This window comes from Dipteris shenzhenensis, chromosome 14, assembly GCF_047967505.1.
Source record: "Dipteris shenzhenensis isolate YYH24624 ecotype China chromosome 14, Dip_SZ_1.0, whole genome shotgun sequence".
In the NCBI taxonomy this organism is placed as follows: Eukaryota; Viridiplantae; Streptophyta; class Polypodiopsida; order Gleicheniales; family Dipteridaceae; genus Dipteris; species Dipteris shenzhenensis.
Window position 1 is genome coordinate 2866063 of NC_141609.1, and position 72089 is coordinate 2938151.

General features: G+C 44.8%; 1 protein-coding gene across 1 annotated transcript; it reads right to left on the bottom strand.

Moving 5' to 3' along the window:
• Positions 1-1233: 1233 nt before the first annotated feature.
• On the bottom strand, positions 1234-40228 carry LOC147894069 (uncharacterized). The gene is made up of 3 exons (XM_087384897.1): positions 39800-40228; positions 36601-36830; positions 1234-1835 (listed from the first exon to the last, which is right to left on the bottom strand). Exons 1-3 carry the CDS (start codon positions 40128-40130, stop codon positions 1557-1559), a joined length of 840 nt encoding a protein of 279 aa, XP_087241023.1. The 5' UTR covers positions 40131-40228; the 3' UTR covers positions 1234-1556.
• Positions 40229-72089: the final 31861 nt, after the last annotated feature.

The window sequence follows — 72089 nt, forward strand, 5'->3', positions numbered from 1 at the left end:
AGCCATTGATAGATCCATGACCACCATGAGATGGCATGAGACACCTTGTGCTAGCTGTATCCTTGACATAGCCTGAGGCATTCCCTTGAGGGGGGGTTTGTTGGGATATCTCAAGGTGTATGCCTCAGGCACACCTTGGTTTCTATGTGTGAGTGCTAGAGGCACAGTTAGGTGCCCATAAGCACAGTTAGGTGGTGGAAAGCCACATAGGACGATTGAGAGAATCTAGGAGCAGATTGAGGAGATGATTGTGGAGCTCTGAAGTCATCAGTGATGTCAGTGAGCATGTAAGAGGTGCCTACATAAGGACCTCACCCTTCTTCATTCCGTAATGCAAGTATTTTGAATTTGTGTCCACTCTACTCTTTTCTTTCAGTTTACCAACATTGTTCTCATTTTTCCATTGCTTTTCCTCTGTCTATTCACAAGTTCATTTAAAACTTTTCATGATTCATACTAATCCTTATTTATTTGCAAGCAATTATTGCCATATAACCCAATGTATTGCACTCTTCATTGCCAAAGGACTCCGTACATGAGGTACCAAATGAACTGACATTATCCGACCCACATGAGAGTTTTCTCCTTCAATTTCCATTTTGAGTGTCCTTATATTCACAACCCAAAATATAACTTCTAGTATGATAACCTTCAAAGCATGTCCACACAACTCACAAAACACCTAAAAGTTGCCAATTGACCCCTTAACATAATAATCTGTAAAACCTGTCCCAGCAACTCACAAAACGCTCACAGCTACAAGAGGGATCACCCCCCAAGCCATCTATGACAACTCTCTCTCAGCTTTAGCCACACCCCTAGACCCTGGGTCCACCCCCACGTTAAACAACTTGCCACTGTGGAAGCCACACATGTGGCCAGTGTAATCTTCATGCAGTACTCTTGCAAACCCACACCAAGGACTTTCAGCACAATCTTTGATCATTGGTTAACCAATATAGCACAAATAAACCACAGTTGTTTCACACTACCCATGCATATGAAATACATTTATTTAGAATAGGGTGTCAACAATCTGTCCGACTTCATATTACATACAACTGGAATGTAAGAGTCTCAGTAAAATATTATGAAACTCAAGCTTTCCTTTGACAAGAACTACAATAGAATCGACTCAGAGTTTACATGAAGATTAACAATTGGCTATGCACAAACATTCAATATATATTAAGCAATGCATCCTTGTTGCTTTCACACTATTTTTCACACTGTGTCAACACTCTCTATGGAAACTGCACATAACTCTCTTTCCTTTTCCTTGGACCAGCAAGGGAATATGCATTACCACTCTAGAAGATCAGCATACAAAACTGATTCAGAAACATCATGGAGCTATAACAAACTCAGATCACCCCCGCCGAGGATTGAATAATAACAATTGCATACATTCACCATACTTTCATTTGGCAGCATTTTGATCAAATTACCTGTGCCTGTTTTTACCACCTGTAATAATAATTTTGTAACATATTTACACATTAGAAAAAAGCTTTTACCTCAAAGCTCTAGACACCATCAATCTAAATTTTTATTGGTCAAAGGGAAGACCATACAGGAACCCCTGATATTGAATAACCACCATCCATAATGAAAATGGTACCAGTAATGTATGAGGAGGACTCGCTAGCAAGCAGAGTCACCAGAGATGTTATATCGGGATCCACAATTCCCCATCTTCCCATAGGCACTATTTTTGGTGCAACTGCATGCACCCATGGTTTTTTCAACAGATCATCCGTGATCTCTGACTTGAATATTCCAGCTGCAATAGCATTGACCCGAATATTGTATTTACTAAGTTCCACAGCCATCACCTAAAGAACAGAATCAAAGAGCAGAAGAGAGTTAGCAGGGGAAAAATGTTCCTCTTTTATACTCCTACTGTAATTTTCAACATAAAGATTGTAATTTGAGGCCCACTAACACACAAGTAAAAAACCAATATCAAAATATAGCAAATGATCGATTATTGCTTGAGATTGGTCAGGATCAGTGTTAGAACATTAGCTATCACTGACCAACTTGTGAGGCCCCATATGAGGAGGACAATGGACGGTATATCTAGGATTATCAGTAGGTTAGTGGGCAGTATGTGTAGCAGCAAGTGTAGGCCAAAGTCAGAGGCATGCTACAAATATATTTAGGCAGCTAGATTTGTCGAGTCCTGATTTGGTGATCCTAGACAGGTCCAAATCTGTCCCAGGTTAGGTGCAATAAGGCCCCCAACTCACAGTGCCAGTTTGGGAAAATTAGGGTTAGGGTTAACCGATCAAACTGGTAAGCTATTCAGTTGATCAAAGGTTGACCATTCACAGTCAAAATTGGTGTGCTGGTCGGATGGCAAAGATTCACTGGTTGAACTTTGCCATGCCACCATCTTCCTCAGATTGAGCAGGTCTGCACCAGCAGAGTCTGCCATGTTTTGGCCTCCATCTGGAGATTGTTTTCCCACACTTAGTAGATGAATTTCATGCATAATATTTGGCACATTTCCTACATTCCGCTGCATACAGGTGCCACAGCAAGCATCTCGAATTCTGACATAGTATCAGAGCCTCTTCATCGACTCTTGTGACACCCTCGGCCTTGAAGGAAGGAGTTCCATTCATTAGAAACTCCGGTTCAGCGACACATTGTCTTCTGCAGGTCATTGCTTATTGATTCCCCTAGCCATTTATATCTTATTCAATGGCCACGAAACTTCCCATTCTCAGCTTCGAGGATACAGGGAAACTATGGCACAAACTATCCACTTTGGAAGATGAAGATTCGAAGCCATCTTGTGGTTCCAATAATATGGGAGATCACCATGGGAGCTTCGTGCTCAGCCTACGGGGGTTGTGGGAATCAATACACCTGCTGATCTGGTTGCACTTGCGGATACCGCATTTGGAGATTGGATGTGTTGAAAAGATGCATGAGTTCAACAATGCAGCTTGGATCCTCGACCTCAAACTAGAGTTATACAACATGAAGATGGAAGAGGAGCATGCTGTCCAATAGCACGTCACAAAGATGAAGATAGTCCACGATCAACTAGCAGCCGTTGGTTAGACAACCGACTCTTCATGAATTGCTCGCCTCCTTCTTGGTATGCTTCCTTGCAGCTACAAAAGCTTCATAACTATGATGATTGCAGGACAGCTTGCAGCACTAGTCACTTTTGAAGAGTTGGTGCCTTTCATTCTGTAAGAAGAGGAGAGAGAAAAGAAGTTTGAGAGCACGTGGTGAAAAGGCCTAGGGAAAGGCAAGGGCAAGCGTGACAAAGGTACCAAGGACGACAAGACGGGAGATTCCAAGAAGAAGAAAAAGTGCTTCTACTGCGAAAAGCTTGACTTTACAAAATCAATGCTTTGCTAGTCCAAGTATCATGGGCAGTTCAGACATATCTGCATCAGTAGAAGGCAAAAAAGGTGGATGGACTTCCACAAGTCTAACAAACAGGAGACCTGCATGGCTTGCAGGGAAGGAAAGCAACACTGGGACATGTTCCCGATAGAGGCCACGCATAGGGCCACTAAACCATTAGTGTTGATTCATTCAAACATTTGTGGGACTTTGCCTACAAAGTCATTATCATATCTGCCTACTTCCTCACATTCATTGATGATTTCAATGCGATTTGGGTATTTTGCATTGCGAAGAAGTCTCAACCCTTCAACAAGTTCAAGGAATGGCTTGTGAAGGTAGAGAAGGAGACTCACGAGTACCAGGCTAGGCTAGTGACCAAAGGCTAGGCAAAAGGATTAGACTACAATGAGAATTTCGCCCCAACAGCTCACATGGAGATCATTCACACATGCACATTCATCATGGCCTCTGCTTCCCTGAACAGGGACTTGGAGGAGGCAATCCATGTGGAGTAACCAACAGGTTTCGAATCCAAGTTAGATGTTACTTGCAAACTTATGAAGGCATTAGATGACGGCATTAGACAACAAAGAATAGTTTACCTGAAGAGGGGTAGCCTTTGGAACTTTCTCCTTGCCACTGTAGCCGGCCTTCAGATAACTAAAGGGCAGTAAACTTCTTCTACTTTAGCATCCACATTGAATTACAGCCAATAAGCATCATTTACAGCCACTCCTCATTAACCAAAACCACACATTTGATTAAATCCACTTAGACATACACTTAACAACAACTGGATGGAGGCTAGAATGCCCCTACTCAATGAAAGCATACACAAGTGACACCCCATTGGCCCCAAACACTTGGCGGGCCATTCCGCTATTTTTTTATTGCATCTTTTAGTGGATCTCTTCTGTTTACAACAAGTGCTAATCTCCCACACTGCCATACTGGCAAATCCACTATCTGAGCCAATGCTTGGCTTCCTTAGGCGTCCAAACCTTCAGTGCAACACTAGCCAATGCTTGGCATCCTTAGGCATCCAATCCTTCCGTGCATCACTAGCACTCAACTGCTAAGGCATAACTGAAAACTTCAAGGCATAACTGAAAACCTCAAGGCATCTGTGACCAATACAAGCTGTCCAATGCATCCCACAGCTTGTCTAGAGTGGTTAGGCAGTCCCAAAACAACATATCTAGCCCCACAAAGGTAGAAAACCACAGCAAAGTCTTCCGAACTTGCTCAAGAATCAACCAAGCTCAAAAAGCACTGCTAAACCTGAAGTCTGGATCCAATTTGGACACTTCCACAACCCAAGATGGCCAGGGAACGGTTCGAAGAGCAAGAAGAGACTAAAAGAGCTTTTAAAAAAAACAATAGCTTCAAAACGGTAGCATACCCAACATTAAAGTCTTCCAGAGAAGCTCCAAACTTTTGTACCACCCATGCATCAGAACCACCAAGATGAGTCGAGACTTGCTCCCAGCTGTCCATGGAAGAGGGCCGACCCAAACTCTTCGCACCTATCCCCTTCCAGGTCCCCATTTGAGCAGCAGCCCACCAAAACCAGCCGACTCCAGCCCTCGCGGATGAAGAGAAGCAACAAAAAGGCCCAGGCAGCTCCAAGAGGGTGTCGAGCTTCAGCAACTAGCCCTCAAAAGGGCAGCAAAGGCAAAACTAGAGAGAGACGTCATGATTGACAAGCTAGCAAGAGACTCTTGCTTCAAAGGTAGACGCTCCGCTAGGAGAACCGACCACGCTAAAGTACCTCTGGCAAATTGCACAAGGCAAAGGAGAGGGTGCAGCATCAAGTCGGTAGGAGAGGAGTCACCGAAAACGGCAGGCTGAAAAGACACGCCACCCAAGAGAAAGAAAGAAAGAAAGAAAGTCTATTAACGTCCACGGGAGACCAAGAGGTCTATGGGACAACATGAAAGCCATCTAGTAAATCAGCTTAGGGAGGGCGCAGGGCAACTCCCAAGGAGTGCAAAAGCAGCTCCATTTATTTAGAGAGTACCTATATTATAGCCTAGATAAAACATACACACATATATATAGTTGGCCTTACATCAGTTTAAGAATGAGAGTCTTTTGGTTTTGATTTAAACTCTCTAATGAGTGCTATCCCATCCCGGTAGACTACCCATTTACCATCCTTTCTGGCAGCCTGAACCTTTGCTAATTCCTTTGCCTTATCCTTCAGTTGAGCCTTGGTGAGTTCCTCGGCTATCCATATCTTCGTCCCTTTCAGCTTGTGAGATTGTCGCAGAACGTTTATACGTATGTCTCGTGAGTTGAACGTAATGATAGCATGGCCATTACGTTGACCGATATGAACTACTCGAGCTTCACCGTCGTCATCTGGGTTGTCACGATTGTCATCGGCATCTGCTGTCCAGTCAACAGTAGGCATGGCTGTTTGGACATGTGCTAAGGTATCACTAAAAAATTCATCTTCTTTATACCATCCATCTGGAAGCCCCCCAATTCTGATTTTCAAAGCATTATCCTTTCTAGCTGCATGTTCTTTAATCTCTTCCTGAATATCAGCTTTGTTGACCTTTGCATCAAACTCCACAGTCACTTCTTGCTTGGCTGTCTGCATTTCAGTATGAACTAGATTCTTGACTGCAGAGACTAGTTGCGGGGTAGGGGGGGAAGCATTGCATGACTTTATAACCTCGTCAATGACTTACCAGGTCCTTCCAAGACTTGAATTCTAACTATGGCATCCGTTAGCTGCATCCTCAGCTCTCTCGCTTGATCCTGTAGGAAGTAAATTTGTTCATGATATCCCAGAATTGGTCGGTCAAAAAGACCACCTCGTTCATATATATGTGCATACTGGGAAGGCGTCCTGGCTGCCATTGTGGAGTATCTGGCTTTGTTACTGGAGGCTGCTGGAGTGGAAGGGGTTTTTAAAGAGGAGGCGACCAACAAGCATCAAGCAAAAACAAGAGCCCGCGAGGGCCAAATGCGCAAGGAGGGGTTGGGACAGGCACACACGAGGACGTGCACACACCTGCAAAAAGCCATGCATCACTTTGACTGCCATGTGGCATTTTTTTTATTTTTTCAAGAAAGAGACTTCTATTAAGAGAAAAAACCTGCGAGAGCAAGCTCAAAGCAAAATACATGATGAAACCATGAGGATAAATAAACCCCCTCAAAATGAGGTGGAAAACAACCAAGGCTGAGGCTGAAAGTGCCACCTCAACCCTGTAAGACTCTCAGAGAAGAAAGAAGAATCCTTCCATTCCCTATAGAAAGAAGCCCTCCTAGCCGAGGCTGCACGGGAGTCTCCCTGCATACTCGTCCATACGGCCATCAAGGTATGTATGGTGTCTGTCCAGATACTAGCCAATGTGTGCGAGGGATGAACCTGAGTTCCCTATAATGCTTTTGTGCATCTGGCTCTCCAGATATGCCAAGCCGCTATGCTCGCTAGAATCTCCCAAGAGGTATCCACAGAAGCATGTATAGCTGCAAAAGGAAGGTGTGGTATCACATCCAAAGAACAGGACTCAACCTGATGATGTCGAATCGAAATGGCCCGAGAAGAGTCAAGTCTCTCATAGAATACCTGAGGCCCCGTAAGAGAAAGCCAAGCCACTGCGTCCCATGTCATAAAGAATGGGGAGTGGGCAAAGTGACTGAAAATCCTGGCTACCCCCATCCAAATCATCCTCCCCTGTCTGCAATCCCATAAGCAATATTGAATCGTCTCCAAAGCAGAGAGGCAGCGAGGGCAAGGAGAGTCGGCTCCGAACCTAGATCTCCAAAGGTTCACTGCAATCCCACCATGGATAGAAAGCCAAAAGAAAAGAGTGATCTTTATATTCCTGTGGGATTTCCAGAGTCTCTTCCAAAAGCACCTCTGCAAATCCGCAGTGATATCAAATGCCTCCCAATGAGGAACTCTGGAAGGTCTCGAACCTCTACTACTAAGCTGGAATCTCCTAGCATTACTAACCGTGTAACGAAAGAAGGGGATGCTCTTCTCTCAATGCCCTGCGTCAATCCACTCCCGCTCTTCAGGGTCCCACTGCAAATACCTAATGGAAACTCCCCCGTAGAGCCAAAGTCTCTAAGATCCAGTGGAGAGAAGCCGGGGGTCTGGGTCGAGGAACCACTCTGAATCTGATCCCTGCACCAAAAGACCTACAACTCTGATAGGCTGAAAAGCAGACTCAAGCAAGATGTCCTCGATGGACCTGAACAATCTGCCACAATCATGCACACTAAAAACCAAGGCATCCTCATGTGCATCTTGAAAGGCCAAAAATTGAAGAGGAACACCGCCTCTTGTAAAAGCACCTGCCCAAGTGGATCAATTGAGTGGCATATCATCTGTGTCTATCCAATCCGCTGGAAGGACTGCCTCAATTTGCAAGATCCTCCCCGCACTCCCTCTGAGCTATCCTGTCAACTGAGATTTGGTCTCCTCTGGAAGCCTGCGGAAAGCTTTCCATGACCCCAATGATGAGGCGGGTCTCCTCTCCCACATGGACCACTGCATGTAGGTGAAGCACCAAGTGGACTGCCAAGATCATCCAAAATACTGTCATTCCACATGATCGGTTGCCTATCGATCTCTTCATGAGAGGGAGGGGGTGCTCCTGAAATTGGCCCATGCTTTCAAGATGGCAACCATGAGGGGACGAAGGAGACCTGAGATGTGCTGCGGTGAAAATCCACCTAATACTGCCCATCCAATCTCCTCCTAAAGAAGGTGTGCACGTCTGTATGCTGCTAATAAAAAAAGCCTTCCACGGCTCCTGCCCTGGCATAAGTCCCCGCACCACCATCTTGCAGAGTAAAGCTCTACACTGTAAATATGGATCAATAATATTCAGACCCCCTTCCTGTGTTGGGAGGATGAGGGTCTCCCAAGCCACCCTGAGTAACGCATTTGTTGTGCCATCAAGCCCACTTCAAAGAAAATTTCTGATCGGTCTCCTGAGCTGAATGATGCAATCCCTAGAACGGCACCAGCATGAACAAACAAACCAGGCCGGGCCAAGAGGACCTAGTTGACTACCACAACTCTAGAGGCAAGATCCAGCTTGGCTGAGCTCCAAAAAAGGAGCTTCCTCCTGATGCTCTCCAACACAGGAGCAAACTGCTGCATGGAAGAGAGATCCAAACTGACCTAGCAGCCCAAATACTTGACTGGCACACCCCTCTAAACCCAAGTGAATCCTATGTCAAGCCCCCAAACTGGAGTGTCCTCGTCACTGATCCAAAAGCCATTGGATTTATGCCAATTTATCTGCGCCCCCGCCACCAAGCAAAATAAATCCAATGCTGTCCTGAAAGAAGTGAGCGTCTGTTGTGTGGCATCCAAGTAACTGCTATGTCATCTGCCAACTCACTGTCAAGTAGCTCCTCTTCCCTTCTAATGGAAAGTCTCAGCCCAAAGATGTCAGCTTGAGATCTAATATAGATACTCATAGCTTCAACCACGAACAAAAAAAGAAAGGGAGCGAGGGGGCATCCCTGACGGACTGATCTGGAAATCTGAAATCTCTCACCCCTTACCCCACCAATAAGTACCTGGCTGTGGGCTGATCTGTACAAAGAGGAAACACCTCTGATCCAAGCATCTGTAAAGCCAAAATGTAGAAGGGTGCCCTCCAAAAAATCCCAATCTACTTTGTCATAAGCTTTCTCAAAATCCAAGAGTAGAATGGCTAGATTCTAGCCGCTCTTTTTTTTTTTTCCGAAAAAACAGTGCTAATTATATTACTTCGAGAACAAGATACAAAAAGTCAGCTTGTAGCTGACGGGCTGCGTTCACAAATCGGACACAGCCCTAAAAGGTAACACAATAAGTCACTCTCTCACGTCGGGATGAGGCGAGTGTGAATGAACAGCCATCGGGGTGGTGAATAGCACCACCGAAGGCCCTGCGAGGTCTGCTCGAAGAAGAGGCCCTGAGTGTTCCAAGCCCGAAGGAAGCGTCTCCGCTTCTCTTGACCGGACCGGGAATCTCCCTGAATCTGGTCCCACTGGCCTCTGAGGGTATGAATAATCTCGCACCAAATATCAGTCATGACCTGGGCAGTCGATAAGGAGGTGCCACCGAGGATCTGCGCGCAACGCGAGGTCCAAATGTGCCACCCTGCTATGCTGCTGATAATCTCCCAGACTGGCTGCCTCTCCTGAACTCCTGTATCTGCCTCTGCTAGGTGCTGCGGGATACCCTCGAGCAGCCCCCATGTACCCTGCGTGATAAGGAAAGTGGGGTCCTGCTGGCATGCCTCGAATAAGTGATGTAGACCAGGTGCGGTGCTGCACCAACAGAACGCGCCCCACGTGATCAAGCCTAGCTCTGGTGCTGCGCGAGTGAGAATCCCGAAAGTCCACCTCCACACTTCCTGGGCGCGAGTGCAGCTCCACAGGCAGTGCTTTGGTGACTCCTCAGCCACATGGCAGATCTGACAGCGTCCGTCCTGGCCTATCTGTCTCAACCAGCTCCCCACCGGAAGACCTTTGTGGGCGAGAAGCCACAGGAAGTAGGAAATCTTCCGCGGCCGCCAACTCTCCCACAAGGCCTTCCAGAAGGCCTGCAAAAAGAATCTGGAAATACCCTGTGCATACGAGCTGGGCCGCTGGGTGGGGGGGCGACTCTGCATCCTCCTAAGAACTTGCCTGCCCAAAGTCGTGCTGTAGGCGAAGAAGGAGGTCGGCCCCTGTCCTGTCACAACCTCTGGCCAGCTCCACTCTCCTGGGTCCCACTCAAGCTCTGACAAGGCCCGCTCCTCCCAGAGCCAGAGTCGCCAGAGCTGCAGCTGATCTTGCTCGATGCTAGGGTCGGTACGCCAGACCTTCCCCAAAAGGCCTACGATCCGAACCCTCTGCCATGGGAGTAGGGGGTCGATGAGTGCATCCTCTCTCCTGAGTCGTCCATCCCCCATAACCGCGAAGAAAGAAATAGAGGAGTCGACCATACGTCCTACGACCACCAGTGGGATGCCACGGGGGGTGAACTGTCCCAGCCAACGGTCGTCACCAGGCATGAGGATCTGAGGCTCCGGTGAAACTAACCAGTCAGCTGGGATCGCGCCGTCGATCTCCGTGCGTCTCGCCTGGGCTCCACGAACACCTCCAGCGGCGTCTGCGAGATCAGCCGTCTCCAAATATCTGTATGTGTCCCTCCAAACTCGAAGGGACCGGGCTGGCCCCCTCATCCAACCATCCCACCTCATGTGTGATCTCTCCCCCAACTGAAGGCCCTCGGCATCTCTGACCTGATCGTTCCAGATAAGCGGCTGGCGATCAATCTCCTCTTGACAGCGGGGAGGGGACTGAATGAGACTGAGGCGGAGCCGCCTCCAAACCATGAGGAGGCTACGAACGAGTGGGGAACGGGGCTGAGTAAGTGGGGCGGAAGTGAAGATCCACCTGAGGGACGGGAGCCACTCTCCACCTCGTCGCGGGACACAAGAACCGACCCCCTGCTGAAGTAGCATCTTCCACGTCTGCCCCCCCGGGGTCAAAAAACCGCGGATGACTAACTTGCCTAGCAAGGCCTGACTCTGCAGCTCTGGATCGATGACTCCAAGGCCTCCCTCAGCCTGCGGAAGAATAACTGTCTGCCAAGCAACCCTGGCTCTGGTATCTCTGAGGCCATCCTCCCCGGACCAAAGGAAGTTCCGAACCAGCCTCCTAAGCTGTGCCACACTGGATCTCGAGAAACACCAACAGGAAGCCACATACCAAGCCGTGGCAAGGAGGACTTGGTTGACTACCAAGGCACGACCTGCAAGGGAGAGCTTAGCAGTGCTCCAATAAGCCAGCTTCCGTCGGATGGAATCTAGCACCGGGAGAAACTGCTGAGCTGGCGTGATGTCCAGGCCGACCTGAAAACCCAAGTATCTAGCTGTCTGTCCCCGCGGGATCCACCTGAAACCCAAAAACCTCCCCCACTGAGAACGCGCCCCGGGGTCTGTGAGGAAACCAACTAATTTGTTCCAGTTGATTTTCGCACCAGCAGCCGGAACAGAAGACCTCCAGGGCCAACCTCACCCTCTCCAGCATCAACTCATCGTCCTGGACATACAGGGCTGTGTCATCCGCGTACTCCGAGTCCAAGAGCTCCGTGTCCTCCCGGAGGGGGAGGCGAACACCCCTGATCCCTGTAGACCTCGCCCGGAGATAGTAAGTCATAGCCTCGGCGAAGAAGAGAAACAGGTAAGGGGCAAGGGGGCAACCCTGACGCACTGATCTCTCCAAGCTAAAACGCTCTCCCATCCTGCCTCCAATGATGACTCTGCTGGAGGCTGTCCTGTACAAAGCTGAAATGCCCTGAATCCAACCTGCTGGGAAACCTAGCCGCTCCAGAGTCCCCTCCAGAAAGGACCAGTCCACCCGATCGTAGGCCTTCTCAAAGTCGAGAAGTAGGATGGCAAGGTGTGATCCGCTGTGCTGAGCCCACTCTGCCGCCTCTGAAAAGGTGAAGACATTGTCCAGTATACTGCGATCCTGAACAAAGCCTGTCTGAGTGTCGTGAATGATGTCTGGCAGTAGAGGCCGAACTCTGGCGCTGATCATCTTGGCTAGGATTTTGTAGGCAGTGGTAAGGAGAGTGATCGGGCGCCACTGACGGATCTCCTGTCTATCTCCTCCCTTCGGGATGAGGCAAATCAATCCCGAGGAGAGGCTCTCTGGCTAATAACCGCTGCTGAAAATCCTCTGAAAAGCTGCTAAGAGGGGCTGATGGATCTGGTCCCAGAAGGAGGTGAAGAATGCCCGGGATAGCCCATCCTCACCTGGGCATTTCTGTCCATCGATGGCCATCAAGGCCTCCAGCATCTCATCCGTGGTAAACGGTGCCAACAGCGTCGCCTGCATGCTAGGCTGGACCAAGGAAGGAGTGTGTCTCCACACCTCCTCGCGGGCACGACGAGTGCGAGGAGCAAGTGGCTCCTGCTGAAAAAGGGTCCTGTAGAAGTCGGTGGCCAATCCCAAGACCTCTCCCGGATCCGTGACAATGTGTCCCGACGCTGTCCTGAGACTCCGAAGCTGATCACCTGCAGCTCTCAGGCCATGTGTCCTGAAGAACTCCCTGCACATCCGGTCACCCTTCCGAGCCCAGAAGGAGAGAGAGGCGTGATAGGAAAACTCTGAGCGACGCTGGAGTGTCTCCTCAAGAAGGGCTCTGGCTCGAAGGGCCTGGATCCGAAGCTCCTCCGAGCCCGGGGATGCCTGCTGGAGCCGCTGAATGGAGGCGAGGTCTCTCCGAAGGGCTCTCTCTCTACCCCACCACTCCTGTCGAACCTGTAGGGCTGCGAGCTGGCAGATCTGGCTGGACTCCCGCAATGCCTACGCCACCGAATCAACCAAGTCCTCGCACTCGCCCCAGTCTCTGTCCCAAAGATCGCAAATACTGCTGCGCACGTCCTCCCTCGAGAATATGGAATCGGGAATCCGGCATGAGCGGGGGGGAAGGGTCTGAGCTGCCGAATCTAATGATAAGAGCACCGGCGCATGGTCGGAGAGTGTCGTCCCTGAAACTATACTGGCCTAACCGCCTCTGCTGATGGCCCAATCACTAACATAGAATCTGTCCAGCCTCTCCAGGAGTCTGCCTCCTTCCCTGCGGAAACCCCACGAGAAGTCCAAGCTCCCGTGCCAACGCCGGAAGGACGGGTCTCGCCAACAGTCCCTTTCTCCTATCGCAAAGATGAAAGAGTCCCAAGCGGACTGCTCTGCCTGAGCCATACCTGTAAATTCCAGTCCTCTGCCCTGCTGGTCCTCCAAGGTCTCCAAATTGTTGAAGTCACCTCCAACAATCCAGGAATCCACGTCTGGGAGAATCCCTGTAAGTGTCCTCCAGAAGGTGGCTCTACAACGGAGATCTGTGGGGGCATAAATGTTGAGGATTCCAACTCTGGAGCCCTCTAATTCCAGGCCTACCCAAAGGGCACGACCTGGAATCAACGTGCCATGATCGAAAACTTGCTCTCCCACGGAAGTACAGACACCACCACTCCTCCCCAGTGCGCCGATCGAGGGCTCCCAATAAGTGTGAGAGCGACCAGTGAGGATCTTCCCACATCTACGGGAGTGAGCCGCCGAAAGCTTGTGTTCCTGTAGCAGAAGTACATCCACACGTCCTACCACTGCTGGCTGAAGTTCCTGTCTCAAAATGAGCTTCCTGGGACCACGGGTGCCAGAAGAGTGAAACCCGTTCACATTCCAGGATACGAGGTGTAGGCTCATGGTGAGGACTGGGAGGCAGCGAACAACTGTCTGCTCGCGGTCGAGGTCGAAGAAGAAGCTGACATTTCGGAGGAGAGGCGCTGGCGCTTATGGGAAGGTTTGGAGGGGGAGGCGGGGTCGTCCTGCCCGTCCTTCAACACCTTCAGCAAAGGCGAGAGGCCTTTGGTACCATGAACGAAGGCTTTCTCGAGCCAGCTCGAGATCTCTGAGGTGGACATCCCGTAGAAGGCACAGAGTTTCTGAGGCGTCTAGGCTCTGACATCTTGGGGGAGGGGCCAAGACAGGGGGGGCCTGAGGATCACAATCAGTCTGAATCGTTTGGCGGCGCAATGCCACCGCAGGCGCACGTCACCCTCGGACCACTGAGTCTCGAGAAGCTGCCCACCGGACGGGCCTATCCAGGAACAAATCTGAGCATGCGTCTGCTCCCTGAGAGCCTCCCAAACCAAGTCGTCTGTCCAGGTCTCGGTGCCGTCACTGAGGAACGTGAAAGCAAAGCTAGGGCCATCCCTAGGGGCCAAGGCGGCTATCTTCCCATCCGTCCCTTTGCGGAGCAGGAAGATACTGATGTCGAGGCAAGCAGGGAAGGTCCCGAGGTCGGCCACATCCAAGTAGTCCCAGGGGCCAGATCTGTAAAAGTCGCGGGGGAGCTCTCTCTCCTGAGGCTGAGGCCCATCAGAGTCTGCCACTGAGGGGCAAGCGGACGGAGAAGCCTGCATCGGTGATGGTGGAGACTCCGGGTGTCCTATCAGCGGAGGGGGAGGAGGCTGGGGAATAGGCAGCTCAGACTCCTCAGGGGCGGCTGGCGGAGAGGCTGGGAGAGGGGAGGCTGGGGAGAGGGAGAGAGGGGGACCTGAGGCTGTGGAGGGCGGGCTACCGTCGAGGAAGATGCTCTCCCAAGTCCCTGGGGCGGCTGCCTATCGGGTCTCTGGGGAGCAGCTACAGGCGGGGTAACCTCTGCCTCCTTGCCTTTATCCGAAATCTTCTTGTTCTTTCCCTTTTTTCTTCTAACCTCAGTCCAGCCGCCAACTAGCTCTGGTCTGGGCTCCGGCTGCCTCTGCTCCTCCTGGCGTGGCTGTCCGGAGGGGGGAGGAGGGGGCGGAGCGGGGGGAGGCGGGGAGGGCCGAGAAGAGCTGGCGAAACGTGGGCAGGCAGCCGCCAGGTGTCCAAATCCGTGACACCTCAAACACTGTCCTGGCTGTCCGGTGACTACCATGCTCTGGGTGATGCTGCCGGCACTTGTCACGATCTCGATCACTGCCGGGAGAGTCGCAGGATCCGCCACGGCCACACGGACTCGGGGGGCTCCTGCCGTAGTCACCGCATCGGCGAAGGTATCGTGCATAACCCAGCCGAAGTGGGAACCAAGGTCCCTAACAATCGGCCGCAGCTCAGCAGCAAGACCAGGAAAAACCAGCGTCACTGGATGGCGAGGTATACGGAATCGGGCATCAAAATCTGCTGCGCTGAATCCACGGTACCACGGGACTATCATGATAATCTTCCCGTCCACTGACATGGGGGAGCCAGCAATCAGGTTGCTCGCAGCTTTCGCACTGGAGAGTTTGAGCCAGAAGATGCCCCTTCCCATAAGGGCCACCTCCACAATATGGCCGTCCTCTAACATGAGAGTGGACTGGAGCCAGTCCCTGATGGCTGATCTGGAGGGGAAATGTCCAATGACTCTGCCGTAGACTGATGTAAGAGAAGTCATTGGCCACCTCCTGAACCCGAGATGACTGCTGCTCAGTCAGGATGACGCGGTAGGCATCTGGAGAGGGAGGGACCGTCTGGGCCTCCGGTTCCGGGCAGGGAGCCGCCATACCGCCAAGACAAACTGCGAGGCTTCGGATGAGGAAGAGGCTGTCACCCAATAACGGGGGGGGTAGAAGCGGGAGGGTGGAGCCTGGGTGTGGCGGGAACGGAGGTGGCGCACGAGGTGGCGGACGGGGGGTGGGGAGGAATGGAGAGGCGGAGGGGGCAGGGTGGGGCGAGTGAACGGGGGCGGGGGTGAGGGCGGAAAACCAAAAAAAAAAAAAAGCGAGAGGCGAGGGGTGAGTGGAGGCGAGGGGTGAGTGGACGGGCTGGCGGCGGGGGTGAGCGGAGTGGAGCGAGGGGGTGGCGGGCTGGGGTGGGGCGGTAGCGGGGCGGTAGCGGTAGGGCGGTAGCGGGGCGACGGGTAGCGGGCTAGGGCGGTAGGGTGTAGCGGGGCGGGGGGGTAGCGGGCTGGGGCGGAGGGGGGTAGCGGGGCGGGGTAGCGGGGCAGGATAGCGGGCGGGATAGCGGGGTAGCGGGGCGGGATAGCGAGGGTGAACGGAGGGGGTAGCGGGGCGGGATAGCGGGGCGGGGGTGAGCGGAGGGGGTAGCGGGGACGGGGGTGAGCGGAAGGAGTAACGGGCGGAGGGGGAGGTAGAGGTACGGCGGGGGGGAAGGGAAGCTCGCAGGAGCAGGAGCGTCTCTAGTGTCAGATTCTAGCCGCTCTGCATGGCCCACTCTGAAGCTTCCCAAAAGGAGAAAATGTTATAAAAAATGCTTCTGCTATATACAAATCCCGTCTGAGTGTCATGAATAAGATCTGGGAGAAGGGGTTGCAATCGGAGGCTGATTGCTTTGGCCAGAATCTTGTAACATGCCCCCAAAAGTGAATAGGCCTCCATTGGGACACTAAATTTACCTCTTTTCGGGATAAGGTGTATGAGACCCTCTGTAAGCGACCCGGGCATCTTGCCCAAGTCCCAAATGCCCTGCAAGGACGATGTAATGTAGTCTCCAATCATATCCCAAAATGCAATGAAGAAAGAAGGGGTGAGGCCATCCGAACCAGGGCACTTGCCCTTGTGAAGGGCTAAAAGTGCACTCCTGAACTCTGTGTTGGTGGAAGGTGCATCAAGCAAAACATGCATATCTAGTTTCACCAACAAAGGGATGCTCTGCCAAATAACATGTCTAGCATCCTCTCTATCCTGTGTGTCAGGATCTGCAGTAAGAAGGGCAGCATACAAATCTGAAGCTATGCGCATGACGTCATCTGGATCTGTCTGTAAAACCCCATGTGAGTCAATAAGCTGGGATACACTCTCTCTACTATGTCTAGGGCCAAGAGTAGAGAAAAAGTGTTTATTGACACTGCCACCCATTTGAATCCAGAAGGACTCCTGTGCATGAAAGACATACTTTGCTCTTTAATCAAGCAATATCTGCTGATGAGCCCTTGTTGCAGCAAGGCGCTCCTAAATCCAAGCATCTGAAGGCCGTTTCTGCTCTTCCCTCTGCAAAGCTGCCAACTGCTGGCGAACAACAATCTCACGTCTGAGAATATCTCATCTCCTGGTACAAGCAACTGAGTGGTAGAAGTCACCACAGCAGCTACATGTGATGGAGATGGACATGAGAAACCCATATCTGCAGGGCTGCCTCTATAAAGTCCTCCTCTGTGTATAAGGCATCTGGAATCCTAATGTTGGCAGACGACCTCTCAAGTGAGGTTCTGAGATAGCCAGCACAACAGGAAAGTGGTCTGAAGTGGAAACCCCAGCAGCAATGCATACCAATCCACCTCTGTCTAGTGCCCTATCATCTACATAGAATCTGTCAATGCGTGCATGAATAGGCATCTGCTGCCTCCTGTTCGTCCTAGGAAGTAATCCCATAAGCAATACTGCTTTGTACTGCCCTGGGCCATACCCAATACTCAGCTGAATTCTAAAAAGGATTGACTTCCTCCTATCCTTGTGCAGCCCCTCACAAGTCCTTGTTGAAGATCCAGCCCATGATCTTCCTCTCCTACCTTTTTCCTGAAACATAGGGTACTTCACTACCCTAACTTTCCTGCATATTTAGGGGAGTTTACTGTCAGTTAGGAGCAGTCCTGTTGCATTGGTATCAGAGCACTTTTTGTGAGAAATTGTGGGAAATTCTTTGTCCAATCACTTTGAAATTTGGAGCATCTACTCTTGAGCCTAGGGCCTACCTCTCTGCAAAAATTCAGTGCCAGAAGTACTCTCTGTTGTGAGCTGCCACATGGCAGTCTCTGAGAAACCTTGATTTTCAAAGTGCGCAGGATTTGGGGCTTTTTGCATCAATGGAAAGCCCTTGCTTCCCTAATCATTTCTATGTGTGAGATTCCTAAAAGGATGGAGGATTGAGTCAACATTGAGGTTTTTTTCTCTTTGGTGCAAGAAAGTGAAGAAAGCGATGATCTGCTGTTTTCCTGCACCAAATTAGGACATTCTTGGCTTGATCTGTTTGCCCTAATCTCATAAGGACTGCTCCTAAGTCTGGTGGTGATCCGAGACTATTTGGAGGAGTTATGAGCTATTTCGACTGGCTGGCATGGAGGAACTGCTGCGAACTTCAGATGTACAGCTCCATTTCGGGTCAGCTCTAGTGTAGATGGTCGCCTAGCTCCATGAATGCAACTGACAAAGTGTAATAGTAATTTGGTTTTTTGTTACTGAGAATTTCGAAAATTCAATGCAACAGCTAGCGCAAAATTGCTATTTGCCAAAGGTTCTAGCAATTTCTAGCCAACCAGGTGTAATGTTATAAAATTCTACTCCTGATTGGCCCTTTGGTTCAGTCTTAGCATAAGGATCACCTAAACAAGTGGGAAATTTCAAATTTTCTCTCAGAAATTTGACCTGCGAAATTAGGGCAAAACTAGCATTTGGGGCTTTTGGTACTAGTTTTGATCAGGGCTTAAGACGGTCCATTTACTCTAGATTCAAGTCATTAAAGATGCCTGTCAAGAGGTCTACTAGTCAAGCTAGTAAGCAGCCGATGAGTATCTTTGATTCCATCCCAGAAAAGGAACCAGTTGATGATCAGGCTGTAGTTTCTGAGCCCAATGATCCTCATGTTGGCAATGTTCAAGGGGATTTAGCAGCAACTCCTCAAGTACAAGCATCCCTTAACCAAGAGCAGATCATAAAGAGTTATATGGACCCAATGCTACAGATATTCAAGGAGTTAACTAATGAGATTAAGACCAATAATCAGAGGATTGACCAAAGGATGCAGAACATGTCTGCCACTTTTAATAAAAGGTTTGATCAGTTCAGGAGAAGCCAAATTTATGATTGGAAGAGACATGTGGATCCCCAAATTGATGGAGACTCAGGTTTAGATGATGATGATGATCATCCTATACATGTAACTGAACCAGTTGGTTTTATGGCTTCTGCCCGAAGGACCTATCATTCTAGTGACTACCAGCAGACCTTAGGGCAGCAATGACATTCCAGCAATATATACAAACAGTTAAATCTATTGAACCAAAAGGACCTGTTCATCAAGACAAAGATACGAAAGACAAGATTATACTTCCTAAGTTCAAAGGTGATTCTACCTCTCCTGAGGAATTGGAGGAATGGCTCAGCAAGATGGATGACTACTTCCTTCTGTATCCAAAGGGTGATCAAGGTAAAATCAGATTTGCTGTTCTTCATCTAGAAGATTATGCCCAATCTTGGTGGAGGCATCTACAACAAGAAGGGTCAACTTTTAATGCTTGGGATGAATTCAAGGCTGAAATGCTTAAAACTTTTATAACTCCTTTTGCTAGGGATCAATATATTTGTAAGTGGTATGATCTTACTCAGCAAGGATCAGTGAAAATTAATATCAAACAGTTTTGGAAATCGGCTCTGTTTGTTCATGGTATTGATGAAAGAGTTAGAATGCTTAAGTTCATCCATGGTCTGCACCCTAGTATTGCTTCAGATGTTGCAGCTCAAAAGCCCAATTCTCTTAAAGAGGCCATGCAGTTGGCAGAGCTTTATGAACCCAAATACAATTGAAAGGAGAAGACTTTGGGTATTGGTCACTTTGGGACTAAGCCTATGGTCAAAGGGGTTTCCAATGATGAAAGCAAACTTCTTGCACCTGCTACAACTTCTTCTATTTCTAGGTTCCCCACAGTGTATGGCAGTGGCATGGGACAACCTAAGGCTTACAAGGCTACAGATGTAAAGTCATCCTTTAAACCCACTCCAAAGGATGATCTGAGTGATAAAAGAAACAAGTTGGTTAAGCAGTTATCTCAAGCAATTATTGATGATAGGAAGAAGAAGAATTTGTGCTACCTTTGTGGTGAGAAGTGGACCCCTGAACATAGGAATGTGTGCAAAGCAAAAACGTGAGCAAAGTTGAGCTTGATTCTAGAGATTGATGAGGATTTATCTCCTAATACTTCTATACCAGAATCTGAAATTCATGAATATCAGGACTATGTGAATGAAGGCCTTGATGATGATGGGGATCATAGTTCCAAAGGGGAGACCACCTTTCCTTTTGATCCAGGTGGGTTATCCATGTTTGACACCATACTTATGGATGATAGTTTGCCAAGGTGCTCAAATAGATCTAGACAATGGAACATTGAAGTTGTTGAAGGATATGAGGATGAGATCATAAATTCTGATGGAAATGATGCTGTGAATGATGATGAAGTGTATTGGGATACACAATCAGTTGTGTACAGCATATCTCCTGATGTTTTTATGGGCTGCAAGGCCTCTCAAACCCTTAGGTTAAAAAAAACAATCAATAACACCAGTCCACATTTTGGTTGACAGTGGGAGCACTCATAACTTCATTAATGCAAAGACACTTCAAACAGTGAAGTTATGCCCATCCACTTTGGATCATGGGATCAAAGTTGAGGTGGCTAATGGTCAGCATTCCCACAGTAAGCAATATTGTCAGGCTGCTCAAGTGCAACTTTCTCAAGACTATACTTTTCATGGAGATCTATTTGTCTTGGAAATGGGACCTATTGACATTGTCCTTAGTTGTGAATGGTTGAGAACCTTGGGAGAATTCTCTATGGACCTTAACAGACTGTATATGAAGTTTATGCATGAAGGTAAGCTCATCACTTTGATGACTCATCAATCTCCTAAATTGTCCTTAATTTATGCAAGAAGAATGGCCAGAGACCTCAAAAGTGTTTGTGGAGTCTATGCTATTTAGTTGACCAAGTCTCAAGAGGGTAATGGGTTGTTGGTGGAGGATAAAGACATGCAGTCCCTATTACAGCGATACTCTGATGTATTTGCCGATCTTCCCAACCATCTCCCTCCCATGAGAGATGTGGATCATGCAATTGTGTTGGAGGCAGGATCTAAGGCAATCAACAAAGCTCCATACAGGCTTTCTAGAGCTGAAAGGTAAGAGGTGGCAAGCCAAATAAAGGAAACTCCTTGACAAGGAATTTATTACACACAGTCAATCACCCTTTGCCTCTCCTGTGTTATTGATTAAGAAGAAGGATGGCTCATTTAGAATGTGTATTGATTACAGGGATTTGAACAAAATGACAATTAAGAATAGGTTTCCTATCCCCAGAATTGATGATCTACTGGATGAGCTTAGAACAGCAAAGTACTTCACAAAGATTGACTTAAGGTCAGGCTATCATCAAATAAGGATGAAGGAGGGAGATGAACATAAAACCGCCTTCAGGACAGAACGTGGGCTTTATCAATTCAAAGTGATGGCATTTGGCCTAACCAATGCACCTGCAACTTTCCAGACCCTAATGGACAAGGTATTGCAGCCTTTCCTCTATAAATTTGTGTTGGTATTCTTTGATGATATGCTGATCTACAGCAAAGCGAAAGAAGAGCATTTATTGCATGTCCAGCAAGTATTGGAAGTATTGAGGACACACCAGTTGTATGCCAAATCAAGTAAATGCACTTTCATGGCTGAAGAAGTGGAATATTTGGGCCATATTGTTAGCAGTAGTGGCATTAAGGTGGATCCCAGCAAGGTAAAGTGTGAAAAGGATTGGCCTATACCTTAGAATATCACCCAGCTGAGAGGGTTCCTTGGTCTAGCATCATTTTATAGAAGGTTTATAAGGCATTTTGCCAAATTGGCAACTCCTCTCACTGATCTTCTAAAAAAGAATGCTTTCCAATGGTCTGACAGTACCAAAAAGAGCTTTGAAGCATTAAAGGAGGCATTAACTTCAGCGCCTATCTTGGTATGTCCTGATTTCTCTCAACCTTTTATAATTGAGGCTGATGCTAGTGGAAGGGGCATTGGAGCTGTCCTAAAGCAGAGTCATGGAGTTATTGCCTTTGAAAGTCGGAAATTGGATGACAAGGAGTCAAGTTTCCACATTTATGACCAAGAGATGTTGGCAATACTTCATGCAATCAAAAAGTGGCACCACTACATTTATGGCAGCCATTTCAAGGTCAAGACTGATCATAAGACTCTCAGATATTTTCTATCTCAGTCTTCTCTATCACACCCAAGCAAAGGAGATGGTTATCCATTGTGCAAAACTATGACTTTGACATAGATTACAAGATGGGCAAAGAAAATATTGTGACAGATTCTCTTTCCAGGATATGGGCTTGTACTTTATCATCTATTACTGAGGTTTATAAAGATTGGATCCATGGCATTCAAGAAGAGTATCTCAATGATCCTCAAGCAGCTCCAAGACTTGCAAGATCCTGACTGTCAGCAATATCCCAATTTCAAGTTGCACAATGCACTCTTGTGGTATAATGATTAAATATTTCTTACTGAAAATTCCTCCTATAAGCTGCTAATCTTGCAGGAATTTCACTCATCTCCTATGGCTGGGCATATAGGCCTCAACAAGACATATGATAAGGTAAAATAGAGTTTTTATTGGAAGGGGCTTTGGAAGGACGTTCTTGCTTATGTTCAAAGTTGTAAGCCCTGTCAACAAAACAGGGAGTTGAATTTGAGGCCAGCTGGTCTACTACAACCTCTACCTATACCTCAAGGTAAATGGACACATATCAGCATGGACTTTATTACAGGTCTACTAGTGACCTCTAAGGGTTGGAACAGTATCTTTGTGGTTGTTGATAGACTTACTAAAGCTGCCCACTTCATTCCTACTAAGACCCAATTTACAGCTTCCAAGGTGGCTAAGCAATTCATGGAGAATGTGTTTAAATTACATGGACTTCCTCAGGAGATTGTGAGTGATCGTGATGCTAAGTTCATGGGGCATTTTTGGCAAGAGCTTTTCAGTTCTATGGGAACACTTCTTACCCCAAGTACAGTAGATCACCCCCAAACTGATGGGCAAACAGAGAGGATTAACCGCTGGTTGGAAGAGTATCTAAGGCATTTTTGCTTTGAGATCCAAGCATCGTGGGATCAATGGTTGCATCTAGCTGAATTTTGTTATAATACCACCAAGCACACTTCAATTGGTATGAGCCCTTTTGAAGCCATGTTTGGCTGTAAAGCTCACGTCCCATCAACCATAATTGATCAAGCATTGACAAGCCAGCAAGCCAAGGATGATTTGGCTCACATGATTGCTCTATTACAGCAATGTAAAGATAATATGGTAAGGGCCCAAGCAAGGATGAAGGATTATACTGATGAGCATAGGAGAGATCTTCATTTTGAAGAAGGGAGTTCCTATTTGATCTCTCTCTCTCTCTCTCTCTCTCTCTCTCTCTCTCTCTCTCTGTGAGCCACCCAATGATCATCTTGTTGCCATGTTGCCCTTAGCTATCTATATCATGGACATTGATTTTACATATACACTTTTTGTATTTTGTTAGCGGCTCCACCCTTTGGATCAGTTATATCTGGGTTTTTTTTAAATCTCATAGTCTCTCAAAGACCTTAATTAACTTTCTTATTTTTCTCTTTCTCAACTTAGAGGTGCAAATGAATAAATGCAATCTTAACTCTCTCTCTCTTCCCATTCTCTACCTCTCTCTCTCTATCCCACTCTCCATCTCCCTCTTTCTGTCCTCGTCTCCATTGTCATGGGCATTGATTTTATGTATACACTTTTTGTATTTTATAAGCGGTTCCACCCTTTGGATCAGTTGTATCTCAGTTTTTTTTAATCTCTTAGTCTCTCAAAGACCTTAATTAACTTTCATATTTTTCTATTTCTCAAGGTGCAAATGAATAAATGCAATCTTAACTCTCTCTGTCTTCCTTTGTATTTCTCAGATTACATAAGTCTAGGCATGCTTCTTTGAAAGGTAATACCAATGTTAAACTTGCTCATAGGTATTATGGACCTTACAAGGTTTTGAGGAAAGTTGGGGAAGTGGCTTAGGAGTTGGAGCTCCCACCATCCTCTAGAATACACAAAGTATTCCATGTATCACTGCTCAAGAAGTATTTGGGGCCTAAGGAGCAAGTTATGGAAGAGCTACCTCCTATGGATGAAGAGGGCCAAATTGAGTATATACCTGAGAAGATCCTTGGATTTAGAGATCATGTGTTGAGGAACAAGTCCTACATGGAATATATTATCAAATGGAGAGGTCTACCTGATGAGGAGTCTTCTTGGCGGCCATTTACAATTGTGGAGCAGTACCCTCAATTGCTTAGCTGAATTCTATGGCCAAAATTGAGTCTTTATGAGCAGATTTGATTTTCTCTTGCTATATAGCATATATGGACATGCTGCAGCCAGCATTCACTATCCTTTCTCAAATCAGCATGTCTCTCACTGGATTATATGATCAGATCTGTTATATCGGACAGCATAGCTCTTCCACCCAATTGCTTGAATTCTTGGGAATATTGTATGATCCATTTACAGATCAGCATGCCTACAGGGAGGTATTGACTGAGAAACTTCATTGTTGAGTTGTTATGACCAGAATTGAGCTGTTCAGGTTTACAAGGAGCATTGTATGTCCAGGTTACAGCCTTTTCAAATTTGAGGACAAATTTCTATTTGAGGAGGGAGGATTGTAACAGAGGGTTACTTTTTACTTAGGCTAAAAGTTAGTAGAAAGGCCTTTATTGGCTTGTAAGTGTTTTCTTCTTTTTTAAGGGGAGACCATAAGTTGCCACGTGGCATCCTAGGAGGTAATCCCATAAGCAATACTGCTTTGTACTGCCCTGGGCCATACCTATATAAGGGCTCTAGTTGTACTTGGCAATTCATTCATGACTTGTACTTCATTACTGAAATAGAATATACAGCAAGAGTTTAATACTCAGCTGAATTCTAAAAAGGATTGACTTCCTCCTGTCCTTGTGCAGCCCCTCACAAGTCCTTGTTGAAGATCCAGCCCATGATCTTCCTCTCCTACCTTTTTCCTAAAACATAAGGTACTTCACTACCCTAACTTTCCTGCATATTCTACCAAATTTAGGGGAGTTTTCTGTCAGTTAGGAGCAGTCCTGTTGCACCTCCTCCATCCACATCCCATCCACTAAGCAACAAGTGAACTCTAACTCTCTGACTGTTCTTAGCAGGCATAGCCTCGGAGGGGTTCTTCCTTTTCTTAATAAAGCACTCAGATCCTTTGCGCTCCAGTTCCTTGCATATGAAGCATCCCCATAAAACCTCCCATCATCCCATGCATAGCTGTCTGCATTCCAGGTTGCATTCCAATGTTTCCATACAGCATGCTTGCATTTCCAGCCTGCATTTGTGGCATTCTCACATGTGTATGTCTGCCATGCTGGCTGTACTTTTTGGCTGTAAAGTAAATGCAGCAAAGGATTTCTTTCACCAATCCCTGTCAAGGGTGATGTCTTTAACTGCTTTCACCAGCAACAACCACGAGCCTCACTTCTTGAGGAAGAGAAAGATGTATCCCGGCAATGGAACCACTATAACTGGATTTCAGATAACTTAAGGGCAGTAAACTTCTTCTATTTTAGAATTACAGCCAAAAAGCATCATTTACAGCCACTCCTCATTAACCAAAACCACACATTTGATTAAATCCACTTAGACATACACTTAACAACAACTGGATGGAGGCTAGAATGCACCTACTCAATGAAAGCATACACAAGTGACACCCCATTGGCCCCAAACACTTGGCGCCCCATTCCGGTATTTCTTTATTGCATCTTTTAGTGGATCTCTTCTGTTTACAACAATTGCTCAATCTCCCACACTGCCACACTGGCAAATCCACTATCTGAGCCAACGCTTGGCTTCCTTAGGCGTCCAAATCTTCAGTGTAACACTAGCCGATGCTTGGCATCCTTAGGCATCCAATCCTTCTGTCCATCACTAGCAGTCAACTGCTAAGGCATAACTGAAAACCTCAAGGAACCTGTGACCAACACAAGCTGTCCAATGCATCCCACTGAGCATCCAGCTTGTCTAGAGTGGTTAGACAGTCCCAAAACAACATGTCTAGCCCCACAAAGGTAGAAAACCACAGCAAAGTCTTCCGAACTTGCTCACGCATCAACCAAGCTCAAAAAGCACTACTAAACCTGACGTCTAGATCCAATTTGGACACTTCCACAACCCGAGATGGCCAGGGAACGGTTCAAACAGCAAGAAGAGACTGAAAGAGCTTCAAAAAAAAAAACATAACTTCAAAAGGATAGCATACCAGACATTAAAGTCTTCCAAAGAAAGTCCAAACTTCTGTACCAGCCATGCATCAGAACCACCAAGATGAGTCGAGGACTTGCTCCCAGCTGTCCATGGAAGAGGGCCGACCCAAACTTCTCGCACCTATCCCCTTCCAGGTCCCCAGTTGAGCCGCAGCCCACCAAAACCAGCCGAATCCAGCCCTGGTGGATGAAGAGCAGCAACAAAAAGGCCCGAATCAACTCCAAGACAGCTCTAGAAGAGGGAGTTGAGCTTCAGCAACTAGCCCTCAGAAGGGCAGCAAAGGCAAAACGAGAGAGAGATGTCATGAGCGGCAGGCTAGGAGGAGACTCCTGCTTCAAAGGTAGACACTCCACTCTAGGAGGGCCGAACACACTGAAGTACCTCTAGCAAATAGCACAAGGCAAAGGAGAGGGCGCAGCATCAAATGGCAGGCTGAAAAGACACGCCGCCCGAGAGAGAGAGGCAACAAACAGGCATCAAGCAAAAACAAGAGCCCGTAAGGGCCAAACGCACAAGGAGGGGCTGGGACAGGCCCACACGAGGACGTGCACTTCACAACTCCTTGGCCTTGCCCCTAGCAGTTGAAGCTAATTAATGCACCTAGGGACTAGTTCTACAAGTAACATTAATTCTTAGGGGGTAAGGCCCAACTTATCCAAGGGTTTATTTGCAACGAAAATATCATGACCCCGTGACAGCCACGCTGTGACCTGTATGGACATTCCTCTTCCTTAATCCACGAAGAAGAATATCAGTCACTCAAGAGACTCGAAGGGTCTCTTCTGATAACCTGAACCTTCCCCTACCTCCTGAGGGGTATCTCATCATCCAGTTCAATGTCTAGATCGTCTGTCAGCACCTACGCTGGCTTAGGCACAGAAACAATGGCATTGTCATCTTTATCAGCTGGCTCGCCAAGAATAGGTGACTCATCAACCACTAAGGATGGTATTTGTTCGTCGAAGATGGCATCCCTACTAAGTACAATCTCTCTCCTCATAAGATCATACAACCGATACCCTGTTGACTAAGAGTTATACCCAACAAAGATCATCTTGTTGGATTTTACATCCAATTTCCCCTCTACTTCTTGGAATATGGACGTAGGCATCCTTACCTTATGAGTAGCAGCCATTGGAAAATGGTTGAGGATGTGGACTACCGTTGCTGTAGCTTCTGCCCAGAGAAAACAGGGAAGTTCACGATGTGCCAGCATAGTCCGAGACATCTCCACTATTGTCGTGTTCTCCCTCTTAACTACCCTTGCTTCAAAGGCAGTACCTAGGTTTGCAAACTCTCGTCGGATGCCCTTCTTCGCACAAAGCCTGTCAAATGCTTGTGAATAAAACTCATCACCCTTATCAGCCCGAAGAGCTATTACTGTCAGCCCAGATTCAGAGCGCACCACTCTCAAAACCGAGAGAACACCATGTCCTGCTGAGCCAAGAAGTATACCCATGCGAATCCGCTAAAATCATCAACCAACAGCATGAAGTACAAAGCACCCCCAAGACATGGGATCGTCATTGGTCCACAAAGATCCGTATGAACCATCTTAGAGGTTTAGAAGCCCGCCTCATAGCCTGCTTCGGAAAGGCCTCTCGATGTTGCTTCCCTCGTATCTACGTTCAAGTGACCGAACCTGAAGTGCCACAGGTCACGCTAAGGGGTCCCAGTGATAGAAGAGAGCGTCATTAATGATCCACCGTACCCACACCACTTGGCCGGTTGCTTTATCACCTCCACGTATCCCACATCGAACAAGATAGTTGTGCCAAGTTTGCATGTCTAAAAAACTGACAGTAAATTAAATGTGAGAGATGGAACAAACAATACCTGAGAGGAATGCTTCCTCTCTCTACGGTCTGGAATAATCTCAAGGCTGCCTTCACCACGAACCTTGATGGTTGAATTGTCACCAACAAAAGCTGGAGTAATTGCCTGCAAGGAGGAACTAGGGGGGCCCTTGCTAGATGTACTCTAAGAGCTCTTCCTCCAATAGCGGCCTTTCTTGCCACAATGATTGCAGGTACACTCCGCCTTGAGTGCTTCCTTCTCTGCATTAGTCTTCTTGTCACAAGGGGTCCTTTAAACTAGGTTCCGTTCTCTATTCTACGGGGCTGCCAAAGCCTCCAAGCTTCTACCTTATAAGGGCTTTGAAAGTGCTCCTCCTGGTCCCGAACATAGGCACCAAAACTCCTCCTAGGTGAGAGTATTCATCCTCCCATTGGTGATCAAAGAAGCATAAAATGCCGAATACTAGGAAGAGAGATGAGACAGCAAAGTTATGGCCATGTCCTCCGATGAAATCTCCTTTCCTACCTGAAGGATCTCCTGCTGAAACTCTTGAAGCTTGTCGATGTGTTCCCGCTTGGTAGATGTGTTGAGAGATATGGTGCCATGAGCACATAGATTAAAGGGCAAAGGTATGTGATAAGGAATGTATTAAAGTAGCCACCCTAAGATGTGGACTACATGATGTGGAGATGTGGATTGAGGATATCCACAAGAAGAGATGTGGATGAGAGGATCCCACAAGTGTTGACTATTCAAAGGGCACTGTCTATATAAGAGGCCTATCATGTATTGTTGAGTACAAGTGAGAAATGCACATTCACTCAAGATTTTGTTTATGAGTCCAAGCTAATCTATCTTGGAACCTAATTGACTTGAGGTACATGTCATGAGCATTCTCTTCATCATGTCTCCACATAGGTTCCATCCACCTTAGAGCGCTCCATAGATCCTGAGGCACGCATGTTTTCTCATGGTATCAGAGCTTCTCCTTAGGAGTGAATATTTTTTCCAAGTAGTTTTAGTTTAAGATTGAGAGTTCTTTTATACCTAGAGAAATCTCTATCATGCATTTCCATTCATTAGAGATTTCCGTGTTTCCACCCACTTTTCTTCTTAGAGTTTGAGAGTGTGAAAGAGAGAGATAGGGAGAGAATCAATCTCCTTTGAGGGGATTTTTAAGCCTTGCAGAGCTCTCTCTTATAGACTTTCGGCAATACTGCAAGCAGGCGGTGTTTACTATACCTTTATGTCTCGACAAAAATCTAGATCACTCCAGCAGCATTCATCAACAGTGACTTTTGGATCTCATTTGGGATCTATATAGACTGTGCCTATTGATGAAGTAAAAATTAGTCGCCTTGCTCCAACTTCAGCAGACGCTTTGACGACATTTGATGTGCCTCGCATAGCCTCTTCAACAAGATCAAACTGAACAAACAGCCCACACGAGACGCCAGGTGAAAAACATCGTAATAGCCTTCGATGGATGCCAACAAACTGCGATAGTCCAGCAGCTCTGCTTCGATGAGATGAAGCCTTTCCCTCACACCTTTCAAATGCCTTAAGATGTTTTCTTGTCATTCGTAATAGACAACATCGACCTTGACGGATCAGAATATTTGAGTTCTACTAATTCGTACACACATGCCAAAAAAAAAAAAAGACGAGCTTCTCCTTCTTAGACCGGCTCCTAAGGCAGCTCCAACTCTCTGCGCATGTAAACATCAACAACCTGCAACAGCGGCGGCTCTCCGATCCCTCAGCGCCATTGCCTCTCCTCACGCTACGCCATCAACAAGCTGCCACCAATAGCCTCGACTACTCACCGGCTCTAACGCCCATGCAAAGGCTCCATAGCCTACAACGACAATGACCTATACACCAGCTCCTGCATCTCTGCTAGCAACGTGCTCCCCATCAACCTAGTGCCCAAGCACCACACAGCACCACCTGCGGCTACTTCTACGGTAGCGGTGCCCTTGTGATCAACGAAGCTTCTACGAGCAGTGACCTCTCAAGCTTCAATAGCCCTCCTTCATACGTGATGCCGCGCCTCCATTCGGCTTGATACTGCTCCCAGCGACAAACGACGTTTCTCTGCATCCTCAAGCAGACCGACGACAAAGAGTTTATCATTGTTATGCTAAAGGCTAAGGACGAGAATGGAGGGTCGCTAATGCGCAACAAAGTGCTGGATATTCTGCTTTTCCTGCTATCCCACTACCACCGACCGAAATTTTGGTGAAATTCTGAGATCCCGTAACCCTGCAGCAGGCCTTCAACCATTCACAAAGTCTCCTCTAAGGTTCTCTACCAAAAAGACACGTGGCAGCAGATGGAGAAGACACATGGCAAGATAAGGGCAAAGATATGTGATAAGGAATGTATTAAAGTAGCCACCCTAAGATGTGGACTACATGATGTGGAGATGTGGATTGAGGATATCCACAAGAAGAGATGTGGATGAGAGGATCCCACAAGTGTTGACTATTCAAAGGGCACTCTCTATATAAGAGGCCTATCATGTATTGTTGAGTACAAGTGAGAAATGCACATTCACTCAAGATTCTATTTATGATTATGAGTCCAAGCTAATCTATCTTGGAACCTAATTGACTTGAGGTACATGTCATGAGCATTCTCTTCATCATGTCTCCACAAAGATTCCATCCACCTTAGAGCGCTCCATAGATCCTGAGGCATGCATGTTTTCTCAAGATGACTCTGCAGGATTCAACACTCTCATTTAGACCTCGAGAAACTCTCTTCCTCGAGGAGGTTCGATTGTAGAGGTATGCCAAGTGCTTCCAAATCTCCTTTTTTTTTTTTTTTTGCCGAAAAAACAGTGCTAATTATATTACTTCGAGAACAAGATACAAGAGGTCAGCTTATAGCTGACGGGCTGCGTTCACAAATCGGACGCAGCCCTAAAAGGTAGCAAAATAAACCATTCTCTCACGGAGGGATAAGACGAGTATGAATGAACAGCCATCGGGGTGGTGAGTAATGCCACCGAAGGCCCTGCGTAGTCTGCGCGAAGAAGAGGCCCTGTGTGTCCCAAGCCCGGAGGAAGCGTCTCCGCTTCTCCTGACCGGCCCGGGAGTCTCCCTGAATCTGGTCCCACTGGCCTCTGAGAGTATGAATAATCTCGCTCCAAATCTCCGCCATGATCTGGGCAGTCGATAAGGAGGTGCCACCTAGGATCTGCGCGCAGCGCGAGGTCCAGATGTGCCATCCTGTGATGCTGCTAATAATCTCCCAGACTCGCTGCCTCTCCCGGACTCCTGTATCAGCCTCTGCTAGGTGCTGTGGGATACCCTCGAGCGGTCCCCACGTCCCCTGTGTAATAAGGAAAGTGGGGTCCTGCTGGCATGCCTCGAATAAGTGATGAAGACCAGGTGCGGTGCTGCACCAACAGAACGCGCCCCAAGTGATCAATCCTAGCTCTGGTGCTGCGCGAGTAAGAATCCCAAAAGTCCACCTCCACACTTCCTGGGCGCGAGTGCAGCTCCACAGGCAGTGTTTTGGTGTCTCCTCATCCGCATGGCAAATCTGGCAGCAACCGTCCTGGCCTATCTGCCTCAACCAGCTCCCCACTGGAAGACCTTTGTGGGCAAGAAGCCACAGGAAGTATGAGATCTTCCGCGGCCGCCAGCTCTCCCACAAGGCCTTCCAGAATGCCTGCAAAAAGAACCTGGAAATACCCTGTGCGTACCAGCTGGGTCGCTGGGTGGGGGGGCAGCTCTGCATCCTCCCGAGAACTCGCCTGTCCAGAGTCGTACTGTAGGCGAAGAAGGAGGTCGGCCCCTGTCCTGTCACAATCTCTGGCCACCACCACTCTCCTGGGTCCCACTCAAGCTCTGACAAGGCCCGCCCCTCCCAGAGCCAAAGACGCCAAAGCTGCACCTGGTCCTGCTCGATGCTAGGGTCGGTACGCCAGGCCTTCCCCAAGAGGCCTACGACCCGAACCCTCTGCCACGGGAGTAGGGGGTCGATGAGCGCACCCTCTCTCCTGAGTCGTCCATCCCCAGAAACCGCGAAGAAGGAGATAGAGGAGTCATCCATACGTCCTGCGATCACCAGTGGAATGCCACGGGGGGTGAACTGTCCCAGCCAGCGGGTGTCACCAGGCATGAGGATCTGATGCTCAGGTGGAACCAACCAAGCAACTGGGATCACACCGTCGATCTCCGTGCGTCTCGCCTGGGCTCCACGTGCACCTCCAGCTGCGTCTGCAAGATCAGTCATCTCCAGATGTCTGTACGTGTCCCTCCAAACACGAAGGGATCGGGCTGGCCCCCTCATCCAGCCGTCCCACCTGATATGTGATCTCTCCCCCAACTGAAGGCCCTCGGCATCTCTGACCTGACCGTTCCAAATAAGCGGCTGGCGATCGATCTCCTCCTGACAGCTGGGAGGGGACTGAATGAGACTGAGGCGGAGCCGCCTCCAAACCATGAGGAGGCTACGAACGAGTGGGGAGCGGGGCTGAGTGAGCGGGGCGGAGGTGAAGATCCACCTAAGGGACGGTAGCCACTCTCCACCTCGGCGCGGGACACGAGAGCCGACTCCCTGCTGAAGTAACATCTTCCACGTCTGTCCCCCTGGGGTCAAACCGCGAATGATAAGCTTGCCTAACAAGGCCTGACTCTGAAGCTCTGGATCAATGACCCCCAGGCCACCCTCAGCCTGCGGAAGAATGACTGTCTGCCAAGCAACCCTAGCTCTGGTATCTCTATGCCCATCCTCCCCAGACCAAAGGAAGTTCCGAACCAACCTCCTGAGCTGTGCCACGCTGGATCTCGAGAAGCACCAGCAGGAAGCCACATACCAAGCCGTGGCTAGGAGGACCTGGTTAACTACCAAGGCACGACCTGCAAGGGAGAGCTTAGCAGTGCTCCAGAAAGCTAGCTTCCGTCGGATGGAGTCTAGCACCGGGAGAAGCTGCTGAGCTGGCGTGATGTCTAGGCCAACCTGGAAGCCAAGGTATCTAGCTGTCTGTCCACGTGGAATCCATCTGAAACCCAGAAATCGCCCCCACTGAGAACACGCCCCCGGGTCTGTGAGAAAACCAACTGATTTGTTCCAGTTGATTTTCGCACCAGCGGCTTCCAAATCCCTTTGGCTAGTGCTTGACATGATTGATGATCTAAGGAGTGCAATTCTATACCCGTGCATTAACCTGGTCTCAAAGCTAAGCTAGAGTGTCAGCATCCTCCTGCTCCGGGATCCCTAGGTTTGCTTCAAGAGATCTGGCCTCGGAACCCCCACTAAGATGAAGTTTGCAAGATCATAGGACTCCAATAATGACTCCATCATAACTCTCCACAAGCCGTAATTGTTGTCACCCAATTGCTGGTCCATTGGAAAGGCCATCCAATTGTCAGTACACTGGAAAGGTTTGTAACACTAGGTCTTGAAGTGGCCATTTCGGAAAGAAAAAGAAATAGATCTGAAAAGGTAGGGTGGGTGGGAAAGAAAGAAAGAAGAAAAGGGGACTCAAGAAAGAAGAGAGAAGGGGGCCGGAAAAAAAAGGCGGAGGAAGGGCTGTTCTGCTTTGCTGCCTACTGCGCCTTCAGTCCTTGCTGTCCAAGCCCTGAACTCCTCCATGAGCTGAAAACTTCCTCAAACCTGTTGCCCCTTGCTTCTGCACACCCTGACAGTCCATGCCTCTTAACACCTCACTTCAAACAGCTCCAAACTTGGTCGGGTTCGCCTAGTTGGAGGCCTGGTTGCCCCCCAACCCAGGCGAGTCAAGGCGCCTATGTGGTGCCTCCAAGGCATGACCAGGTGGGTGAAAACGGCCCTGAAACCACCTGCAAACAGCCCGAAACTGGTCTACACACCTGCAAATATACACGGGCAGGGTGCACTAGTCAAGATCACCCCCCCCCGGAACCGTACAATCCTCACCACGGGCACGCACACCCACAATGAAGCCCTCACTCATAGGATACATCAAGAGATGCTAACTCTAACAGTCACCACTTGTGACTAGGACCACCACTTTGTCACCATGTGGACTACCTTGATTCGGCTGCCGCATCAAGTTAGCTACCCAACAGCCACGAGCCATCACATGCCCAAGGAGCCATATAGTCAACTGTTAGTTGCTCCTGCCGTGGGCCACCACATCCCAACAGTAACCCAACCACATGACCTACACTCGCAAGTTTGCAAGAAGTAGGGACCTCTACTCTAAAGTTTGTACTGTTAGCCCATTGTGAAGCTGGCTCTTGTGTCCTAAGTTTGTGCTACGTGTGGAGCGTCCTCAAGACCCGGACCACACACATGCCATAAAAGCACCCTAGAAAACCTTGGGGAGGATTCTCATACGGGCCGTCATAGTACAATATATCTTAGGCACATCAGATTAGCATGGAATTTTAGAGCCCCCACAATCCACTTGTCGCCATAAAAGGGCCTCCCAACAAATTATAAGTATTGTCAGCAGCAAGAATATCAACATCATCAAAGAAACAATAGTACAAGACAAAAATAATGAGGAAACTTTTCCATAGTGTCAATGAAAAAGGAAGAAAAGCAAGTTGGGGCAGCACCAACCAGAACAAAAACAGTCAGCACTTAATGTCTAGATACCTGCTACCTTTGTTGTGTGGAAATTTCCTTTTGGGCGAGAAGTTGGGGTTTGAAGTACTTGAAGTTGCAAGTGGATACCCGTTCAAGTGAATGGAATGGCACTTTCATGGCTCCCAACAAAGCAATTGAAAAAAATAATGGCCATAGAGAGCACTTCATACACAGTCACTTTTGCATATGCAGTCAAAGATGGCATCGTGAGTCCCAAGGTTGTACTATCTGTGGGTCGTCTTAAGGCCCAGCCACACATGCCATATAAGAACCCTAGAATGACTTGAGGAGGATTCTCATAGGGATCCTTAAAGCATATTACATCTAAGGCACATTAGATTAGTAATTTATGTGTGGGACTTTATAGTCCCCACAATACAATTGTCACCGTAGAGGGGTGAGGCATAAAAAGGCCTCCCAACAAATTAAAAGTATTGTCAGCAGCAAGAACATCAACATCATCAAATATATGATAGTACAAGACCAAAATAACGACGAAAACTTTTCAAATAGTGACAATGAAAAAGGAAGAAAAGCAAGTTGGCCAAAACAAAACTAGTCAGCATTTGATGTCTAGATACTTGCTACCTTTGTTGTATGGGAATCTCCTTTTGGGCGAGAAACTGGGTTTGAAATACTTGAAGGTACAAGTGGATACCCATTCATGCAAATGGAATGGCACTTCCATGGCTCCCCGACGAAGCAATAGAAAAGAATAATGGGCATTGGAAGCACTAATCCTTCTTCATAAGCAGTCCTTTTTACTAGGGCGTCAAAGATGGCCTATGTTTGCTCAAAGATTCTTTCTTAACCAAAGCACTGAACACAGGATAATTTGCAGCTCAAGAGAAGGCAAAATAAAATGATGAAGAAGGTAGCGCATCTTCAACAAAAGCAACCAAATAAAATGAGGAAAATGCAGCCAGCGTAAAATGCATGTGAGATGTTAATCTTCCTCAACACCAAGATACAAAGAATTTGAGAGGAAGTTTCATCGGCCACATAATTATCTTAGTAGTTCCATTCTGAACTAGCCTCATTGAAAGTCAAATAGCCTATATAGTAAGTCTCCCAACCTAAAAAGTGGAGATAAACGACCCTTTTCACACCTAACCTCATTATGGGCGGAGGTACCTTTTCATGACTCTATCTTATGACTCTTCAAAAGGATGGGAGACCTAACTTCAAAAGCAAGGAGCAAGGCCATCAGAGGTGTTTCCTTCAGACCCTCCCTTGAGGTAGCTAGCGAAGGGACACAACACGATGCTTCCCTTCAAGAGACAACTGCCGCATTTTTTCTCTACCAGCTCCAGAGTGGCAAAGCATCAAAGTGAAAAAACTCGGTGGGTAACTGGCTGTTACATCGATAATAGCGTGGTGTGATGTTACTCCTAGGGGGGGTGTCTTGGTAAGGAAACTAGATGGTTAAAACAGTGGTCACAAATTGGTTGGGCCTAAGTGGCCATGCAGAATGAAATTGGGACACATGACATGAGCTTTAATCCCTATCATGATTTGCTGCAGGTACTTTGCTTGTATCCATTGTTTTTGCAGGCCCACCTTACTAGAAGTCACTCACACAGTTCATAGCTTCGATAGCTCAGCAAGCACATAATCATGTGGATAATAGGGGTAGCTTGCAGCAATGTGAACTGTGCAGGCAGAACATGATTTATTCGATGACAATTGCTCCAAGTCCTGGAATGCCAATGTGGTAGGCTTTGGCATAATTGGGATCCCATTGTGTTTGTAAGCCACTTGTTTCATATTGGGTGGGTGATTTGGACTTGCAGGTTGCAGTTGAAGCGGCCCTGGCCATGGCAATGGCAATGGAAAGGATGCCTGCACAAGTAGCACCATCTGTGGAGGCAGGTCTGGTGGCAATGAGGCGCCCAGGTGCTGGGGGCACAATTTGGCAGCAGCAGCCTGCACAGGCAGGTCAGGTAATGCATGGCAAGGGAGAGCAGGCAGGCAGGCAGGCACGCAGACAGTATGACAGACAGACAAAAAGGGTGCTTAGAAGAGGGCACAAAGAAGAATAAAATGAAAAAGACACAACCCTTCAGTAAGCATATTTCTCATCCATAAAAGAAGCAACGAAGACAAACAGAGCAGACATTACTGCCCATTCATTGCTACACACCAAAAGAACACAATACATTGAAAAAAAAATCCATCATTGTCCAGACGGTAGAAGAATACAGCGACGTCTTGATAAAAGTTATTTCAATTTCAGAAAGGGTTAGGAGGCTTGACTACGTCACCTTTGTAAGCTGATTTACAGCTGCCTTGGAAGCAGCATACGCAACAGCTCCTGTAAAGACACCACGCTCTAGGCTTGCAGTCGATGAGATGTTTATAATTGAGCCAGAGGCCTTTGCTGTTCGCATTCTTTTCCCTACTGCCTTGCTGACCAACCACAATCCTCTCAAATTTGTAGCCATCACTTTGTTCCACTCCTCACTATCCAAGTCCAATGATGACATCACATTACCTATATCAAGCACCACAGCCACCTGCCTCTATAAGCGGATGTATCTTTGAACTTCCACGACCCCATAAAACCATAATATTCTTTTAAAAACCTTCACATCAAGGACTAAGTCTTAAGAAAATATTTAATCCAATTAAGAGCTAAATGACGTACAGATTTCTTTGCTAGCTACAGAATGGGCAATTCTTTGGTTGATATTCATTCTTTTGGCCCCCATAGTGCTGAGACAAAATAATAAAACAAAGTGTGCATGATGGCAAAGCAAAAGCAAAAAAATATGTATACTGAATGGATTTGCAGTCATGTGCCCCTGGTAACGTTTGAAATGCCATTTCATACTTATTTTCTTCAGACGTTTGCAAACGTTGGGTTTATATACCATACACATGCGGAAAAAACTATGTTCCTTTCTTTGTTTCTCATGTGAGCCATCATAGGGATCCTGATCAAATGGTTGACTTGCCATAAACAATCCCTCTTACAACAGAAATAATGATACCATTATTGCTACCAAAGATAAGCTTCATCAAAAGCTGTGGGTAAGAGACTCTTTTTCCTCAAATAGATCATCCAAAACATCAATTGCCTTATGTGGTGGAAAGGACTGAGTCGTGATTAGCCTACGAGGAGAGATTTGGCTACACAAGAATTTGCGGGAGTTTGAAGTATCCAGTTTCTTTAACACTATCGCCAGGGAAACATAGCCTCATCTCTCTTAACAAATGCTTTGCTTTCAACTTGAGAACCATGTTTTTGTTTCTGGGAGGAGCGATCCTCATCTTTGGTGCACAAGATCAAACTTTACCTCAAGCATACTTTCTGATCATTCTTGGACCTATATACTGACTTTCCCGATGACAAACTACTTGAGCCAATGTAGCCAGCAGGTACCTATAATCCTGTTCAGGCAACACCCGAGCAGTGGGTCGAAAACCTGCACATATAACATTTTTGCACCAGCAACATGGTGCAAAAGACATGGTTTGACGGTTGGAACCAGTGCATTCACCCCATGTTGGAAATGAAGGAAAAATCCATCTATCCTCAAAACCTATGCAGAATAGAAACAGCTCCGTCACACACTCAATGATGCAGACCACACATGAAAACCTTACTCAAAAGATAGAGCATAGACACCATATACAAGAGAGAGAATGAGAGAGAGAACTCAGATGTATTCCTCCACCAAATAGTGGGCAAAACTCAGCTCAAGGTGAGCACAAGATAACCAGCAAGGGGCTGGGCAAAATTGAGACTCTCTGTAGGCTAACTCCTGCTCTGCGCTGCCTCTTAGGCTTCAGTGGCTGATGGAGAATGAGGGGGGCAAGGGGCCCCTTTTATAGGGGGCGGGAATGGCTGACTTTTCTGGTCGGTTTGCAGGCCGACCGGCCGACTTGCCAGTCAGCCTATTTCTGCCCCAACCAACCTCCCCTGGGCAGCCTACATAAGGGGCTGCCAGGGGGTTCAGTAGGGCTTGCTGTCCCTGCCCTTTGTGGCCTTCTTCCAGGCCTCTATCCTGCTGTCCTGCAGCTCAAAACAATCCCCATTATCCCTCCCCCTCACAGTCATATCCCCCCCCATGTCCTCCTCATATGGAGGCTCCAAGGTGGGACATTGACTTCCAAGTTCCAACACCCCAACCAGTCTAGCAAACTGACCATGCCCAGACAGAGCTGATCACTCTTCCAGCCAACTTCTCCATCCCACTCCAATCCTTGTCCACGTGAAGATCACCTTGATTGCCCCGTGTTACACACAGATGCAAGAGTTCAGAGATGAGGCCAGTGCTAATTCTTAATATCAGAGACTCCTTTTGCACATTGTTTGTATGTACATGGCTAGCTAGGTAGCTATTTGGAGCAGCATGTAGGCTCTCAAGACTTCTACATTGTTTCTTCTCTCTTTCTTCTTGGACACTTGTCAAGCCAGGCCAGCGGCCATGTATGCAAGTACAGTATAGGGATTGATTAAGCCCCTCACATTCTCATACCTATCAGAGGAAGCACACAGAGTCATGTAGTAGAGCTTGAGCTATTGTGGAGCATTTCAGACGATCACCTTTCTGCAAAGGATTTGGACTTACGGATCTGTGAATGGCCTTCTAAACTTCCTGGGTCATTTACACATATTCTTGCCAGATACACAGGGATGGGGCTTCAGATGTCAGTATGCACAAGTAGTGACAAGGTTTGGCATCATTGAGGTTATGTTCCAGAACTGTGTGCTGCCTCCTTCAACATCAAGGACCTTCCTTTGGCTTATGAATGAATGGTCATCCTTTGAAGGTACAGGGCCATGATTCAGCATCATCACGCCTACATTCCTGATGCTGTAACAGCTTTAAGCAACCTACTAAAGATGAAGGAATATTTTTCGTTATTAAAAACATTGCATAACATGCAAAATATTTAGCAGTTAGAGTTTAACAGAACTCTCAAAGTCTTTGAACTCTGTCGCCACCAACACAAACCTTTGCAGTCAAGACAGATGTCTTCTCTTCGGAGGCAGGGTATTCTGTCCACGATTCAACGTTTGTGCTAATTGTGCAAATTGAGGAAAATTTGCGAGACTAAAGTTGGGCTCAGGTTCTATCTAAACAAGTACTCGGCATCGGACGTAAGATTGGCTGTACGTGGTGGAGATCAGATCAATATGTAAGATGACAAGCACGTGACTCGGAGACCATGATTTTTCAACAGTGTCGCCGACACACAAGCTCTGACTCTCAGGAACACAAAGCAGCCAAAGCCACCCTAATTTGCTTTCGAAACCAATGGAATTTTCGCCATCGGCACCTTTGTGGATCATCAGGCCCTTCACTTGCTGAACATTAGAAGCACGACAGGCGAGTGTGGTGTAGGAGAGGGAGAGTTAGCATGAAGGCTGCAACGTCGCAGCGAAGTGGCCGATCGTCAACTACGAATTGTGAAGACTAGACTATCGCGTTGTATATGCAATTTGCGCCTTACCCCTAAAGCCTGCATTGTTGACTAGCACGTCGATTCTACCAAAGGCCTGCCAGGCTTTTTCTACTGCAGCGTCGATGTCGGGCTCGTTGGCGGAGACGTCCATCTGAACGATAGCAGATTCAATGGGCGACGGTTGCAAGCCGTCTGTCGGTAAAGATTTGATCTCTTCCACGAGACTTTCAAGGAGCTTTGTTCTCCGAGCTGCAGCGACGATACGGCAACCTCTTCGTGCTAAGCTCAAGCAAAATTCTCTGCCCAAGCCGGATGAGGCACCGGTAACGAGGGCTACCTTGCGCTGGAGGTCCTCCAGAGCCTGGGGAGTCTTCTCCATAGCTTTCTTGGAAACATACACCAATCGACTACAAAATATAACAACACACACATGAACAAGCTCCTGAATTCCATTCCTGAATTTTTATGTTACGTAGTTTGTCATTTCACGGTGATGGTGGTATATATATATATATATATATATATATACATACATATGGGAACATTCTTATTCTTCTCGAAAATTTGCCCGCATTTACTATCCGGTGGTATCTTCTAGAAGTATTTTTAGCGCATCTAAGTCGATTTCATAGCCCACAAATTCGTCAATTACCTACAAGTCATCATCTCTATCCCCCCCCCCCCCCCTAACATCGTTCCGCCGAGGTACCCATTCCAAAATTCGCTCAGCGCGACTCAACGAAGTTCGTCTTATCAGTCTTTGGGCAACCTATAATATAGAGAAGCAAATGGTCTGACCAATAAATGAAGTCAGTTCTTGTGTATTGGTTCGTGCTCGAGAAATTTGTCCAAATGTGTTCAATCCTTGAACCGTGGACTGTAGTACTTATTGCTTCTAGTCATGAATTGGTCTAGTTGTAAGGAATCACAACTGCTTTTGTTTAAGTCAATGTTGAAGTCTTTAGTTATATAGGTATCAGTGTTGTACGTAATAAATGACATGAGTGATTCTAGGCCTTTTATGAGTACTGCAGTTCAGGTTTTCAGATGTTTGTAAATGTTAACTAATACCACCACTTCCTACACTAAATTTGTTAAGAAAATTGTAAGTAGGCATTGAGCTTCTCCTTGAATGTAATATTCTTGTTTGTACCTTGTAGGGTTGATTTATAGTACATTGTAATGCCTACCGTCTCTTCCTTCGCAATGTGCATTCGTATGTGGTTAAACCCTAGTATGGTATGTGCATTCGTATGTTGCACATGTGTCTCTTGCAAACAAAGTATTGATGTAGACATGATGCTTGGGCAACTTTGAATATCTTTCTTGTGAGTGAGTATCGATCTTCTGTTTAGTGATTGAATGACATGTTGTTGGTTATGTATGTTGGAGAAGTCGATTTGTTCGAGTTTCCATTGTGACTCATTTCATAACCGATCTATCTCTTTTGCACCATTGTGTCAACCTTGATATGTTTTTCCTCAATATTATGGAGTACGAAAAGTTTTGTCAGATCTCTAACTCTTGATAGAGTTGTGTAAACTAATCCGGTGAAATGCAAGTAAGCCCATTAAGAGTCCTTGCGAACGATGTATTGTACGTGCTGAAGCACGTTGAATGGGAATTTGTGTTTGTGTGATTGAATTAATGGAGTCCATGTTTCAGGTGTGTCGTCGTCATAAAGGTTTGTGTGTTTCAGTGCCTTCCAATTTTGATGTCATTGAATTAGATCCAAACTACTGGATGTTTTTTGTTGTCATTGTAGTGCATGAAAATTCCATCAGCCCCATTCACGAGCTTGTCTTGAATGTGCAAATTTCCAAAACAAATCTCCACAATCATTCCTACCTTCGGTTGTAGTTTTGTGTGCAACCCAGATGTGTTTTTTGGGTCCTTTGATGCGCATAATATCATTTTGTTTTTATGTCGCTTGTCCATTGCATGTAGTACGTGCTCTTGGCCTTGAACAATGTTGAAGACCTTGTTATTGTGTTTGTCTTTAAGAGCGTTTGTGTAAAATAAGTGCGGTACTTTGTGATTTCCATGGGATGGTGTCTGTATTTTACATTTAATTGAAGCAGATCTCGTTCAGTTTGTTGTCCTACTCTTATTTTGTTAATCATGTCAATGAACTGTATGTTGTTCTGTCTCATGGATTTAATCAGTTCATAGTACATTACTTTTTCTCTCCATATGGATGGCATTATTGCAAAGGATGTGTTTCTTTGTGAGAGAATCCAACTATCTTTTGTTGGTCTTGCTTGGCAAAGATCTCCACATAAGAGCACATTACTCCTCCAAATGGTTCAGAGTTAATCTCCCTCATATGCATGTGAGTGGCAATGAAGGTGTTCAATCCAATTAAAGAAATTTCATCAAGAACTAGCAATTCCAAATTTCATCAAGAACTAGCAACTCCAAATTTTGGTTTAGTGTTGAAAGGCTTTGCAATGTCTTCGTTGAAAGGCATGTGTAGTTGGACATGAGGAGAGGTGGGTATAATGCAGAGCAAATTGTTGTTCCACCAATGTTGAAAGCTGTTTTTCCTATGTATGCCAGCAAAAGTACTCATGGGAGTTCTATGTTTGTGTTCTCTTTATGGGAGTCATGTCCTAGCAATGCTTGCACTATCACATGTAGAGCGTAAGTTTTGCTTGTTCCCACGTTTTCTAATAGGAAAAGAACAAATTGTTTGTTCCCATATTTTCATTTTTTCAACATAATGTCTTGCACAATTATACGTTGTTCATTGTTTAAGTTATGAAAGAGTTTATGACATTCTTTGCTTTGCATCATGAGTTGTGTTTTGGGTAGAATTTTCTCAGTGTTCCTCTTCTCACTTAAACCTTCCATTTCCATACCAATATCTTATTGTTCTTGATGTTCATTTTGTACTATTTTTTAGATGAGATTGACGTCGTGTCACTATTTATGGTGATTTTATTGTTGTTAGTAACATTTTATTGAATGTGTCTCTATTACATTCAATGGTTTGCTTGTTTTCATTGTACATGTCATGCCATTTCGGGATCTCTTCTATTAGAGAGTGTTCAGTTATGATGAAAGGTAAGTACAAGATCATTCTTCTCTGTAGTGGTTCTCAGGTCCTTATTCTTAATGTACTTATTACATCGTATAATATTTGATTTTCTTCTCTTCTTCTTTGTTTTCTCGTCATGTGTGTATTCGCTTGCGAATTGAGCAAGACAAACTTGTTGTACGCGTAGTGTCTTTTTTGATGCGTAGTGATAATGTCTTCAAAGAAAATCTCAGTGCTTTTCGGGTCCATCTTCTCTAATTGCCACCTTCATTTTAACAATAGTGTGTGCCCATCGAGTGGGCTATTGTTTATGTTAGTGTGTCTTCTAGTGCTCCTTATATTAGATTGCGATAGCAAAAGATAGATAGCTTATTAAGCACTTATGTGTTGAGTGTTCAGTATTGTGTTTCCTATTCTACAAACGCATCCATTGGCTAGGGTCTTAGATATTATACTATCATTTAATGCTTGCTTAACTTCTTCTTTGGTGGCTCTGTCTTCCTTTGCTATGTATGAAGTGCAATAAGTGGCAGCACCATGCGGGTTTAGAATGAATTGTATGTCTATGTTAGCTCCGCAAACCATTGTTTTTGTAGCATGAAAGTTGTTTGTGAAAATATCTATTGGGTCTCTTCTCAAGAAAATTGTCGATTCCTTTATTTTGGACCTTAGTGTTGTAATATATTCTTGTTCTGATATGTCCACATGATGTAAGAATGTGTCAAAATCCTTTGACGTGATTGTTGAGTCATATAGTGTAGATTCTATTTTCTTACTTCAAGTGGTATAGAATTTCCGTTGTACATATTGGTAGTCGTAGGAATCCAAATCTACATGTGCTTGTGTGTTTGAATGTCCTTGCACTACAAGACACAGGCCTCTTTCCAACACTGTCTATTGACGCTTCACGAGCGCAGGTGCATGCGCAGGCATGAAGATCGTCAATACGGTTGGCAGGCGGGGAAGTTGTTGGTGTAGATGTCAAAATAGTATTTGGTATGGTAGTCGGTATATATGTCGGTATAGGGGTCTATATATGCTGATCCCTAGATCGACATATATACCGACCGCTACCAACCCTTGCACCGATGCTTTCATCGACTTTTGGGTACAATTTTCCATACCGATGTTTTTACAGAACGTCATTTTCAAGGGTCCGAAAATAATTTTGGACCACAAGTTTTGTCATTTGAAAGATAAAAGATATAAGAGTATGTACACCAAAATTCAGATCAAAACACTCATATATTGATAGTGAACTTAACATACAAATTAATGTACAAAATGTCATTATAAAAATGTGAGGTCCAAATTACATATAAGAAGTCTTGTCGATGTCAAAACTATGAATCGGTAGCATTTACATGGACGGATTCATCTTGATCCAAGTCTTGCATGCCAAATATGTTTATCTCAAGGTTTACATACAATTGATCACCTACATCATCATCCCCTATTGTATGTCTACCTAAGACTTGATCCTCTAGTTCACCGGCCTCTAGTTCTCCCTCTTCTTCCCCAAATTTGTGATCTCCACCTTCCTCCATTACAGTGTCATTATTGTCACCTTCTTCGTGGCCCATATCATCATCTTCATCCTCTTCCCTAGATCCATCAGCATCATTATTTGGATCTTCTGCCAGCATCTCCATATCGATATCCTATCTTCAAAAATATGTTTGCTTTGAGGAGCAAATTGGACCACGTACCACCATCTTAGATCCAAACAATCCGAATGAAAGACCACCTACGTTGAAGATACAAATTAGGTGCTAGTAATTATGCTCATTTATGCTCAAGTATAAAAATATATATATGTGTGAATATCTACCAACATTTGTTTGAAAACTAAGATATTAGCTTTTAATCAATTCATTAGTGTGTACCAGTTCACAATGCTCTAGATGAACAGAAGTATCACTTTCATCGGTCCGGGTCTGGTGGAGTCAATGGCAAAGAAGCCACAGCTGTCTCTCCTGATTGTAGCATTGGCACCATTGTAGATTCTGCCCTCAATGCTCTCCAAGAATTCAACCTCTCACCATTGACAAGTAGCATGGAGGACTTAAGGATTGAAGAACAAATAGCAAATGATGATCTACATCCTGAAGATTACTTTGATTGACACAACCACAATGACAACAACAATGGAAGAAGACACGTTGGCAAATTGGAAATGCCAAAGGACAATGGACAAGGGGCTCCTATCAAATTCCTTCAACTCTTGACACAGCATGTTGTACTGGAGGCAATCAATCAAACAAAACCAAAGCCGTCTAGTTTTTTATGGCAGTAATAGATGAGGCCTCAGAATGGTACCTCAACCTTCTCGTAGAAGAAAGAGCCACATGGGCACTACTATTTGAGCAGTTTATAAGAAGGTTCCAAACAAAAAGGCTATAAGATGACCCCACACTTCAACCGGGAAATATGGAAATGCACAAGAAAGAAAAGGTCAGAACATACTTGGGAAGAATGAAAAGATTAATAGCATTCCGCGTCCAAATGACAAGTACCTCATAGCATGGTTCATCTCTGGACTAAAAAAATCCATTAGCAAGGACATGAAAAAAGTCAGCAACTATGCGCATTTCAGCGACGCTCATGAAGTTGCAATTGACATTGAGGGTGGCATGACCTATTCTGACAATGATAGTGATGACTATAAATCAAGTCATCACGACAAGAAATCTTCGAAGAAGGGAAGCACTGGATTGCACCACCGAGGACAGAGTGGAAGCCATGGCCCTAAGAGTAAACGATGAAATGATGCAAGCCATCGAGCAAACGTTGTGTGTCTCTCAGCCACCACAGTACCCGCAAAGAGAGAATATCTAGTGCCCATACTATATGGCCAACCACACGGCCAATGAGTGCCCAATCCTAAGGAGTAGAATCAACCCACCAAAAGTGGCTCAACCCCCACAGTTATGGTGTGTCATTTACAATGTTGCAGGCCATGATGTAAATACTTGACTCAACTATTGAGGAATCCCAATCCTCGAAACAAAATACCCTATGCACTACATGGATGATGCCAAAGGGCTCATTTTGGTTATGCTAATCAAGTAATGCCCACCACATATCGAACACCCACCAAGTGTTTCGGTTGTGGGGAAACCATTGCATTGTGGAATGCCCACACAAGGGGAACCCCGCTACATTTCAACCTATGTGCAAAGAATGTGGAGTTAGGCATTCATGCATGGACTGCCCACTAAGAGCAAAACCTCAACCAACCAAGGAAGTAAAACCTAATGTATCCCTAGCAAAATCACAATGTGGCTACACAAAGTGTGGTATCACAGCCAATCTTGATCATAACAAGGTAGTGGAAAGAAGCGGCTCGAAAAAAACTCCTTTCCACTCAAAAAGCAAAGAGCCCTCTAGCAAAACAAGCCTCAACAATCCCACAACGAGGCCATGCCCAGCACATCTATAGACACACCCAAGAAACAAAGGAAGCGTACCACAACGCTAAAACTGAGGAAGCTCGTTATCAAGCCTTGAAGCGATGGGTACAATAAGACCAATAGAAATTTAAGGTAGACAAGATAGCAGCAGTAGAGGTTGGAGCACTCTCATCACTAGCATTGACACATTGATTGATCCCAACACCTTCCAAAGGGTAATCGAGCAACAGGCAATACATCCCCAATTAGATGGTACCACACTAGCCAGCTTGATAAGCAACCCTGTCACAATGCCAATTGGAACCTTACTGAGGAGTTGCCCTGCAATGTTGGAGAGTTTAAGGGATGGATAGAATCATCACAATGCTTCCCCCCACCTGAAGAAGAGGAAAAGGTCATTTCAGTGAAATTCGCAATGAGACCCACAAAGCACATGTAGAGTACTTTGCATATTCCATGTAAAGCAATCTAAAAGCGGCAAAAAAATGACCAAGCAGCTAGAAAGAAGTTCCAAAGCATTACCTAACCACTCACAAGCAATGCTAAAGCATTGTAAAAGCACTCACAAAAGCAAGCAGTCACAAAGTAGTGCCAAAGCAATATGAAAGCAATGACTGTTTACAAGAAAGCAATGGTAAAGCAGTCACAAAGCACTATCAAGCATTGACAAGCACACATACAAAGCAATGCTAATGCAGTGAGACCCACAAAGCACATGTAGAGTACTTTGCATATTCCATGTAAAGCAGTCTAAAAATGCAAAGCAATGACCAAAGCAGTTAGAAAGCAGTGCCTAAACACTACCAAACCACTCACAAGTAGTGCTAAAGCACTGCAAAAGCACTCACAAAAGCAAGCAGTCACAAAGTAGTGCCAAAGCAATCTGAAAGCAATGACTGTTTACATGGAAAGCAGTTTTTAAAGAGAAAGCAGTGGTAAAGAAGTCAGAAAGCACTACTAAGCATTGACAAGCACACATACAAAGCACTACTAAAGCAGTGAGACCCACAAAGTACATGTAGAATACTTTGCATATTCCATGTAAAGCAGTCTAAAAATGCAAAGTAGGGACCATGCAGTAAGAAATTAGTGCCAAAGCACTACCTAACCACTCACAAGCAGTGCTAAATGGCACTGCAAAAGCACTCACAAAAGCAAGCAGTGCCAAAGCATACTAAAAGCAATGACTGTTTACATGGAAAGCAGTTTTAAAATAGAAAGAAGTGGTAAAGCAATCACAAATCACTGCTAAGCATTGACAAGCACACATACAAAGCAGTGAGACCCACAAGGCACATGTAGAGTACTTTGCATATTTCATGTAAAGGAGTCTAAAAATGCAAAGTAGTGACCAAGCAGTCAGAAATCAGTGCCAAAGCACTACCAAACCACTCACAAGCAGTGCCAAAGCATACTAAAAAGCAATGACGGTTTACATGGAAAGCAGTTTCAAAAGAGAAAGCTGTTGTAAAGCAGTCACAAAGCATTGTCAAACCAAATAGAAATATAGAAAGCAGTGGGCAACTAGTCACAAAGCAGATATGCAATACATAAAAGCCAAATAAAACAGGGAGTGAGGCATACCAATTGATGAGGCTAAAACCATCGATTTTGTTGCTATGGGAATTTTTTCCAAGCAACCAACCACCCTACAATGTGTGTCTTCCAAACACAGATTGAGGCAATGGCAATTGTATACTTCGGCAAGGGAAACACCCAAAAGAGAGGAGAGGAACTGCTCGAGAAGATGACCCAGAGTGAGAAAGGGGAAGGCCTTTTATAGGCCTATAGTGGCCGACCCAGGGTCTGCCACATGGCCGACCTAGGGTCAATCAAATGACCCCGGCTGGGTTGGTTGACCCGACCAGGGTCAGGCCCAAAATGGGCGGGGCTACTTGCCTTATATTTTGAGCCATGATGACCTACCAAAAAACCACTAAACAGGGGCTTGGTTTGTTGCCAAATAGGCTAGAAATAGGCCTAAGCTAACAGTCTAACCTATCCTGAATTGGACAGGCACACCCACAATATTAGCCCTCTCTACTATGTCTAACTATGAGATTCCATATACTCTAATAAGAGGGAACCATGCAGATGCCCAAAGTTTCATAAAGGTCGCATCCTTTGGGTTGAGGCCATCACCATCCTTCAGACTAGGACTCGACCTTTGGCAACCATCTATTAAAGATGTTGTTATTGGACCAAACCCCCCAAGGTGGCATACTAACTGAGCCACTAACTAGAGTACATAAAGATAGCTATATTCCAGCTATTATTCATGGGGGGTGTACCAACCGCATCTGCGGCTAACAAGTCGGTGACATAAATGCACAACGGTCACCCTGGCATATCACCAATGGAGCTTGATATCTCAATAGGGATTACATAAAAAATGTAACCATCCCACTGGAGCATAAAGCCTTTGGCCAATACCCTACAATAGTGGATGGTGAAGCCGGTGTAAACATTTTAACAAGAGATCTTTATGAAGAATGGGCCCTACCTCCAATGCAAAAGGCTACTTTCAACATCCGCCTAGCCCACCACACTAAAATGAAGCCACTGGGCATCGTTGACAATGTGTCAACAAAAATTGCTGAAAACAGGTTCACTCTCCAGTTTACTATCTTGGATCTTCCCAAGGGAGCCACAACATACCAGATATTGTTAGAAGGTTCATAAGTATGGTATGATGGCAAGACCCCTATATAAGCTCCTAGTCAACTTCATCTAGATAGACGAATGTGAACAAGCATTTGAAACCCTCAAGTGGAGATTGATCACAACCCTTGTCTTAATGGCACCAAATTGGGACATAGAATTTTATGTACATATTGATGGTTCCAACTATGCAGTAGGAAGCGTGTTATGTCCACCTGGCAAACACAACAAAGACTGCCCAATATACTTTGCAAGTAGGCAATTAAATAATGCGGAGGTGAATTACACACAACATAAAGAGAAGCTTTGGCAATGATCTACAGCGTGAAGAAATTTTGGCAATATCTATTGGCTATTGACTTTATCTTCTACACAGATCATCAAGCCTTATTAGATATTGTGAATAGGCCATGTACCATAGACCGGATCACTCGATGGCTTCTAGTGCTACAAGAATTCAGTTTCAAAATTGTGGTGAGAAAAGGAGCTCAACAATTCATTGCTGATCACATGTCACGATTGAGGATAGGAGAAGAGCCAGAAGGAATAGAAGATGACCTACTAGATGCCACATTATTTCAAATTGACGATGTGCCTGACTGGTGTGTAGACATCATTGGGGGGTACTTAATGGTAGAAAGACCACCCCTAAAATGAAAGCAGTGGATGCCAGAAAACTAATTCTAAAAGCTGCACCCTATCAACTCATTGCAGGACAACTATACAAGATGGGCAAGGACCAGTTTTTTAGGAGGTGTGTAATACCACATGAGATCAAGCCAATCCTCAATGAATTCCATGAAGGCATTGTAGGAGGACATTTCCAAGGGGAAGCAACAACAAGAAAAGTCCTCCTCTTAGGCTATTGGTGGCCAACACTTTGGGCAGATGCCTATGAATATGTCAAAAGCTGTGATGTATGCCAACGAACTACTAAACCACAACACAAGGACTTTAATCCCCTCACAATAGTTGTTGCACAATCATGTATCCGCTACACATAATGGCAAAAGCTACATTGCCCATCTATTGGCCATTATAATTGGATTTGCAATATAGCAAGAGAAAGCCTCTTCACTCCTCTCAATACAAGCTATAGAAGACTTTGAAAATTTGATATTATCACTGGAATGGGAATTAGAGCTGCCTCCACCTACTCTCAATGTAGATAAAACATGGATGGACGACAATCCGAACAGGTTCCAGAGAATGACAATGTGGAACTCTGTCAAAGAATCCTGCAACTCAGTTCAGTATCTACCACAATAGAAGGAATCAAGAGTGGAAATCCAAGAGGAGACCATGCCACCCAATGACTTTACAAGTGAGCCAAATAGCATGCCTCTTCAAGAATCACAAGTCAACAACATTGATGACTCCACGACTGTAGGGTCACAACCTCCAATGTCTCTAGTGGCATCATACAGCAGACTACTATTCAAGAAATAGATCAAAATTCCACATGTGCGCATGGGAGTCGATTGTATGTCTAATACAAGAAAGGCAATAGCACATTCTAGATCATATAGCATCATAATCAACAGTGTCACATTTATTTGCTACCATGGCATCAGATAAGCAGGAAAGAGAAATGGAAAGACAGATGCTCCCATTACTCCAAACCAAGTTGCAAAGGTGCCGAGACTTAAATTCATAAACTCAATAAAAGCATGGAAGAGCAAATGCAGCAACAAGTCCTTGCACAAAATGCTCTAGCAGAACCTTGGGCTCGAAAGTCACAAGGAAATTTGAGTGCCCATGGCTACATTACTGTGCAAACCATAAAGGATATCTCGTTCAGAGATGAGCTACTTTGTGAGTATGAATACTAGTATGGAATTGTTAATGATTATGTTAAACTATGTGGTGCAAAATTGGTTTTGATTATATTTAGTACAAGAAAGCAATTTAAAAAAAGGTTTTTATCAAGACCATGTCTCTGAGTTTCATGAGCTCTATTGTGATGGAACAGTGTTTTTGAACACCACATTTATATGATGGATGTCAAAGCTCTACCATAATCCTATTGCATATGTCAATACTGCAATTTATCAACATAGAAACATATGCAAAGAAACTAGGAATATGTACATGAACCCCTTAGGGTTAGGGTAAGGGTTTATTTCATGAACCCTATCTAGATGATACAGTAGAAAGGATGCCTTACAAGCCATGGTTTTTCTCCAAGAAAAACACCTACAACTATCTGATTCCTTGAACAGAAAGGAAGAGGTCGAGTTATCCCTCTCCCAAATTCAAGTTGGTTATGATGATCTAAAAAAAGAAATGGTGCACTTAAAGGCAAGCTTGCTACTAAAGAGGATTAAATCCATGCCACAATGGACATAAACAATGAGTTCCAGAACAACCTCAAAGAAAGTAAACATCAAATTCAAGAACTAGAGAAGGAATGCATAGCATCAAGGGAGACACTTGTGAATGCCAAAGCATAACTGGATGCTCAAGAACAAGAGATACTCCAACTCCGAGTGCTTAATGATGAATTGCTAGGGTAGCCAAAAGCAACACAACAATTCAATAGTCTAAAGCTTGCATATACCTCAACACTGGGTAAGTATAAAGAAAAGTGCATAGAGTTGCAAAAACAAAAGGTAATAATTTCCAAGTTGGAACTTCAAATACTGATTCAAGTCGATGACGATACGGAGGGGACCACACAAGATATGTTACTACAGGGCATCACTACATTATACCAAGAGCTTGTTGCAGTCCTCCACCAAGAGGATCACCTTGATTTAAGATTATGAATTCAGTGCAAACACTTGCAAATCAAGATGTTACATGCATTATTTGGTCTTGATTGGATTAGGCTAGTGAGCACAAATACTCTCCGAGATCTATGCCAACATATGGATGAAGATGAGAGAAATGTATCTCAGTGCATGCAAATCTCAAAAGATTAAAGCATGATGTAATACTGCTATATGAGTGCTTGATGGGAAGCCCCCCTCTTTGGGTAGTAGCCGGCCTCCTATCCTTACTCCAACAATCACCATCAACTTCCATGGGATATAACTCCCAAAAAAAATCATACATTAAAGCTGACAATGCCTACCAGAAGTGACAAAGATCTGCAGAGGAATATGTGATCTACCTTGAATCTAATCTACCCTATCTTGCAACTCTCTTTTCTGATCTTCTCACATCCCTCCCTAACCGTTAACATCCACAGGGTACAGTCGCACATAATGCAAGGTAATCAATGATTAGAGGTGATTAGGCTTCATGATTTACTTCAACAATTGCAACCATGGAAGGAGTACAATGCAGGCTACACGGGGTTTGAGCCATAAATACCCAAGCGGTTACAAGTTCGAGCCGCAAATTGCCACAAATAACTCAAGATCAGCCTTGCCACTCCAAGTTTTGAGCCTCAAATGGCTTAGGACTCAGGGGCACGAGGCTAACACAAGCACTATTTAGCGCTCTTATATGGTTAACACAAGTGATATTTCTAACACACAAGAGTGGAACAGTAGAGGAGAGATGGAAAGGATAGCAAAGATGCCTTGGCACCCTACAAGCCCAAGAGCCTTATAAATGTAAAGAAAGAGAGAGTGCTAAAAGGAAAAGGGTTGACCCTCCCTTCAAAAGGTGACTTGGTAAAAGACCAAATGGTTGATTTTGGTCTTCATTGTTGTATGCCAAGTTTGGTATACAAGCTCCCTCTTCTCTTCAAGAGTGTCTTTGGGTGTTTTCTTGTTTCCTTTGTAGTGCCTTTGTGTTTGCCACTCCATCCCCCTTCACTCTCCTCTTCCCTTCTTCTTCTCCCTCCCTTCTCCCCTCTCTTCTCACTTCTCCCCCTTCCCTCTTTCTCTCGTGGAAACACATTCCAACAATTCGAGAGCCGCTTGAGTGACACATGCAGATGGCTAGTGCTTTGCATTGCTCTCACAAGGAGTAGCTTGGAGTGGAGGCTCCATCGGCATTCCTTCAAGATCCCCATGACACGTGAGTCACCGTCGAGACGGCACATTTTTGGTGCCACTACCGGGGAGTTCAAGGTATGCTTTTGCATTGCATTTTCCTTCTTTTGTAATCTACCCATTACACATGGTTTCAAGCTTAACTTGGAGTTTTGTTAGTGGACTTTTAGGGGAGGAATGAGGAAGGAAGTGTGAGTTGGACGGAAAAGAGAAGGAAAACTGTCATTTTATGTTGAAAAGCATTTTTGAGTATAGGAAGTTTGTTGTTGAGGTTTGTTAGTGTTTTGAAATGATAGGAAGGTAGTTTCTCAGATTGCTAAGGAGTGTATGGTGTCAAAACTCACAAAAAACAACCAAGAATGATGAATCATGCTGAAAATTGAAATGGTTTTGAGTGTTGATAGTCACCTCTCTAAGAAATCTCTCATTTTGCACCCAAATGTTGTTTTTCTTTCTTGTTTTTTGCATTGAGTAGGTAGTTTAGCATCCCCCCATCACAAAAAACCTTGAATAGAAACTCCAAAACTGTCAATAATCATAAAAAATTAGTCGGCAACATAATGCATTCCTATCCCCACGGGTCAACATCTTAGCACTATCCCCACGATTGTCACCATAGCACTATCCCGCCGATCAAACTTTTGTTGACCATGGCCTTCTCCCTTATCCCCATGACCTAGCTTCTGACCACCGTCTAACCCCCACCCTAATTAATGTGTGTCAAAATCAAGTATCCCATTGGACTGATAGTTGTTGACCCATGGCCTTGAGCTCATGCCCACGACCGTCGCAATAATCATATCCCCATGCTCGTCGCCATATTTGTAACCCACCAATCGGCACCTTAATCTCATACTGTATCTCATTGATCTAGATATCCTGCCGATTCGGTGCCTTAAGCTCATCCCCATGACCATTGCCATATTGCTATCCCCACGACCATGGCCATGCCATTATCCCATCGATCTTATCATCTCTTCGCCTATAGTCTTAGCCCCAACCCCACGACCGTGGGGATACCACCTGCATCCTATCCCATCGACATGCGGCACTACCCATCCCTATGATTGTCACATTAGTGCTATCCCTACGACCGTGGCCATAGTCCTATCCCCATGCCCGTCGGGATATCTCTGGGGTAGTTCTATATATATATATATATACAAAACTAAAGTTTTAGCCAGAGTGTGACCTTTTAGAGGTCTACGCTCAGCCCACCTTTTGCCCTAGTTGGGGATCAGTCCAAACCTGAAGCTCAGTTCCTAGCTCCCACTTCGACCCCGATAGGAGGATCCATCTAGCTCCGACGAGGCGGAGAGCTTGAATGAGGAGATGCAAGATCCCACAGGTCCAAGGGCTTTGAAAGCCCCCTTCACTAGTTTGGCTGCCCCCAACTCTCCTGCTCCTTCTCTGTAGCATCCAGGTTGAGAGGTACAATCACCAACATGTTTGGGACGTTTAGGCCGAATAGAATCGATAGATATGGAGAACCCCTTTGTCATCATGTCTGTGGGAAGGGAAGGTCAGTAGCAACTAGCTCCTGAACCGCAGACAAGGACTAAAACCACCTTTGTGGACCCAGGTCCCACAGCTTTCGCAAGGCACCCTTAGTGGGAACGTATGGAGGATGAAGACCCATGGATGAGGGACTTCATGGGACAAGACCCTGGGACAATACCCTAGCTGGGGAGATGTGAGAGGCTCCCAAGGAGGGGCATCTTATGAACTCCCAACCTTCCAGGTACCTCCAATCTTCACCGGCTATGTGGCACCACAAGTTCCACCCTATTGCCTAATTCAAGGAACCTCCATGCCAATGCCCCATGACACACCTTCTCTAGGAGTTCGACCATTCCCACTCACAGCTGTTGCTCCAATGAATGGAGGCCTTAGCATGTCCGCCCCAATGCCGATACCAGCAACTCAATGGATCCCACTACTAGGGCTAGGCTTAAGGCCTTTCCTACATCCCATTAGGCCCACAATGGTGTCGCCTCCACTAGCAGCCCAAATGGTGCTATCAGATGAGGCGATGCACATCCTGGTGAATGCGTTATAAAGGGGGGCCACACCACCCCCGCCTACACCAGTTTTTCCAACAGGGATCACGAATCCCTCAAGGAGTTGACCCATAGCCATCTCCAAGCTAATGACCAAATTCCTTGGGAAAAGAGACCCGGTCTCCCATGTGGAGTGATTTGAGCATATATGTGAAGCCTTTGGAGATCCCAAATATCTAGAAATGGCTAATGCGTTTGGTCTCAGTCAGGATGGCAACGAAGGCCAATGGTATAGGACTTTCACCCCAAAAGGAAAAGTCAACTAGGAGACACTAAGAAAAGCATTCATTATAGGGCTCTCCCCTAGTGGACATAAATGGTCAATCAATTGTATGAGGTAAAGCAGAATGACATGAAATCCCTTTGAGATTACATAGCTAGAATCAAGCACCTCAATTCCCATTGTGAACCATACGAGTGGATGAGCGACGAACGATTGTTGCCTCGCTTCCTCATCAAATTGGTAGACTCGAAGCTACATGACCACCTGATATTATGAATCCTATCTCCTTCAAACTATGCAGCAAGGTAGCTATCTGTATAAGTGATAATATGATGGACAAGGTTACCTCGGATAAAACCCTGACCCCATCAGAAGTATCACCATCGGTTAGGTCTTCCAATGTGGAGCCGACCAAGAAGGAGATCAACGAGCCCAAGGGCTTGGATATGATCAGTGAGCTGGCCTCGACTTTGCTGAATCAGCTGGACCAACAGTGGAGGTCAGGGACCTCCAAGGAGGCACCAAGCAACCCCCACATGTTTCTATGGAGAGACAACGTGTGATGCAGGATATGTAATGACAATCATCCCTCTAATGAGTGTCCCTAGCTTAGGGCATGGCCAGCCCTCTATTGCGCACATGTCATAGATGGGGGAACCACGATACCTCCCAATGCCAATTTTCGAGGTCCCTACCCCAACCTATGTATCAAGCGAGACCCCCAATAGCCCTGATAGCCCTACCTAACTCTATAAATGCACAAGGTGCCCGAGGCCCTCAATACGCTGCTTAAGTCAGCCAATTTTGTACATACACCCACTAACACGACACCCACAGAGACAGCGGAAGAGGAACCAATGCCAATGGAATCAAACTCCTCCCTCCTCCCCATCAAAAGATGTACAATGGAGACCCAAGCTACAATCGTTCCAAGGAGCTACTGGACATTGAGGCTCATGCACCACTAGAAGAAGCAGCTCGAAGGCTCCCACCTCCACATCTACGAAATCCTGGAGGTGCACCCCCTTACGTAGTTCATCACCCAGTCCTTCAACGACTAGCGGTGCACACATCCAAAGTGCACGTGAGGAGGTTACACCTTGCCCCTGATGCTCCCATTCCCCTAACCGATGCCGACGCCATTCTCCAACCTTGCTAGTGCATCTCCTTCCTAAAAAAGGAGCAATTTTGGCATTACTACTACAGTGCCCATGTCCACCAATGGATCCACCCCTTATACATGCCCATGGAACGTCGATGGACTTGGGCTGAGTTTCACAAGCTCTAGCAATGGGACCCCAACATTTTGTACAATTTTCCCAAGTACAACTTCCTAAAAGAGATGATGTAGGAGGGATTTTGCTTCCACCTCTAGTCCTTCAATGACACGTATGGCTCTGCCAACCATCGTTGCAGTGGTGCATTTCAACCTCCTTTTGCTCTTACTCTTGCGTGATCTCCCCACCCACGGTCAGCTGATTGATGACAAGCTCCACAATCTCAAATTGTCTTCAACCCCGACATCGACTCCACTTAGTTTCAGGACCTTCGCCTCTACCTCCGAGCCCGCGATATCCATGGCCATCACATCCACACGTACGAGGACGTGCACACCACCCATTTTTGGAAGTTCCACTCGTACTTGACTTGGCTCACTCTCTACCAACTAAACTGCTACGCAGTCCTCCAGACAGTCCTCTCCACCCAGCTCCTCTAGCACGGCTAATCTGATGGCTCAACAACAAGAAGGGGGGCATGTTAACATCCATAGGGTACAGCACAGAATGCAGGGTAATCAGTGATTAAAGGTGATTAAGCTTCATGATTTACTTCAACAGCACTTACAACCATGGACGGAGTACAGTGCAGGCTGCACGAGGTTTGAGCCACAAATAACCCAAGTGGTTATGGGTTTGAGCTGCAAATTGCCACAAATAACTCAAGATCGGCCACACCACTTCAAGTTTTGAGCCTAAAATGGCTTAGGACTCGGGGATGTGAGGCTAACACAAGCGCTATTTGGTGCTCTCATATGGTTAACTGGAATACAAGCTCTCTCTTCTCTTCAAGAGTGTCTTTGGGTGTTCTCTTGTTTTTTTTGTAGTGCCTTTGTGTTTTCCACTCCATCCCCCTTCACTCTCCTCTTCCCTTCTCCTTCTCCCTCCCTTTTCCCCTCTCTTCTCCCTTCTCTCCCTTCCCTCTTTCTCTCGTGGAAACACATTGCAACAATCCGGGAGCCGCTTGAGTGACACATGCAAATGGCTCGTGCATTGCATTGCTCTCACAAGGAGTAGCTTGGAGTGGAGGCTCCATTGGCATTCCTTCAAGATCCCCACAACACATGAGTCACCGTTGAGATGACACACTAATTCCAATGCCATCCTCTATACCTCTCCAGAAATCCATGCTAACCCATAGTCCTTGTCATGCCTCTTCGCCCATGCCTCTCAACACTACCTCCCAATCTAAGAATCTAACTCCTATCATCTAGTAACACCTAACTTTTTTCCATCACCTGACAATCCTTCCCTTGAGAACTATCAAGTCGCTAAATCGATTTGCCCTACTCTCCCTCCACTTTCCATCGGCATCCATACTTCTACCTTCTCAAATTCACTTTTTGCTTCCACCTCAAGTTTGTCCCCTATAACCTCTTCCTCTCTCCCAAGACCACATATTCCTCAGATCTAACTTGAGTTTTCAATGGAAGACACCATGATTCCATCAATGAGCTTTGCGAATTGGATAGTCCAAATTGCACACCCACATGGGAGTTGTAAATGGATACAGACAGGATTCCCATGCATGGTAATCCTATTGGTGATTTTTGGAAGCACTCCCCAGATATGCAGTCAAGAGGAGGATGGGACCTCTTCGGAATTTCAATGAGTATTCTCCAAGCTTAGATCACTCTAGACATCAGCAACAAATTGGAGCCATGGCCTGCTTGGCGTAGACCAAAGTTGCTCAAGGAAAAGTACCTCCTTGAGTACTAACAAGCTCCATTTTCCTTTCAAACGCATACTACATTTGATGCGGTACCCCGTCGCTACTGGTGGGATGCCAATCATCATGATCTAGATAGTGTAGATTCTTCTTGCAATTGGCCGCTAATCAATAGAAACTCCAAGATCAAATGGACAAGCCAATCAGAGCCTTGGACAAACATGCATCAATTATGCAAAAAAGTTATGACAAGGAGAGTCCAAAATACAGTGAAGCTTTGGCAATGATCCTAAAGGTGTCCCTCACCATTGATGACCATTTACCCAACCTCGGTTTCAATCCAAATCAACAGATAGTTGCTCAAACAAAAAGTCACCTCTTTCAGAGAGCCATATATCTTCAAGGGCGGTATGTGTGTTTGTTTGAAGAAATGGTTGACACTGACTTCCTAAAAACTGAGCAAACAATCTACGGTGTTCGTGGATTACAAGGAAAAGATCAACAACAAGCTCAATCCATCTATCACCGACGCCATCTTTACCATGGTCATTGAGTAAAAACCATAGCATAACATCGAGTGCACTCTAGAGCAACAATGATGAGATCATTGTGTGTGTAGAAAAGCGGCAAAGCTCCACTTGTAATATCTTGAGCCTGAAAGATGGTATGATGAATCTTAAAGGATGAGGATAGCCAAAATCCTCTCCAAAAAAGATCCAATCATACTTGCAAAATCAGGGCCTAGAGAGAGAAATACTAAATCTAGAGAGAGAAAGGCTAAAAGCCTACACTTCTGAGGTTGCCCCACTTTGTGTAGAGACCCCAAAAGGTCTCCCCACTGTGTAGAGACCCCAAAATGTCCCCCCACTTTGTGTAGAGACTCAAAGGTCCCCCCAAGTTGTGTAGAGACTCAAAGGTCCCCCCACTTTGTGTAAAGACCCAAAAGGTCCCCTAAAAAAGTGGAGGGACTCTTGTCCAAAAGGTCTCCTACAAAAGAGGTCCCACCACAAAGGTACCTACAGATTGTGTAGAGGACAACATGTATAAATATCTCTCAATGGAATGAAACTCCCACTCTTTGGGGTTCAGTGTTCAAGCTCACTATTGTGTTCATGTGATTGATCTCCATTGCGTCCATGCTCTCTTACACTATCATATTCTAGCATGCCCTTACCCTTGCACTCCCTACCCTTGTACTTCCTCCTCCTCCCTCCTCCCTCTCTCCTCCTCCTCCTCCTCCCTCCTCCTCCTCCTCCTCCTCCCTCGTCCCTCCTCCTCCTTTCTCCTCCTCCTCCTCCTCCTCCTCCTCCTTTCTCCTCCCTCTTCCCTTGTCCCTCCTCCTCAACCCTTATGCCTCGAAGTCGTGAAGGAGACTAACTCTCCACTCCTCACAACCCTGGACTTCTCCTAAACCCTGAAACCCTCTCTGAACCCTAGAACTCCTAGATAGCTCTCTCAACCTTATCACCTTTCTAACCCTGCAACCTTCTAAACCCTTGAACTCCCGTGGAGGTGAGAGCCTCCATCCATCGTTGTGATCAAGCTCATTTTCTCACCTATGCACACATGAGATCTTCTTTCCATGCTTTAGCCTACACCTGTCACCAGAATACAACCTGAGGACCTATGCTACACTTGTCTGCACCTATGCTACAATGAGCAATGACATGACTGTAGGTGACCAACACCCTCGGAACCTGCACTTGGGAGAAACATTGATGACAATTTTATATCACACTTGTTGATGTATATTAGGGTATATTTTTGGAAGCATAAGAGTGATGCATTTCAAAGATCGTGAGATTTAAGAATTGGATGTTACATAAAATGCATGAGATCTAATGGAGGGGGAAAGTACCTCTTGGATGAATTTGATGCATACATTCAGGATCATGGCATAGGTATACACCACAATAGAATGTTGTTGTAGAGAGAAAGAATAGAATAGTCTTGAAGTAGCACAGGCTATGATGAATTATATGGTTTGCTCTTGTATTATTGGGCTAAGGCAATAAATACAGCAATACATATTATGAATAAAACACCTATAGCACTCACACATGATGTAACCCCATATAAAAAATTATGGGACAACAAATCTACTGCAAAGTATTTGCTTGTGTATGCTATGTACATGTGCCTAAGGAGAAAGGAATAACATACCTATGCATAAGGTTGCTAAACCAATGAGTCTAGATATATCTGGACCATCAGAAAGATTACGAGCAAACTGTAAAGCACTTTGTCTAAGGTGGGTTTTCATTGATAATAGCAACTGGCTCTTCCTTCATTTCATCACAATTTTCTTTAGCCTTGTCCATAGATATCACCAGTTTCTTATGCTTATTATACTTGATGACATTTTCCAACACATATCCTTGATGTGGACTCTCAAACCTAGGAGGTAACAAAGGCCAAGAAGGCAAGGCTAGAGGTAAACTCACCAAGATTCTTGAAATGCCTTGTATTTTTTTGTTGTTGTAGCTCTTGATCCTCTCCTATTTGATTATGGATTTGTTATATAAATTAAAAGTGATAGTAAGCAATTGAAGTTTCTATTTGTTTTATGATTATAAGTGATTGTAAGTAATCAAAGCTTCTATTTAATTTAAAATGTAACTCAATGGAAAAAGTCATATACTTGCATTGTGTTTTTATCCTGCATGCAAAAAAATTATGTTTTCAAACTAGAAAAGTATAAAATTCGTAATGAACAAAACAAGAAAATGCACCATAACTTATAAGGGAAGGGAGGAGGTCTTCTATGAGGCATGATTTCTTCTATGAGGAAATTGTTTATTATGTTTCCAAGTCCCAAATGCTTAATGCATCAAGAAACCAACCACATAGTAAATTCAAAAAAACAATAAGCTTTGATTAAGTAATTTTTGAATGCTATTATTCAATTTAAACAACCAAAAAAGTTAAGAAATGAAGGACCCTTTCTTATGTTAAATTGAAAGCACTAACAATAAACTTGAAAAGAACTATTTCTTCTTAAATTGAGAGTGTGCAACAAACCAAAAGAGTTAACCCAAACACAAAAACCACCACTGTGACCATAAAACATGCAATGACATGACATAATCCATGCAAAGGGCACGTAGTGGCAACAACTCTCAAACACAACATGATACACGGCCTACTCACTTTAGTTGGACCACGCAATCGGTGAAAACTTTCAAAACCTCACAACGTACACCAAACATGCGATAATTGACTAGTACACAACCTACAAAAACCATGTATACCATACTATGTGCAACATACAAAAAATGTACACGACAAAAGACAAACTTGAAAGCAACTCACACCCACCACTGAATTCGTCATGACACATCCTAATGCACTATGTAGACCTCTAGATAAGGCTTGAATGTCTGAAGCTTGGATTTATAGCTCACGAAGACACAAATTAAAGCATACGATTCGGGACAAGCTTCTTCATTGTAGCATACACCTCCTCACAATATTTCTAGTAGGAAAACCTCGAGGATGTGGTGAGAGGTGGTATAACCAAAACACTCTGCAAGGCAAAGTGAAGGCACGGCATAGATGAGAAGGTTAAGAAGGCCAAAAAGTCTTTGTTGTCATCAAACGATGCTAAAGTTGCTAGAGTGAGCAGTCTGGTTAAGCACTTATGTAAGGCAAAGAAACAAGTCACAATGAGAGAGTGAGTCCAACAACTAAGTTCTTACTACAAAGAGAATGGATGCAAAAGCCTAGATGTTTAAAATGGAATGAGAGGTGTAGGTAGAACACTGCTTCCCAAAACCCTTCAATGGGATTTTGAGAGATGAACTGAGACCTAGACCTCAACGAAGGGCTCAAGCTATGCGGATAATGGAGTTGGATCGCTTAGACACACCAAAAGGGAGAAAGCACACTTTGTAAGCTTCTATGATTGAGTTCAAGAATGTTCAAAGATGTGTATTTATGCTAAAGTGCACATGTAAGAATAGTAATGAATAAATCAAATCAACGATTTTGTTGGATGCTCACTAAGAGAATAGAGAAGGCTTTATGTGATTTTTGGAAATCAGCCCTCCAAGCATTAAGAACTCCAACATGTTAGTCCTTGAAATCAGCCTTCAAAATTTGGATGGAAGCCAAATTTTGTCCCTACCCCTCCCCCCTCCTCCACAAAAAAAAAGACCAAAGTGGTCCTCAAATATATGGACAGACACATGAGCAACATGTTACTACTATTTCAAGGGCTAGTCTTGACTTTCAAGAAGAATAGCACAAGATAGGCTTGTATGGGCTTTTAATTCCGATTGTTAGGCAGGGTGGTAGAAGTTAAACCTTCTTTTGGGAGGATTACCGCCATTGTGTGGGTTCAAATGGTTCTCATGTCATTTAATATTAATTAGCCGTTCTAGCCTACCAAATTTTTTAATAGGTTAGCCAATTCTCAACTAGTGCTTAGGTAGGGGGGAGGGGTTTTTTTTACTAAATTGTACTAAAATTAACAATTGAGTACAAGTACTCGTGAGCACTCCCTTAATTTCTGCCAAATGCAAACAATTGTCAAGATGAATTGATGATGCAACCAGTTGCAAATGCAAAGAGGTTTGCAAAGTGCGTGTGTGTGGGCGCGTATTAAAAATTTGACCAAACCTACTAGATGAGTTGTCCCTAAAATTTTACTCAAGGGGACAGGAGAGCAGCCGCGCAGTACCCCAAGACACTCTAATGAGGAAGGAAATGAAACCGTGTGAGCAAGGGATAAGCAAAAGCCGGAAAGATTATCATAAGAGAGACCATAACAGGCATAAGCAAAAGCCGGAAAGATTATCATCAGAGCTACGTACAAGGGAAAGTAATGTCACTACGCAAGATTGCAAAGTCACGTAGAGCTGCTACGACCTGGCAAATTATGGCAATGAGAAGGTGAGGATGGTTAAAGCAAGGGAGCACCTCTGTCGTCGACCAATCTGGGACACGGGCCACCCCTATTACATTTGACAATTAGAAGAGTATCGCAGCATGCTATACGCAACATGGAGTAGGAAATGAAGTTAAGCACGAAGCTATCGACGACGCTATGAACCTGCAACTAAGAGCCTCGATTTGCGAATAGAGAAGGGACCAATACAGTCAACCGATCACTCACTGGGAGCGCTAGAGGACTATGACCAGCCAGTAAACACAAAGGCAGTAAGCGTCACATATATACTCTGCTATGCCCAGGGGAGGGAAGCAGTCCATAGCTGCCTATAGCCAAGAGAATAATTGTTGAGGGCCAAAGGAAGCTGTCCATAGCCGAGAGCAACGAAGAGCAAAAGAGCGCATCACAACAGAAACTTTCTTTATCACGTAGATAGTAGAGCCAGAGCATCATTCGAAGGGGTAGCGCAAGAGCTAAACCATAGAGAATCAAACGTGAACAGTCCACTGAGACTGCAACCGTGCAAACCAATGCAAAGGGAAAAGTTTGGACGAAGGTGCCGTTCTTGTAGAGAAGGGGAAGTAGATAGGACCTGTGTGTTTGCTGAAGCCATATCACGGATATGGGTCCACGTACAAAGCTGGAGGGAGTGCAAGCTCGCTGCAAACGTGAAGTTACAGCAGGAAATGAAGGTAGAGCAGGAAGTGTGGTGAGCATACGATTATATAGAGTAAGGATACGTTACAAGACCTTAACCTTTGCGAGGTCGTGGGGGGTGGTGGCTCCATTATGCTTTTAGGTGGTCTATAGGTTAGGTTTGAGTATTAGTTTAAGAGAATTAAAAAATGTGAAAGAAAATACGAGTGTTTGGGATGCATTCGTGTGTGTGGGTATGTATATTTAGTAGGTCTAAGTATGTGGGAGTAGTTTAGTTTATATGGCCTCATCACGACGGATTAGCTTATATAGAGAAATTTTCTATCTTGCCATAGAGCATAACGAGAGCATGATGGGAAGCGGGGAAAAACATACCAGGTTAAGAAGTTGCACAAGGGAGTATATTTACACTTTTCAGTTAAATCCAAGATAATGCACAAAGGGTTTTGAAAGGGGATAATTTTATAGAGTTTAATAAGATTAAAAGGGTCGTGAAATTAGCTCCTACGTAACCATATGAGGAACTAGGATTCATTTAATGAAGTACAAAGAAGTGGAAGTGTTATTATGGCTCATAAGGTAAGCATAACCATCATTTACAATTTTCCTATATTTAAAAAAAGGGGGGGAAATGTTTTTATTACCAAAGATCATAAGTGATCCATCCACTTGGGAGAGGTCCTGGAACAAGGGGGATAGCTGTATCTCTAGAGGATGGTGTGCATGTGTGTGTATGTGGTTATGTGGCCAGTGGGATGCGTGTGTGTGTGTGTGTGTGTGAGAGAGAGAGAGAGAGAGAGAGAGAGAGTTCTCAAAACGGGCTGAATTATATTCATGCGGCCTGTCGTGTGTGTTTGATCTTTTAATGCATAGTATTAAAGGTTGTGTAAAGAATTGCATGGTCTGTCCAGTAAGCAAAGTTTGTTCCAGTTATTTCTTGGTCAAAGAGAGTGTTTTTCTAGATGTGGTTAATTGTTGACTTGTATATTGTTGTTGATGTTGTAATGATTTGTTTCATGTTTTGTATTTCCATGAAGTGTTGTTATGTGTCCGTTTGTGTTTTTTATTTGAAAGTCGATATTAAAGTCCCCAAGAATGTATGTTTTCTTATCTTTGTCGAGTTTTTCCAAAATATTTTGCAAGCACCGTAACAATTCTGTAGTTTTTGTGTTTGTGTGTTTGTAAACGTTAATTATATTTATTATGTCAGTTTTTATTATTTGGAATATAGTGAGTAAGCATTGTGTTCCGTGCAGTTCGTGTATGTAGTGTGTCTCTTATAGTTTTAATTGTCTCTTGTAGAATGTAGCAATTCCAAGTCCATCGTGTTTTTGAATATGTTCAAATCCCGTAATTTGGATGTTTTCTTTTGCATCTGTGTGTGTTTCTTGTAAGCATAATATTGTTGCGTGCTTGATGCTTGTTTCTGCCATTATGTCTTTTATATGTGCTTTTAGCAAAATAGTATTTAGTGATTGTATAGTGGAAGTGTAATTTGGTAGTGTTGTCAAGTCCATTTGGTTAAATGTCCACTTTGATTCTGCTGATAGGCGTTGAATTTCTTGTAAGATGATGTCAACTTTAATGTGTTTATTCTCAATTTTTTTGAAACAAATATAAGTTGTTGGGGTTCCTTACTCTTGAAAGTGTGGTATATACTAGTTCATATGTTTTGATGTTATTTGGTGTGAAGAGAGTGGGAGAGAAGGAAGGAGTCTCACTTGTAGCTTTCTCACATACACAATGGGGGAATATACACAAAGGTGGAGGCTGAAAACAGTTTTCCTCTTCTTAGTTGTGAAAGCCAAAAGAACTCTCTAAGTACAAAAGAAATAGGTGAACCCTATATGTGGATCTCAAACCAAACTCAGCTAACCTAGGTGGCATACTAATTGAGCCACTAACTAGAGTACATAAAGATAGCTGTTATCTAGCTATTATTCATGGACGGTGTACCAACCACATCTGTAGCTAACAAGTCGGTGACATAAATGCACAATGGTCACCTTGGCATATCACGAGTGAAGCTCGATATCTCAACACTCCCCCTCGAGCTCAATCCCAATTCTTGCACACCAAGCAGGTCTCTGAACTTGCGTAGCTTCTCTACGCCCAATGCCTTCGTGAATATGTCAGCTACCTGATCCTCTGTGCTGACATAAACTAGATCAATAAAACCTACTAGAACCTTCTCTCACACATAGTGATAATGCACCTCAATGTGCTTTGTTCTAGCATGATAGACTGGGTTATTTGCCAAGTGTATACTACTCATGTTGTCACAATAAATGACAACTGGCTAGATTGATGCATATCATAAAGTAGCTTATGCAACCAAGCTGCCTCACATGCAGCCATTGCTACACTCCTATACTCATCCTTTGTGCTCGACAAGGCAACTGTAGGCCGTTTCTTGCTACTCCAAGTGACTGCAGTACTCCCAAAAGAGAACACATATCCACTAGTAGATTATCTATCAGAAATACTACTAGCCCAATCAGCATCATTGTATCCATGCAACTGTATCTAAACCCCAGTCTCATAAAATAGTCCATACTGCAATGTGAGCTTCACATACCTCAGTGTGCGTCTAGCCACATCCAAATGTGGTTTCCTTGGAGCCTACATAAACTGACTTACCAAACCAACATCATAGCTCAAATCTGGCCTGGTAATAGTCATATAAATTAAACTTCCTACTATGCATCTGTACATAGTAGGGTCTTCCAGAAGCTCACCTGCATCTGTGCTCAACTTCACATTCTACCCCAACTGTCATCCCATATTTGGACAGCATGTCCAATCCATAATGTCTCTGCAAGAGCCATATCCCACTTGTGGATCTAATCACCTCAATGACCAAGAAGTAACGCAGCTCTCCCAAATCCTTCATCTCAAACTTCTGCTTCAATAGCATTTTCACATGAAGGATATCTTCATCACTATCACATGTGATGATCAAATCATCAACCTAAATGACAAGCAGCATAATGCCTTTCTCTATTTTTCTCACATAAAGTGAGAAATCTGCCTTAGAAATCTGAAAGCCAATAGTGACAAGATACTATTATATCTTGTCAGACCAAGCTCTAGGTGCTTGCTTCAAGCCATACAAGGCTTTCTTTAACCTGCAAACAAACTCAGGATGAATAGCATGAACATAACCTAGTGGCTGCTCCATATAGACCTCTTCTTGCAAATCACCATGCAAGAAAGCATTCTTTACATCCATCTGATGTAAAGACCATCCCTTTGATGCAGCCATAGCAATGACTGCTCTGACGGTTGCCATCCTTGCAACCGAACTGAATGTTTCTTCATAATCAATGTCATATGTCTATGCATACCCCTTGACAACTAATCTTGCCTTGTATCTGTTCACAGAATCATCTGCATTGTGCTTCACCTTATAAACCCACTTGCAGCCAATTGCATTCTTGTCTTTAGGGAAAGGCACCAATTCCTGTGTAGCATTTGCTTCCAAGGCAACCATTTCTTCATCCATGGCTTTCTCCCATTTTTCTTTTCCCATGGCTTGCTCAAAAGAAGTCGGTTCTAGTTCATGTATCACTTTGACCATATAGGCATAGTGAATGGCTGTAAATCCATCATATTTCAGCCTATCCATAGGATACCTAGCTCTGGTAGACCTGCGCAAAATAGGCTCACTACTAGGTGCTCTCAAAACATCCCTTGTCTTCCTTACTCCATATGTAACAACAGAAGGAATACCCAACTCATCATCAAGGCTCTGTTCCGCCGAGCCACTGGATTCACCATCCACATAAGAGTGACCTGCATTCACATCAACCATGGGTTGATCTACTTTCTCTTTTCCTTTTCATGATACTTGCATACCACTATCTGCATTGCTTTGAGGAGATCCTCATGATCTCAATCTACCTGTCCATGGTGAAGTATGTGAACCACTGCTAGAGGACACTACAGGTCCATTAATATTTTGTGATTGCTACTGTGAATTCTGTGTAGCATTACCATTTTTTGCATCTACATCATCAATCACATTTAATGGTTTATACCAGCTTCTCATCTCATCAAAAACAACATCTCTGCTTACTGTAAACTTATGAGTAGAAGGATTATAGTATCTATATCCTTTCTGCTACAGAGAATAACCAATAAAGATGCACTTCTCAGTTTTTGGATCCAACTTGGACAACTCATCTAGCACATGAACATAGGAAATGCAACCAAAAACTTTCAAATGAGAAATATCAGGTTTCCTACCAGTATACATCTCCTCTAGCGTCATGCCATGTATTGCTACAATGGGAGTCCTGTTCATTATGTTGACTGCTGTAGCAACTACTTCAGCCCAATAATAATATGGCAGGTCTTTTTCGTTGAGCATGGCACGAGTACCTCTCCAATTTGTGTGTTTTTCCTTTCTACAAGTCCATTTTGCTGTGGGGTATGACTGCATGAATATTGTTGCTTTATGCCATGCTCCTACAGGGACCTTGCAAACTCATTTGAGAGGCACCCTCCCCCTCCATCTGACCTTAGGCATTTTATTTGCAGGCCTGTTTCTTTTTCAGCCATAGCTTTAAAAGCTTTGAAATGCCCAAACACTTCACATTTCTTTTTCATAAAATACACCCAAACGTTTCTACTGTAGTCATCAATAAAAGTGACAAAATAATGACAGCCTCCAATAGTTGCAGCTTTAGTAGTCCACACACCAGAGTGGATTAATTCCAATGGCCTCTTACTCTCTTGAACATCTCTAGGAAATGTTTTCCTTGCCTATTTTCCAAATTGACAGGCTTCACATACCTTATGCATTTTTGCAACCTTAAACTTAGGCAATCTTGCAACAATATTTTGGGCCTGCATTAATTTAAGTCACTGTACATTAACATGACCAATGCATTTATGCCAGATATCAATATCTGCAACTACACCGGTCCCATGTGCAAACATTGCTGCACTCAATTCACACATGTCCTCATCCAACGTAAACATCCTGCCCTTCTTCTTCCCTTTTGCTATCAAGCGTCCTTTATTTTTCATATCCTCAACAAAGCATTTATGAGGATTAAATCTGACCTGCAAGCCATGCTCAACCATTTGACCAACAGAATAGGTTCTTAGTGATATTCGGGACATGAAATACATCAGACAGGTATTTCTTTTTCCCATCCTTGCTTTCTTCTACTCTTGTCACAGAATTGGTCATGTGCTGCACCAAAGTATCCCACGCCTCCTTCGGCGTGCTTGCATCCTGAATATGCACAATCATAGAATCTTAAATACTGATAGACAGGCAATACATAACTTTTCTAGCTCTCTTATGCCATCCTTTAAATGCCTGCAACTCCTGTTGATAGTGAACATTAGGAATAACTGGTTCTTGTTCAGCTCGAGTAATGAACTCCCAATAGCCTTTTCCCTTAAGGAAATTCATCATTCTAAACTTCCATGCTTGGAAGTTGTTCTTGTCAAGATTTTCAGTGACTATCTGTGAAAGAGCATCAGACGCCATTACAAAACACTGCAAAAATATTCTGTCACTGCAAAAGACAACTTCTGCCTCACAAGGGCAAATCTGCAAAACTAACGAAAGTGGTATTTGACCACACAGTCACTTCCTAGTGGCGATTTTGCATCAACAGGCAATAAGAATGATTCTGTCACTCCCAATATCTCTGTGCACAGGCATACGATGCAATTTCTATGGCAAATTTTCACCAACCTGCAGAACAGTGGTCGCACAGCAAAAACAGGGCACTTTTCTAAGTGCCTGCGGAAAACTTCCGCCACCAAAACGGGCCCCGAAATGGCCTCGAATCAAAAAAATAATATCACCAGGGGCTTTGCCTTTACCCGCAGCATATATTGCCCTGTCGCCACACCACGAAGGGTGTCCCAACAGTGCACTCTTGCACTTTCCGGCTGTGCTACCTGCAGAGATTTGCTCCCAACTCGAAAAAGGAAAGCAACACTAATCCTCTTACCAAGACACTGCAAACTTGGTTTGCTTTCTTGAGCTCCTTACCACGAACCTGGCTCTGATACCATGTGAAGAGAGTAGGAGAGAAGGAAGGAGTCTCACTTGCAGCTTTCTCACATACACAATGGGGGAATATACACAAAGGTGGAGGCTGAAAATAGTTTTCCTCTTCTTAGTTGTGAAAGCCAAAAGAACTCTCTAAGTACAAAAGGAATAGGTGAACCCTATATGTGGGTCTCAAACCAAACTCAGCTAACCTAGGTGGAATACTAACTGAGCCACTAACTAGAGTACATAAAGATAGGTGTCATCCAGCTATTATTCATGGGCGGTGTACCAACCGCATCTGTAGCTAACAAGTCGATGACATAAACGCACAACGGTCACCTTGGGATATCACGAGTGGAGCTCGATATCTCAACATTTGGATCAAATGCTAAGTAGTCCATAGATAGCCCTTGTGCCCGATGGACCGTTCTTGGGGCAACTAGTTGGATTGGAAATTGTGTTCTTGTTATAGTGTTTAATTGGTTCTTACCTACTTGGAATTTGAAGTATTGGTGTCCAATTTGTTGGTGTTTTTTCTTCGTAAAGTGATTTGTAGTTGTATCTTGTGGTTCTGCCAACCTTGCTGTTGTTGAATTTTATCCATACTATTGGCTTACTATTTTTTATGTTGGAGTCCATGAAGGTGCCATCCGCTCCATTTACTAAACCGTCTTAAATGTTTAGGTTTCCTGAACATATTTCAATAATCATCCTAACTTTTAATTTCAATTGTTCATCTAATCCTGCCGTGCATTTAGGGTATGTAGGTATTTTTGTTCTTTTGTTACATTGTTTGTGTCTTTTATCTAGTGCCTTTAGAATGTGCGAATGTCCTGGTAGATGTTGGAATATGTGGTCATTGTGCTTGTCCTTCAATGCATCAGTGAGTGGAAAATGCAATGCTGAATGCTTAGTGAAACTGCCAATATAGAAGGCTGCTCTACCCATGTATGCTAATAGCAGGGCTCTTAGTTTGTCACAATAGTTTCAAATGTGTCTCTGTGGGTGTAATGTCTTAGTAGTTTTTGGACATCAACATTATTGTAAACGTTTTCCTTGTCCACGCATTGCATGATAAGAACAATTGTATTTTTTCCTTAGGGTTATTTACTTTTTCCCACATGATGTCATCGAATTTTTTTCTTTTTCAATGTTAAGTTGTCTAAGTAGCGCATGATATTGTTCATTTGGCATCCTCTTATATGTTTTGATGTTTTGTATAGGCGTTTTTTTGCACTTGGACGGTAGGTTGATATCCAATGCTAGTCTTATTGCTCATGTGTTAATTCACTATTTGTAAGGGATGACGATGTGCTATTTTCGCAGCTTGTTATCTTACAATATTTTGCTAGCATGATTGTCTTGTTGAAGTCTTTTTTATCATTCTCTATGGTATCTTTATTGTCTCTGTATATGTCATGCCATGATATGTTATGAATGTTTATGTTGCTTTCATTGTTTTGGAATGGCAAGTATAGTAAGCACAACTCCCTGTAGAAATTTTCCGGGTCCCTTGTGCTATTGTAGTTATTAAATTTTATTATTTTTTTTCTTTTATCTTTTCTTCATTTGTTGTTGTTGCTTGCTATATGCACTTGCATATTCGGCAAGACAAATATTTTGTAGAAACAATGGCCTATGAAGATATTTGACAATGATATCTTGAAAGTAGATGTCGCTGCTTCCTGGATCCATTTTCTCCAATTCTGACCATCTCTTTAATAGTAGAGTTCATTCCTTTGGGGGCTTGTGTTTATGTATATAAACTCTCGAGTTGTGCTATGTAATGGAAGCGATAGCCAGGTATATTGCTTGTTGTGCACTAATGTGTTGTGTGTTTAGTATTGCATTGCCAACTTTTTTGATTCTCTTGTTTTTCGAGTCTTTGTTTGTGATTGATTGGTTTAACACACTCTTAACAGCCTCTGTAGTGGCCTTGTCTACTTTTGCAATATATGATGTACAATATGCCACTGCTCCATGAGGATTTAATATGAATTGGATGTTGGTGTTCGCCTCCTATAATTTTGATAGCTTTGGATTGAAGCTATTTGTGTTTACATCTTCAGCCTTTCTTTTCAAGAAAATCATTGGTTGTTTTGTTTTTGATCGGACAGCTGCTGTTACATATGCATCTTCTGTCAGGCCTATGTAGTCCAAGAAAGAGTCAAAGTCCATTTGTTTTATGATGTCTTGATTGAGTGCATAGAAAATAAGCTTCAAATTTTTTTTGGCCACCGTCTTATTGTCCTGCTCTTCAAGTGGTTTTAATATTGTAGTTGTTCTCATGGGTGGCTTGGAAATCCAAATTTGCAATGCTTTCCCTTTTTTAAGCATGTCTTTCTGTGCTTATGTGTTTGTATTTCTTTTTCCTCTATCTGCAATGTCAAAAGATTTGTTGCTATGTATTGATCTATGAATGTTGTAATCTTGTCTTTGCTACACTCGTGTATGCTAGGCGCATCCTTAATCCATATT

Coding starts and splice junctions, on each gene's coding strand:
- LOC147894069 (XM_087384897.1), bottom strand. CDS start 40,130: ATGGAGAAGACTCCCCAGGCTCTGGAGGACCTCCAGCGCAAGGTAGCC. Junction 36,831..39,799: donor CAACAATGCAGGCTTTAGGG/GTAAGGCGCAAA, acceptor TGCTTGATATAG/GTAATGTGATGTCATCATTG. Junction 1,836..36,600: donor CTGTAAATCAGCTTACAAAG/GTGACGTAGTCA, acceptor TCTGTTCTTTAG/GTGATGGCTGTGGAACTTAG.